This window comes from Rattus norvegicus, chromosome 17, assembly GCF_021556685.1.
Source record: "Rattus norvegicus strain SHRSP/BbbUtx chromosome 17, alternate assembly SHRSP_T2T, whole genome shotgun sequence".
In the NCBI taxonomy this organism is placed as follows: domain Eukaryota; kingdom Metazoa; phylum Chordata; class Mammalia; order Rodentia; family Muridae; genus Rattus; species Rattus norvegicus.
In genome coordinates this window covers 57,803,094-57,875,182 of record NC_141550.1, presented here as the reverse complement: position 1 = coordinate 57,875,182, position 72,089 = coordinate 57,803,094, and the positions used below count along the sequence as shown (strand labels likewise).

The 72,089-nt window shown below is 41.4% G+C and overlaps 1 protein-coding gene and 1 pseudogene across 1 annotated transcript; both read right to left on the bottom strand.

Moving 5' to 3' along the window:
• Positions 1–31,332: 31,332 nt before the first annotated feature.
• Positions 31,333–68,923, bottom strand: Kif5b (kinesin family member 5B). Its single transcript, NM_057202.2, is given in 26 exon segments — positions 31,333–33,897; positions 38,273–38,422; positions 39,201–39,417; positions 40,632–40,736; positions 40,913–40,984; positions 41,081–41,141; positions 42,344–42,445; positions 42,988–43,097; positions 43,190–43,251; positions 44,209–44,326; positions 44,752–44,940; positions 47,433–47,576; positions 47,951–48,157; positions 50,977–51,045; positions 51,568–51,761; positions 52,890–53,038; positions 53,864–54,009; positions 54,292–54,396; positions 55,605–55,729; positions 55,881–55,968; positions 56,052–56,107; positions 56,728–56,776; positions 57,409–57,513; positions 58,187–58,260; positions 62,077–62,164; positions 68,395–68,923. Coding segments are annotated over 25 exon segments (2,892 nt in total). The 5' UTR covers positions 68,521–68,923; the 3' UTR covers positions 31,333–33,897; positions 38,273–38,291.
• On the bottom strand, positions 59,945–60,453 carry LOC148000201 (non-histone chromosomal protein HMG-14 pseudogene; annotated as a pseudogene).
• Positions 68,924–72,089: the final 3,166 nt, after the last annotated feature.

Genomic DNA, 72,089 nt, shown 5'->3' with positions numbered 1-72,089 from the left:
TAGGGGTAACCTTGTGTGTACAAAACACCCAGAAGCAGCAGTGGCGATTATTGAACACCTTTTTAGTGTTTTATGTTTCTCTACATCCTGTTCTGTCTGTTCTTTGTTTGTTTTGTTTTTGATTTGTTTTGGAACAAGGTTTCTCTGTGTAGCTCTTGAACTCACAGAGACCTGCCTGCCTTTGCCTCCTGAGTGCTGGAATTAAAGGCATGTGCCACCAGGCCTGGCCATATTTATTCATTTTTGAGGTTGAATTCTCATTGGGTAGCCCAGGCTGGTCTCAGTCTCCTGGGTTCAAGCAATGTGTCTGCCTTGGTGTCTCCAGTAGCTGGGAACACACGTGCAGGACTCCCCCAGTCCCCTTTTAGCTGTGTGTTTCGGTTCAGATAGTCCAGTGACAGGCAAGGACCCATTTTCATCCTGAGCACCCTGGGGGGCTGAAGTGTCTCTGCTGTGTGGGACTGGAAGATACAAGATGCACACCCCGAGCTTCTGCCTACCGCACTTAGAGTTAGTGAGGAAACCAAGCTCTTCCAGGGCACATCGGGAAGAGGTGCTGGTGCAGGAAGGCCTGGAAAGGTTTGGGAGAAGATAATCTTGCCAGTCTGCCAGGGTGAAAGGGAATGACATTTCAAACTGACCTAAAACAAAAGCACGAGCCCAGAGTATAAATAACTGCGCACCATTTCACTTGACTCCACTTCCGGCCAAGATGATGGGACAGTGTTCAGTTACTCTTCCATTTGAAACGAGGAATTCACAAAACCATGTGGATCGGACACTGCACACTAGGAACGGAGGACAGGAATTTCTGGGGTGGGTACCTATGAGGAGATATAGGAAATTATCTTAGTTTACTGCCTGGAGAGAGCTTCCACAGTACAGTTTAGGGCGGGGAGGGGGGCCACATGGAGCCTCCACAGGCCATAGTACTTTGAATTCACATAGCAAGAACTGGCAAGGAGAGACTGGGCAGAGCCTTTTACATATGGGAAGGGCGCCTGAGTCTTTGTCATTGCTGTGGGCATTAGACCCTTTGGAGGCTCAGGAGCATGGGAAAGCCAGCTCTCAGGTAAAGTCTCTGCTCTCCTGTCTACCAATGCTTTAAAGAGGCTTTGAGAACGTTGACCTTCTTCCACATAATAGAAAGCCAGCAAACGCTTGTAGGAATGGCAGACTAACCAGCGTGGGGCGGGGGGGGGGGGGGGCGGGGGGGGGACTTAGCCATACCTACCACGTATTAGTTACTTTCACGTGGCTTTCATAAAATACCCTGACAAAGACAACTGAAGGAGGAAGGGTTTATTTTGGCTCACCGCTCCAGGGACAGTCTCCTGGTGGGGGAGTCAAGGCAGCTGGCCATACAGAGTGAGGAAGCAGAGAGAGGAGTGCTTGGGCTCAGCTCACTTTCTCCTGCCTGTTCAGTCCGCCCCTCCCCAACCCCCTAACCCGCCGCGCCCCCCCCCCCCCCGCCCCCGCACATGGCATGTTACTGCTCATGTTCATGATGCTTTTTATGCCTCCACTAACCAAGTTTAAAAAATCCTTCACAGACATCCCAAGACTTGTTTCCACGCAGACTCTAAATCCCATTGAGTTGATAAGCTTAACCTTTACAAACACACAATAAACAATTACCAGGCACGTAAGCATGCAGGAAAATACAATAAAAATTAGGGAAAAGTCAATAGAAGCATTCCAGAAATGACACTCATGTTAGATAAAGGTGGAATTAATAGAGAAATATTTTAAAAATAGTTATTTAAAACTATATTTTGTATGCTTAAAATCTAAGGGAAAATGACAATGTAGAGAAATAGAAGTTGTAAAAGAAATGAATTTCTACATATAAAAAATACATCTACTGTGAAACATATAGTAGAGGAGATTAATAGTAGATTAGATGCAGCAGAAACATTTTTTAATAGCTGAATACATGTAAATAAAGACTATCAAAAATGAGCACTATGGGCTGGAGGAATGGCTCAGCGGTTAAGAGCACTGACTGCTCTTCCAGAGGTCCTGAGTTCAAATCCCAGCAACCACATGGTAATCCCATCTGTAATGGGATCTGATGCCCTCTTCTGGTGTGTCTGAAGACAGAGACAGTGAGTGTACTCATAATAAATAAATAAATAAATAAATAAATCTTTAAAAAAAGAAAAGAAAAGAAAATCCGTTGGAAGCAAAGTAATATAGCATGGAGTCGTGAGAATTCATGATGCATGCACTGTGCCTGTGTGGTGCTGTAACAGAAGACTTGAGCTAGGCTGAATGTGAAGAAGAGGTTCATTAGCTCACGGACTTGAAGGTGTGGATGTACGATGAGGCTGAGGCGGTTGCTCTGGTGCAGCAATGGTGGTAGCAGTTGACAAAGGAATTTGTGGTATTTCAGAGCAGGAAGCAGAGAGACAGAGAGACTGGCGTCTCTCAATCCCTGTCAATACTGCCTGTGAACCAACAGTCTGCCTGAACCCCACCTCCTAAAGGCAGCACCTCCTGGAAACTAAGCTTTTAAAATAAAAAAAATAAATAAAAGTTCACCTTTTTTTATTAGGCATGGGGGCACATGAGTGCTATGGAGCACGTGTAGAGGTCAGAGGACAACAGCTCCCCCTGCACCATGCCTACCTGAACACTGCCATGCTCCTTCCTTGATGATAACTAACGGACTGAACCTCTGAACCTGTAAGCCAGCCCCAATTAAATGTTGTCCTTGTAAGAGTTGCCTTGGTCATGGTGTCTGTAGTAAAACCCTAACTAAGACAGACAGTCATATTGAGTGTGGAGGACCTCCCAGTGTACAATGTCCACCAGGGGGGGTGAGCATTGGCTGAGAGAGCAGGTGCCAGTCCCTTCTCTGCGTCTATGCTGAGATCTATGAGGGTATGTGAGACGGATGTGCCAAAGCAAGTAACTGCTAACCTCTTCAGCAAGGAAACAATGGAGAGACCAGGGTCCTACCAGTCCCTTTCAAGGACCCTTATGACCTGAGACACATAAACATGGAGGGAAAAAGCCTATTAGTAATTAGGAAAAAAATCAATCAAATCAATAGAAACACCCAAGAAACGATATCCACTTTTAATTCAATAAAGATGGAGTTAGTTGAGAAAGACACCGATACAGTTGTTAAAGCCACCACATAAAGGGCATGGGGAAAAACTAAAGTTGGCATCTTGGCAAGTGGTGGTACAAGGCTTTAATCCCGGTGCTCAGGAGGCAGAGGCAGGCGGATTTATGAGTTTGAAACCAGCCTGGTCTACAGAACAAGTTTCAGGACAGCCAGGACTACACAGAGAAACCTTGTCTTGGAAAAAAAACCCACCACCACTAACAACAAAAAAACTAAGGATGAGATCTGAGGACAAAAACACATTAAATAGGCAAACCCAGAAACTCTGGGGTTAGATGTGGCTCAGTGGTCCAAGCAGTGCCTAGAATGCACTGAGGCCTGAGTTCAACCCCAGCCTAAGTCTGTGGTGGCGTGTGCCTGTGAGCTCAGCTCTTAGAGGTAAAAGCACAAGATGGGAAGATCAAGGTCATTGGACTCCAGGATGAGTTTGAGACCAGCCTGGGCTACATGAGACTCTGTCTTCAAATAAACATGATGCAAAGAAAGAGTGTCTACCCAGGCACGGTATGGAGAAGAGCTAGGAAAAGAGGATTTGCAGAAAAGGAAAACTGTGGTGGGATGACTTTGGGTGAAAGCTTTTGCTCCACAAACCAGATCTCCAGGGCCATCAAAGAAGGAGACAACCAACTCCACACAGCTCCACCTGACCTCTACCCATGCCCCGTGGTACAACTGAGCAAGCATCTGTGTTCATACACATAGACCGAGACGTTCAGACACACACACACACACACACACACACACACACACACACATGCAGACACACACACAGACACACACAGACACACACACATACATACATACACAGACACACACATATGCAGACACACACAGACACACACATAGACACAGACACACACACACAGACACACAGACACACACAGACACACACAGACACACAGACACACACATTCTCTCTCACACATACACACACAGAGAGACATACACAGATACACACACAGACACAGACACATTCTCTCTCTCTCACACACACACACACATGCAGACACACACACAGACACATACACACACACAGACACACACAGATACACACACAGATACACACACACTTTTAAAGAGAGAAGGGAAATCAACAACACTACACATTTCTGTGTATCTAGAAAATATCTAGAAGGATCTAGAACATTCCAGACCTTAATCTTTAACCACCAGCTGCCCATACTTCTCACACTATTTCTTTTTTTCTGCCCATATTTACCACACATGAATCAATATATCTGATCCTCAACTTGCTAACTTCACTACAATGTTATATGATTTTAAGTCTTTAGAGTCCTGTAGTACCTGAAGTATTAGGCAGATCAACAAGGAAAGAGAAAAGGAAGGAACGAAGGAGGGAAGAAGGGAAGGAGGAAGGGAGGGAGGGAAGGAGAGAGGGAGGGAAGAAGGTTTAGAGGGAAGGAGGGAGGGAGGGGGAGGGTTTAGCTGGTTTCCCCCAGAGTGAGTCCAGAAAGGATTGAGAAGAGAATGTATGTCGTCAATAAGAGAGTGCTGAGGCAAATGGATCTATTAAAGCCTTTTTTGGAGGCACATGTGCTCATGGAAAGAAACTCGTGAATGGTGTCTATTTAGATTTTCAAAAAGCCTTTCACAAAGTTTCACACAAAAGACTGTTTTAGAAGTGGAGTCATCGTGGTTGGATGGGGACTGGGTGATACAGGAGGAAGTTGCTTAGAGATGAGAAACAATGGTTTAGGGATAAAAGGGCTTCTTGGAGGACTGGGATTCCCCTCCCTGTTTTTATGAATTATTTGGGGGAGGAAAAACATAATACCCACAAGCTCTCCCGACTAGGAAAAGCCTACACACGGGGGCTAACCTGGGCAGGCAGAAAATAACGAAACAGTCTTCGTGTGGGCAAAATAATGGGTCCAACAAGCTTTGGGGAGACAATCTAAGTTATACTTAGAAGATTCATTAGTTCATCTGAAAGCTGTTGAGGGTTGCCATGAGATGAATGACTGCTACATGCTGAGAACAGCAGGGTTAGGAACACAACTGGAAATAAGAAGGATTGGTTTTCTAGGTGTCAAACTGTTAAGACTGAAAACTGAACTCACGATATTTAGATAATTTCACAAAAGGCTGATGTGGTTTCAATAAAGGAAGCAAGGATTGGGAGACACATCCCCAACGTCCGGGTCCATTAGTCACCGTCATTTTTGTTTCAAGAGGTAAGCATTGCAAGTCAGGTGTGGTGGCACACGCCTGTCACCTCAGCAGTTGACACTAAGACAGACTTACAAGGTCAACTTAGCTTGGCTCACATAGCAAGCCTCGTTTCAAGAAATACTTATAAAATGAAAACACATATTTTTTTCTATAATAGAAAAGTTTCAGACTTAAGACAGCGTGTGAAGGCAGACATTTTAGCTGGACCTCTCAGCTGCATTGGCTTCTGTTTGCCTCCTTCTAGGACTTTGTTCCCACAAGAAACAAACATGGTCTACATCAGATATAGAAAGTGGAGAAATATCAGTTTCCCGTGTCCCACAGCACTCGTGATAGCAGAGTGTCCTCCTGCCCCAGCATCTCCAGCTTCACACAGAGTGAAAGAGATTTGGAATGGGCCATCCCCCAAATCACTCACTTAGGTCAGACAAGTTGAAATATTGCTCCTGACCAGATCAAGAACACTAAAGCTCCTTCAGCCAAGATGGGAAGAGTTATCAGCTAGCCCACTGGAATATACAAACCAAAAGGAGTCATTTCCAAATAGTGAGAGGGGAGCGGAAACAGTTTACTCTAGATAAAGCCGTCACACACCCATGTCCATGTGGTAAGTGGTGGTAAGTGATGCCCAAGATACATAATCTTGATTCCCACTTCCTGCTATTCAGACTTCTGTATGATACCTCACTTCCAGTGTGGGATGGACTGACATCTAATGATTCCAGAGAACCAATGGTACATCCTTTCTGCTTTTTTTTATTGGATTGTTTTTAATTTACATTTCAAATGTTATCCCCTTTCCCGGCTTCCTGTCCATAAACTCCCTATTCCATCCCCCTCCCCCTGCTTCTATGAGAGTGGTCCCCCACCCACTCACCCCTTCCTGCCTCCCCACCCTGACATTCCCCTACACTGTGGGGGTCGAGCCTTGGCAGGACCAAGGGTTTCTCCTCCCATTGGTGCCCAATAAGGCCATCTTCTGCTATATATGCAGCTGAAGCCATGGGTCTGTCCATGTGTACTCTTTGGATGGTGGTTTAGTTCCTGGGACCTCTAGTTGGTAGGTATTGTTTTTCTTATGGGGTTGCAAGCTCCTTCAGCTCTGTCAATCCTTTCTCTAATTCCGCCAGTGGGGACCCTGTTCTTAGTTCAATGGTTGGCTGTGAGCATCTGCCTCTGTATTTGTCATGCTCTGGTAGAGGCTCTCAGGAGACATCCATATCAGGTTCCTGTCAGCACGCACTTCTTGGCATCAGCAATATTCTTCTGGGCTGGGTGGCTGCATATGGGCTGAATCCCCAGGCGGGGCAGGCTCTGAATGGCCTTTCCTTCTGAGATTAGATTATAAGGGTTCGTAGGCTCTGTGGTGGTTCTTACCTGCTCCAGCTTTCTCTGGAATGTTCCCTGGAAAAAGCTAGCTGCAGTGCTGTAAGTTAATTCCCTGGAGGCCCATGACAATGATTTTGGAATTGGCTTTTCTGAAACTAACAGTGACCAAATGCATGAGTCTGGATCAGGGCCATTCACCACTCAGGTCTTCTGGTGAGATGCAGACCCAGTTAACAGCCTGCTGGAAGACCTCCTGGGAGACCTAGATTCTCAGGAATGCCATCCCATAATCCTGATCCACACGGACTGACAGATCATTTAATCTTGTTGTTATAAGTCACTGTGTGGGCGGATCCCTGCCCGCAGCAGCTCCCTGCTCCCAAACCCCATGGGAGAGAGACCTTACCGCCTGGACAGGTAGGCACTCCTGAGACTGCCGAGCGGAAGAGACCACCAACACTGCCCACCCCTGCCCACATCCCTGGCCCAAGAGGAAACTGTATACGGCCTCTGGGTTTCCGTAGAGAAGGGTCCAGGAGCAGCAGGTCCGCTGCATCTGAGACACCGCCGGAACCTGAAGGGACCGACCGGATAAACAGTTCTATGCACCCAAATCCCGTGGGAGGGAGAGCTAAACCTTCAGAGAGGCAGACACGCCTGGGAAACCAGAAGAGACTGCACTCTGCCCACATCTCTGACGCCAGAGGAAAACACCAAACGCCATCTGGAACCCTGGTGCACGGAAGCTTCCGGAAAGGGCGGCGCAGATCTTCCTGGTTGCTGCCCCCACGGAGAGCTCATAAGCAACACCCCATGAGCAAACCTGAGCCTCGGGACCACAAGTAAGACAAACCTTCCTACTCCAAGCGACCTGCCTAGTGAACTCAGGACACAGGCCCACAGGAACAGCTGAAGACCTGTAGATAAGAAAAACTACACGCCCGAAAGCAGAACACTCTGTTCCCATAACTGGCTGAAAGAAAACAGGAAAACAGGTCTACAGCACCCCTGACACACAGGCTTATAGGACAGTCTAGCCAGTGTCAGAAATAGCAGACCAAAGTGACACTAGAGATAATCTGATGGCGAGAGGCAAGCGCAGGAACCCAAGCAACAGAAACCAAGACTACATGGCATCATTGGAGCCCAATTCTCCCACCAAAGCAAACACTGAATATCCAAACACACCAGAAAAGCAAGATCTAGTTTCAAAATCATATTTGATCATGATGCTGGAGGACTTCAAGAAAGACTTGAAGAACTCCCTTAGAGAAACACAGGAAAACATAAATAAACAAGGAGAAGCCTACAGAGAGGAATCGCAAAAATCCCTGAAAGAATTCCAGGAAAACACAATCAAACAGTTGAAGGAATTAAAAATGGAAATAGAAGCAATCAAGAAAGAACACATGGAAACAACCCTGGATATAGAAAACCAAAAGAAGAGACAAGGAGCCATAGATACAAGCTTCACCAACAGAATGCAAGAGATAGAAGAGAGAATCTCAGGAGCAGAAGATTCCATAGAAATCATCGACTCAACTGTCAAAGATAATGTAAAGCGGAAAAAGCTACTGGTCCAAAACATACAGGAAATCCAGGACTCAATGAGGAGATCAAACCTAAGGATAATAAGTATAGAAGAGAGTGAAGACTCCCAGCTCAAAGGACCAGTAAATATCTTCAACAAAACCATAGAAGAAAACTTCCCTAACCTAAAGAAAGAGATACCCATAAGCTTACCAGAAGCCTACAGAACTCCAAATAGATTGGACCAGAAAAGAAACTCCTCCCGTCACATAATAGTCAAAACACCAAATGCACAAAATAAAGAAAGAATATTAAAAGCAGTAAGGGAAAAAGGTCAAGTAACATATAAAGGCAGACCTATCAGAATCACACCAGACTTTTCGCCAGAGACTATGAAAGCCAGAAGATCCTGGACAGATGTCATACAGATCCTAAGAGAACACAACTGCCAGCCCAGGTTACTGTATCCTGCAAAACACTCAATTAACATAGATGGAGAAACCAAGATATTCCATGACAAAACCAAATTTACACAATATCTTTCTACAAATCCAGCACTACAAAGGATAATAAATGGTAAAGCCCAACATAAGGAGGCAAGCTACAACCTAGAAGAAGCAAGAAACTAATCGTCTTGGCAACAAAACAAAGAGAAGAAAAGCACACAAACATAACCTCATATCCAAATATGAATATAACAGGAAGCAATAATCACTATTCCTTAATATCTCTCAACATCAATGGACTCAACTCCCCAATAAAAAGACATAGATTAACAAACTGGATACGCAACAAGGACCCTGCATTCTGCTGCCTACAGGAAACACACCTCAGAGACAAAGACAGACACTACCTCAGAGTGAAAGGCTGGAAAACAACTTTCCAAGCAAATGGTCAGAAGAAGCAAGCTGGAGTAGCCATTCTAATATCAAATAACATCAATTTTCAATTAAAAGTCATCAAAAAAATAAGGAAGGACACTTTATATTCATCAAAGGAAAAATCCACCAAGATGAACTCTCAATCCTAAATATCTATGCCCCAAATACAAGGGCACCTACATACGTAAAAGAAACCTTACTAAAGCTCAAAACACACATTGCACCTCACACAATAATAGTAGGAGATTTCAATGCCCCACTCTCATCGATGGACAGATCATGGAAACAGAAATTAAACAGAGACGTAGACAGACTAAGAGAAGTCATGAGCCAAATGGACTTAACAGATATTTATAGAACATTCTATCCTAAAGCAAAAGGATATACCTTCTTCTCAGCTCCTCATGGTACTTTCTCCAAAACTGACCATATAATTGGTCAAAAAACGGGCCTCAACAGGTACAGAAAGATAGAAATAATCCCATGGGTGTTATCAGACCACCACGGCCTAAAGCTGGTCTTCAATAACAATAAGGGAAGAACGCCCACATATACGTGGAAGTTGAACAATGCTCTACTCAACGATAACCTGGTCAAGGAAGAAATAAAGAAAGAAATTAAAGACTTTTTAGAATTTAATGAAAATGAAGGTACAACATACCCAAACTTATGGGACACAATGAAAGCCGTGCTAAGAGAAAAATTCATAGCTCTGAGTGCCTGCAGAAAGAAACAGGAAAGAGCATATGTCACCAGCTTGACAGCACACCTAAAAGCTCTAGAACAAAAAGAAGCAAATACACCCAGGAGGAGTAGAAGGCAGGAAATAATCAAACTCAGAGCTGAAATCAACCAAGTAGAAACAAAAAGGACCATAGAAAGAATCAACAGAACCAAAAGTTGGTTCTTTGAGAAAATCAACAAGATAGACAAACCCTTAGCCAGACTAACGAGAGGACCCAGAGAGTGTGTCCAAATTAACAAAATCAGAAATGAAAAGGGAGACATAACTACAGATTCAGAGGAAATTCAAAAAATCATCAGATCTTACTATAAAAGCCTATATTCAACAAAACTTGAAAATCTTCAGGAAATGGACAATTTCCTAGACAGATACCAGGTACCAAAGTTAAATCAGGAACAGATAAACCAGTTAAAGAACCCCATAACTCCTAAGGAAATAGAAGCAGTCATTAAAGGTCTCCCAACCAAATAGAGCCCAGGTCCAGACGGGTTTAGTGCAGAATTCTTGCAGACCTTCATAGAAGACCTCATACCAATACTATCCAAACTATTCCACAAAATTGAAACAGATGGAGCACTACCGAATTCCTTCTATGAAGCCACAATTACTCTTATACCTAAACCACACAAAGACCCAACAAAGAAAGAGAACTTCAGACCAATTTCCCTTATGAATATCGACGCAAAAATACTCAATAAAATTCTGGCAAACCGAATCCAAGAGCACATCAAAACAATCATCCACCATGATCAAGTAGGTTTCATCCCAGGCATGGAGGGATGGTTTAATATACGGAAAACCATCAACGTGATCCATTATATAAACAAACTGAAAGAACAAAACCACATGATCATTTCATTAGATGCTGAGAAAGCATTTGACAAAATTCAACACCCCTTCATGATAAAAGTCCTGGAAAGAATAGGAATTCAAGGCCCATACCTAAACATAGTAAAAGCCATATACAGCAAACCAGTTGCTAACATTAAACTAAATGGAGAGAAACTTGAAGCAATCCCACTAAAATCAGGGACTAGACAAGGCTGCCCACTCTCTCCCTACTTATTCAATATAGTTCTTGAAGTTCTAGCCAGAGCAATCAGACAACAAAAGGAGGTCAAGGGGATACAGATCGGAAAAGAAGAAGTCAAAATATCACTATTTGCAGATGATATGATAGTGTATTTAAGTGATCCCAAAACTTCCACCAGAGAACTACTAAAGCTGATAAACAACTTCAGCAAAGTGGCTGGGTATAAAATTAACTCAAATAAATCAGTAGCCTTCCTCTACACAAAAGAGAAACAAGCCGAGAAAGAAATTAGGGAAACAACACCCTTCATAATGGACCCAAATAATATAAAGTACCTCGGTGTGACTTTAACCAAGCAAGTAAAAGATCTGTACAATAAGACCTTCAAGACTCTGAAGAAAGAAATTGAAGAAGACCTCAGAAGATGGAAAGATCTCCCATGCTCATGGATTGGCAGGATTAATATAGTAAAAATGGCCATTTTACCAAAAGCGATCTACAGATTCAATGCGATCCCCATCAAAATACCAATCCATTTCTTCAAAGAGTTAGACAGAACAATTTGCAAATTCATCTGGAATAACAAAAAACCCAGGATAGCTAAAACTATCCTCAACAATAAAAGGACTTCAGGAGGAATCACTATCCCTGAACTCAAGCAGTATTACAGAGCAATAGTGATAAAAACTGCATGGTATTGGTACAGAGACAGACAGATTGACCAATGGAACAGAATTGAAGACCCAGAAATGAACCCACACACCTATGGGCACTTGATTTTTGAAAAAGGAGCCAAAACCATCCAATGGAAAAAAGATACCATTTTCAGCAAATGGTGATGGTTCAACTGGAGGTCAACATGTAGAAGAATGCAGATCGATCCATGCTTATCACCCTGTACAAAGCTTAAGTCCAAGTGGATCAAGGACCTCCACATCAAACCAGATACACTCAAACTAATAGAAGAAAAAGTGGGGAAGAGCCTTGAACACATGGGCACTGGGGAAAATTTCCTGAACAAAAACACCAATGGCTTATGCTCTAAGATCAAGAATCGACAAATGGGATCTCATAAAACTGCAAAGCTTCTGTAAGGCAAAGGACACTGTGGTTAGGACAAAACGGCAACCAACAGATTGGGAAAAGATCTTTACCAATCCTACAACAGATAGAGGCCTTATATCCAAAATATACAAAGAACTCTAGAAGTTAGACCGCAGGGAGTCAAATAACCCTATTAAAAAATGGGGTTCAGAGCTAAACAAAGAATTCACAGCTGAGGAATGCCGAATGGCTGAGAAACACCTAAAGAAATGCTCAACATCTTTAGTCATAAGGGAAATGCAAATCAAAACAACCCTGAGATTTCACCTCACACCAGTGAGAATGGCTAAGATCAAAAACTCTGGGGACAGCAAATGCTGGTGAGGATGTGGAGAAAGAGGAACACTCCTCTATTGTTGGTGGGATTGCAGACCGGTAAAACCATTCTGGAAATCAGTCTGGAGGTTCCTCAGAAAATTGGACATTGAACTGTCTGAGGATCCAGCTATACCTCTCTTGGGCATATAACCAAAAGATGCCCCAACATATAAAAAAGACACGTGCTCCACTATGTTCACAGCAGCCTTATTTATAATAGCCAGAAGCTGAAAAGAACCCAGATGCCCTTCAACAGAGGAATGGATACAGAAAATGTTGTACATCTACACCATGGAATATTACTCAGCTATCAAAAACAAGGACTTTATGAAATTCGTAGGCAAATGGTTGGAACTGGAGAATATCATCTTGAGTGAGGTAACCCAATCACAGAGAAACACACATGGTATGCACTCATTGATAAGTGGCTATTAGCCCAAATGCTTGAATTACCCTAGATGCCTAGAACACATGAAACTCAAGACAGATGATCAAAATGTGAATGCTTCACTCCTTCTTTAAAAGGGGAACAAGAATACCCTTGACAGGGAATAGAGAGGCAAAGATTAAAACAGAGACAGAAGGAACACCCATTCAGAGCCTGCCCCACATGTGGCCCATACATATACAGCCATCCAATTAGACAAGATGGATGAAGCAAAGAAGTGCAGGCAGACAGGAACCAGATGTAGATCTGTCCTGAGAGACACACTCAGAATACAGCAAATTCATAGGCAAATGCCAGCAGCAAACCACTAATCTGAGAACAGGACCCCCATTGAAGGAATCAGAGAAAGAACTGGAAGAGCTTGAAGGGGCTCGAGACCCCATATGAACAACAATGCCAAGCAACCAGAGCTTCCAGGGACTAAGTTACTACCCAAAGACTATACATGGCCTGACCCTGGACTCTGACCTCATAGGTAGCATTGAATATCCTAGTAAGATCATCAGTGTAAGGGGAAGCCCTGGGTCCTGCTAAGACTGAACGTGATTGTTGGGGGGAGGGGGGCAATGGGGGGAGGATGGGAAGGGGAACACTCATAAAGAAGGGGAGGGGGGGAATAGGGGGATGTTGGCCCGTAAACCGGGAAAGGGAATAACACTCGAAATGTAAATAAGAAATACTCAAGTTAAAAAAAATAAAATAAAAAAAAATAAGTCACTGTGTGGGGACATTCCAAGTATTATATGGCCACGTGGAAGGGAAAGTGTAACATGGTTTTCTGCCCCTGGAAATGGAACTTCATGAGTGTTGACAGTTGCTGGCTGGGCTGAGGTGTGTGTGTGTGTGTGTGTGTGTGTGTGTGTGTGTGTGTGTATCTTCATATTCCTCCTTTAGGAAATGTTCTTTTATTCTTTCTGCCAAGGTTATCAGGGAATGTCCTCTCTGCCGAAGTTAATGACTCCATAATGATCAGAGAAGCACAAGTCTGGGAGGTAAGAATGTGTCCTTAGCAAAAATGGTAAATCCTACGACCTTTAGAACAGCCCTTAAGGATTTGGGAAAGAACTCTGAAAACACGAGTTCGAAAACATATAATTTATCAACTATGCAAAATATAAGGATGCAATATGAGGGGCTTCACAGGCCCAAAAGAACAAAGGCAGCTTCACTAATAAAAACTAGCTTGTCAGAAAGATACTAAGGCAAGCAGATTCCTGAGTTCAGCCTGGGATAGAGTGAATGGCTGAAAACAAAATGTTCTTAAGGAGAGGACTATTTGGGAAGAGGAAGAGGCCAGCGGAAGCTGGAGAGGAGTAATGGGGTATATATGATCCAAGTGTATTATATATGTGTATAAAATGTCATAAGGAAACATTATTTTATAAGTTTAATATATGCTGATAAAGACAAGAGGAAACCCCAATTTTCTTTGAAACCTGTCCTTTTTCTTGTGCTGACTTCACAGTGAAACAGGGCCTATGTTTAGGTTAAGTGCTATGCAGGCTGAGCATAACCCCGACTCCTGCAATGGACTGCTGTGGAAGTGTAAGCTGCAGCCTGAGCGCCCAGGGCACATCAGAGATGCTAATGACCAAAGCGCTCCTGCCTGCTGTTTTCAGAGCCTTTTAAGCATTTATTTTATTTTTATGTATGTGTTTTGGCTGGGGGTGGGGTGGGGGGGGGGAGGTACCCACAGAAGCCAGAATAAGATTTTGGGTCCTCTGGAGCTGGAGTTACAAGTGGTTGTGAGCCACCTGCCATGGGTGCTGGGAAGGAGACCTGAGTTCTCTGAAAAAGTGGCAAGTGCTCTTAACCACTGAGCCATCCATCCAACCCCTCTCCCCAACCTCCAGTTGTTAACTTCTGTATAACATAGAGCAGGATTTTCCTATGACAGTTGGGCCTTTAATTTAGAAAGTTTTAATTAGGAACTAATTGCCCCTCCCCCCCTCAACCCGACTCCCCCATCCCCCACCCCGGAGACCATAGGACTCACAGCTGCTGCTGCTGCGTCTTCCCATGTGATTGACGGGCAGCTTACAACATGTTCTGATAATTACACTGCCAAGGGAGCGATACTCCATGCTGCTGTTTCTGCAAGATTTAGCTGTGTTCAGACAGGCAGTGGGCCAAAAAGAAGCCTTTTTGGTAGGCTCCTGAGCTCTTTTTTTTTTTTTTTTTTCCGGAGCTGGGGACCGAACCCAGGGCCTTGTGCTTGCTAGGCAAGTGCTCTACCACTGAGCTAAACCCCCAACCCTTCCTGAGCTCCTTTCAAGGAGCGAGAAGTGCGGCCCTTTGCTTAGCATTCTGGGATTTAGTAACTCGAACTCACAGCCACTCATTCCCATGTAGCTCACGTGTGTGACTGACGGAGTAGAAGTGGCGTGATAGCATGTCTCCAGCTCCTGAGCCCACACGGTGCACCCCCAGCTCAGTTAGACATGGCGAGCTGAGGTTCAAGTTCTGGCTATCGGTAACGATGGAGAACGAGACAACTCGGTATAAACAATGTACCACAGAGACGCCCTGGGGAAGAACTGACATCGACGCAAGGGACGAGAAGCATGCAGGCCCAAGACGAGTACAGTGGAGATGATCACAAACTATCTAATAACACAATGGAGACTGGGGTGGAGTCGGCAGACTTTGCTGCAATCTGTAGAAATAAAGCTGGGGTTTTGTTTCTTTTGTTCTCTGCTGGAGATGGCGTGTGGACGCGTTCAACATGTATAGTATTTGACATGAGTGCCAGCCACTCTTACGTCAGCTCGACACAAGCTAGAGTCATTTGAAGGAAGGAGCTTCGACTGAGGAAATTCCGCCACAAGATTCAGCTGTAAGGCATTTTCTTAATTAGTGATTGATGTGGGACGGTCAGCTCATTGTGAGTAGTGTCATTTGGGGTCATTTCTGGGCTGGCTGCCCTGGGTTCTATAAGAAAGCAGGCTGAGCAGGACGCAAGACGTTAGGAGCAAGCCAGTAGGCAGCACCCCCCTGTGGCCTCTGCATCAGCTCCCGCCTTCAGGTTCCTGCCTTGCATGAGCTCCTGTTCTGACTTCCTTTGATGAGCTGTGATATGGAAGTATAAGTCAAACAAACCCTCTCCTCCTGGGGTTCCTTTGGTCGTGGTGTCTCATCCTAGCAATGGTAGCCCTGACTGAGACACCGTGCCACTGAAGACACTCAGAAGCTGGGCTTCTGGGATGTCCCTGGATGGGAACAGTAGTAGTTCAGAGAGCTTGGGAAGAGCTTTGTTGTAAAGGGAACTTTCCCTCTACCTTCTGGCCATCCTGAGGTGAATAGCTTGTTCCACCAAGATGCTCTGCCTCACCACAGAACCAACAGGGCCAAGAGACCGTGAGCCAAAATAAATATCTCCTCCTTTAATTTTCTTGCTATTTTTGTCTCTCACATCACGCTGTGAGATGTGAGGTCCTTAAGTAGATTTACTAAGTGGAAAACACGTGTCCGCAGGGTCAGCAATGTCCGTGTGCACTAACCACAACTGTGACAAGATCAAGCAGGTTTTTGTCATGGAGGAGCAGAAAGTCATAGAGGTGTTAAAGGCATATGCACAGCTACAAGGATACATTTGAAAATGAAGGCAGTGGTGGATCATGTCTTTAATCCCAGCACTTGGGAGGCAGAGGCAGGAGGATGTCTGAGTTTGAAGCCAGCCTGGTCTACAGAGTGAGTCAGGACAGTTAGGGCTCTACAGAGTAACCCTGTTTCAAGACACCAAAAAAAAAAAAAAAAAAAAAGGAAAAAGAGGAAGAAGAAAGAAGAGGAAGAGAAAGAAGAAAAGGAGGAAGAGGAAGGAGAGGAAGCTGGCAAGGTCTCTTGGCTGGTAAAAGCACCTGCTACCAAACCTTAGTGGAAGGAGTGAACTGATTCCCACAAGTTGTCTTCTGACCTCCACACATGCAATGTCTACCCTCCTCACACCATAAAACAAAGAAGCGAAAAATACAAAAAGTGAAGGAAGCTGAGAAGTTGGCTCAGGGAGACAAACACTGCCACATAAGGATAAAATTTGGAGCTCCAAATGTACTGACCACTTGTAATCCCAGTATACAGGAGAGAGTTGCCAGGGTAAGACGGCTGGCCAGACCAGCCAGGATAGCAAGCTCTGGGAACAGTGAGAACGCTGGAGTTACAGGTGTGCAACCACACACCCAGCTTTTATGTGGTGGTTAATCTAAACTTGGGTCCTCGGGCTTGCACGGCAAGCATTTTACCGCAGAGTATTTCCCCAGCCCAAGGGCTCCACCTTCATGAATGAATTCGCGTGTTTTTTTTTTTTTTCTATTCTTTTTTTCGGAGCTGGGGATCGAACCCAGGGTCTTGCACTTGCTAGGCAAGCGCTCTACCACTGAGCCAAATCCCCAACCCCGAATTCGCGTGTTTTAAGAGTGAGTTTACCCTCCTCTGGCCGCCATGAAACATCTTCTGTCATGTTATGGTACAGCAAGAACCAGAACCATGAAATACTTTAAGATAAAGAAATACTGTAGCTCCATTAAAAACCATAATGCAGATGAATAACGGTGGGGAAGAACCCTTCATATATTGTTAGGTGAAAAGTGTTGGTTGTAAAGATACTAAATACAATTAAGTTCCAACTTTAGGAAAACTATAGAATATATTATGTAGTTTGAGTTTTTTACTTATGTTTTCCTTCCTTCCTTCCTTCCTTCCTTCCTTCCTTCCTTCCTTCCTTCTGTTCTTTCTTTCTTTTCTTTCACACTGTCTCACTGTGTGGCTCTGGCTGTCCTGGAGCTTGCTATGTAGACCAGGCTGGCCTTAAATTTACAGATCGGTATCTTTCTGCTTCTGTCTCCCTAGAGCTGGGATTAAATGAATGTGACCATGCCTGGCCTATTTCCATTTTATAATTATTTTTCCTATATTCACTTTTATTTTGTGTCTCTCTGTTTGTGTTTGTGTATGTGTGCAAGTGTGTGTGCTTGTGAATGCAGGTGCTCTTTGTAGGCCAAAAAAGGGCATTGAGTTCCCTGAAGCTGGAGTTGCAGACAGTTGTGAGCTACCATGTGGGTCCAAGGGATTGAACACAGATCAGATCCTCTAGAAGAGCAGTCAGTGCTAACTGTGGAGTCGTCTCTCCAGCCCGACGTTGTGTCTTAAAGTAAGTTTTAAGTTGTTCTACAGATGAATGGATTCCACTCTGGTACTTGGTGCATGTGTTACTATACTTTCTCACTCTCACTCCCGTGATCTGTGTTTTGGGAGCAAAGGACGTGAGTTATGATTTTAACACACTTTAACCATCTAGAGCAGGACTTTGGAAGCAGAGCCTTGTAACATCTGGGGTTCCTTTCACTCCCTTGGGAACATTTTCTCTCTCTGCATCCAGAGCCATCTGTACTTCCCATCACCACATCTACCTAGTCCAGCAGCCCGGGACCTTTGACCCTGGAGACAGGCAGTAAGTCAGCGATGCAGCTTCATTGCAATAGAGCCATTGTGCTTGGGATGAGGGTGGGGCTAGTATAGGTTTTCCTGCTTCCAGTTTCTACACTCTGGGACTTCTCAGTTCCCATCCTTCCCCAGGCTGGTTTTCCCTTTCCTAGCATCCTGATGGGCCTCTATTAGGCTGCCAGCACTTTTCTCCTTAAGTTAGCCAGGGTCTATTTCTGTTGCTATAATAATAATAATAATAATAATAATAATAATAATAATAATAATAATAAAATCTTTCTGCTATGCTAATTTTAACACCTAGATAATGAAGAAAGGATCCCACTACAGAGTCATTCTTTGGCGGAGTGACTGAAACTCCTGCCAGGAGGTAAAAGTCAGGAGAAATAGTAAGTGACCAAGTTGTAGCCACAAATGTCCACTGGGTTTTGGAAACGTTCATTACATAGATTTTCTTAATTAACTCTTTTACTTTTTGAGACGGGGTCACACTCTGTAGACCAAGCTGGCCTCGAGTTCACTGAGGAGTGATGGTGTTAAAAGCCTGAACCACTTCACCTGGCTCACTAACTTAATTTCAATTAGTTCAAAAGTTTAGTTATTACTGGATATCAAATTGTTTGGCATAGTATGACAGTTGGTGATGGTTTTCTTTGACTTTTTGTGGCTTGAATTTATTTATAATTAGGTATACTATGAGGTAAAGATTAAACTACAGTAAAGCAAGACTTCAGTACAGTGCCGACCAGGAAACACAAACTACACTTCTAGCTTTGCTGCGATGTTGGTGTCTTCCAAAGGCAGGCATTAGAGTCTGATGCTACTGGGGATGATAGGGCCTTTATAGCTGTAGGAAGTCACTCTCCTGGGATGTTCTCCTGTAGAGAATATTAGAGGCCTAGTTCTTTCTTCCCCCTCTGTATCTCAGATGCATGTGATGGATAACTTTGTTCCTCTTCTCACTCTCCACCATGATGAGCTGCTGTGAGAAGACCAAAAGCACTGGTTCTGGCTAATCTCCAATACTATGAGCATGTGTATGCAGACCAGATGACAAGGCATCCTCAGGAATGCTGCCTTCCTCCTCTGAGACAGGGTCTCTCACTTGCCTGGAGTTTACCCTTTGGACCAAACTACCTGGTCAGAGAGCCCCACTGGTCTGCCTGCCTCCATCTCCCTAGTGCTGGGATTACAGGCACATGCTACATGACTGGTGTTTTCATGTGGGTTCTGGGGATGGGATGCAGGTTGTCATACTTGCCAAGAGAGCACTCCACAGACTGAGCTACCTCAACCCCAATTTTCCCCTTTCGTGTGTGTGTGTGTGTGTGTGTGTGTGTGTGTGTGTGTGTGTGGTGCATGTGTATAGATGTTCACATATGTGCACATGTATGTATGTATGTATGTATGTGCATATATATGTGGAGACCAGAGGTTACCATCAAGTATCTTTCTTACTTTCCATTGTATTTTGTTTCTATTGTCTCCAGTGTAGACCGAGTCTTCCACTGAAAGGAGAGCTCATCAATTTAGCTAGATTAGTTGACCAGCAAGCCTTCAGAGATCCCCCTGTCTCAGCCTCTGCAACTGGGACTATAGCTTTTATGTAGGTGTGGAAGGTTGAACTCAGGTCTTCAAGCCTGCTGACTTGAAGTGCCTCACTGACTGAGTCATCTCCCCAGTCACAAATCTTCCTCATCTTGGTGTGCATATGAATGTGCTTGTAGAATCCATGCATACATATTTGTGTGTGGCATACGCATGTATACCTGTTTATGTATGCAGTGTGCACTGGTGTTTTCATATGTGTGCACTTATGGAATTCAGAGGCAGATGTTGAATGTCATTTTCTGTTTCTCTCAACCTTACTTTTTTGAGACAGGATCTCACAGAACCTGTAGTTCCCTGATTTGACTAGACTGCCTGGCCAATGAGGTCTAGGGATCTGCCTGCTGCCAGCCCTGGGGTTACAACACTTCACTGCGCTATGCTTTTACCTGGGAGCTGGGAATGAGTTCAGATCTTCATGTTTTACCTACTGAGCCTACTCCTCAGATCCCCAGAATCGCTTGTAATGTTGACACACATTGTTTATGTAATGGAGAGCTAAGACCAACGTAGAGGGTTAAACATTGAGCTTTGTGCTAGGAAAGTGTGCCCCAGGATAGGGCCACACTCCAGCCTTCGTCTGCTGACAGCAGCATTGTGCTCTTGGGCATCTAACTTGGTAGCATGACACCACTTGTTTTCTAAGATTGTCTTTGAGCCACTTATTAAAATGATTATAGCCCTTGGTGCAGGTCTCCATCAAGCAGCCTTGGTCCTTCGCTTCCTAGCAGTTCTGAAGTACAAGCTTCTAAAATCTCTAGGGATGACACCCTAGCTCCCTGTAGCACCTATAGTGCTCTCTGGTTGGCTCAGCACATGGTGGCCTGGAGCGTCTTAGCCATACACCAGGAAATGAGGAAATGGTGGCTGTGTGGTTGAGGGATCTCTGTAGTAAACCTGAGGACACCACAACTCTCCCTGCTCATGTTTGCTAAGGAAATGTCAGGCAGGGAGCTAGAAACCCTGACCCCTACCCAGAGTGGAGAAGCAGAGTCCACAGGAGGTGACCTGGTCCATGTGGGCACGTATGTGGGAGGGCACAGTCGATGACCCTGCAGTGGCCCTGTACCAGCGTGCGGATGCACACCCTGGAGTGCGAATGGTGCTTGTTCTAAAGCTGACACCCCTTCCCACCATGAGGGCCTCCAGCTGCCCCATTTTGCTATGATTTTGGCTGCTTCCCTGCTGTAGGAAAGCTGGAGTCTCTGTTGTTTCCCTTTCCCAGGAAAAACCTCTACTGTGGAAGCCGACCATGAGACCTGGGGAACTCACACTGCAGGCTCTGATTGCTTTCATAGCTCTCACTGGATATTTTAATAGTAGTTCATCTTCACAAGTTGTCAGTACTTGTGCTTACTACACAGTGGTTCTAAGCTGTTTTTTTTTTTTTAACAAATATTAACTCACAAACTGTGTATGTCAATATCTTTGCTGTTTTATTTCTCTCCACTATTGTATTCTCTCCACTACCTCAAGCTGCATGTCTTTGAGCATTGGTGATCATGGTTACTGTGATTAGTGCTAATTATCAGCTTGGCAAAATCCAGAATCACTTGTGAGATGGACCTCAGAACCTGCCTGTGGGTTATCTTGTTTGTATTAATTAAGGTGGGAAAATGTACCAGCTGTGAGTGGCACCATCCCTGGATAGGATCCCAGATTACATAAGGAGCTGGGCAGCAACCTGCATTCATCGTTTTCTCTTCCTGGCTGTGAACACTCAAAGACCAGCTGCCGCTGCCTAAAAAACATCATGGTGGATGTGTGAGTTACACCGTACATCATGGTGGTACCCTTGAACTGAGAGCCACAACAGATCTTTTTCTCTTTAGGCTTCTGTGTCAGTATTTTCATCACAGCCACAGGAAGAGAAACTGAAACAGACACAAAATATCTTCAATGGTCCATTTATAGCTTTAGTTCATTTTCTTTCAAGGTCTTCTCTGTTTCTTGTTAATTTCCAAGAGTCCCATGTTTATTAAGCTTGTTCACTGAGGTCACATGTTCCGATGTCTACATTTCTCTGAAAAGTCATCTTTTGGTACATAAATTGGTACAAGCTTCATTGTTAAAGAGCCGTAACTTGGGCTGGAGAGATGGCTCAGAGGTTAAGAGCCCTGACTGCTCTTCCAGAGGTCCTGAGTTCAAATCCCAGCAACCACATGGCGGCTCATAACCATCTACCATGAGATTTGGTGCCCTCTTCTGGCCTGCAGACATGCATGCAGGCAGAATGGTGTATATATAAATAAATACAAAAAAGTAAAACAAAACCCATTGGCACACGAAGCTGTGTTGAACCTGCCCTTCCTGTCTCTCCCTTCCTCCCTCTTCTCACTATGTTGCTTACCCAGACTAACCTCAGAATCTTATGCTTAAATGCTCCTCTCTCCTGGAACTCTACATAGGTGTGGAACCAGTCACAGCTCTATGTTTTGTTGAAGAAAAAATGTGTAAGAAGTTCTTAGAGCCCACTGATGTATTTATATACTGTGCACTACATTCTGAAATTTTCAAAGATTGTGGGGCTCCCAAACAGAGATGACTTGCATGCACCCACCCCTAGCTGAGAAGCTATTGGCAACTGATGGCTTCTGAGGAAGGGCGAGTCAGTTTCCTTTAACACTGTGATCCCTACAGAGCCCTGTACCCACACCTAGGAGTATCTATGGCTCACAAATCGAATTTTGTGGGTTATTATAAGGAGAGAAAAGAGAGTCTGAGCACGGTGGTACAAACCTTTGAACCTCACACTCAGGGCAGAGGCCGGTGGAGCTCAGTGAGTTCAACGCTAGCCTGGTCTACAATAGTGATTTTCAGGGCAGGCAGGCTATATAGAGACCCTGTTTAAACACACACACACACACACACACACACACACACACACGCACACACACATGACGTTGGAGGTAAATAGATCTTGGAGGAGTTAGGGTAGAAGGTGAATATAATAAACACACTGGATTCATGTATGAAATTCTTAAAGAATAAACACACTATTAAAAGGAGAGCCGCCGTAGATGACAGCTCTCTGAAGGAGAACAGCCTTCAGACAGATCCCCTAACAAAGGGGTAACTGGTTTTCAAGTTTTTGGAGGTTGGTGTAAGTTTCATGTAGATTTCATGAGTAGAGCTAGACTGGATGCCAAGTTTCTGTGGCTGCTTTCAAGGGTCTGTCTGGAAGGCCACAGCACAATGTGGCTTTTCAACTCTGTTCAAGGCAGAGCCACAGGGGAGCAAGACCTGACTTGTAGGATGGAAAATGGCAGCTAGAGAGTCTGTAATCTAACCAGACTTTAAAACCAGTGTTTAAGAGATGAATAAAGCCTTTTAGTCCCAGAACTTGGGAGGCAGGTGTGAGTTCAAGGCCAGCCTGGTCTACAGAGTGAGTTTCAGGATAGCCATGGTTACATAGTGAGATCCTGTCTTGGAAAAAAACAAAACAAATCAACAAAAACAAAACAAGAAAAGGAAGGGAGCACTATGGATCAGAGTCCAGGACACCTGGTGCCATAATACACACCTGTGTCTCCAGCTACTCAGGAAGCTGAGGGAGGATGCTCGTGGCCAAGAGGCCAGATTGGGGAACACAGTGCAAGTCTGCCTCAAAACAAGGCTGCTGGAGTGCCTTGGCAGGTGGAAGCCCATCAGGCAAGCCTGACCACCTGAGTTCCACAATGGCGAGAAAAAGACTCCAAGTATCGTCCCCTGACTTCCACTTGTCTTTGTGACAGGTGCCCCCACTATCAAACACAGGTGTATGCACACACACACACACACACACACACACACACACACACACACACACACACACACACACACCCCACACATTTTATGACTCATGAGGTCTTGAAGAGATGGTTCAGCCGTTAGTGCTGTCCCAGAGAACCTGAGTTCAGTTCCAGTGGCTCACAGCTGCCTGTAACTCCAGCTCTAGGAATCGCACCTACTCTTCTGGCAGATGCAGGCACCCCACTCCACTCCCACAATACTACCTATACTTTAAAAGAGTCCGGGAGAAGGAAAGCTGGGTAAAGAAACTTAAATAACAGAGGTGTGCTAGTCCCTGGGCTGTGACCAATAGCCATAGCCATGGAGGACACAGCAGCACTTCGATCCTAGTGGTGGGTGTTTCCCACAGAGAGCTCTTGGAAATCAGAATGAACTCAGCCTCATGGAATGCTATGTGTAGGGCAGAGTGGGGAGAGCTTTGCTGGTCCATCTCTGATGAGCCTCTGAGATGTGGCTCTCAGCATTCCTTAATAACCCGGCATCTTCTCCTTCTAAGACTGCGGATAAGGCCTCCCCTCCTGTAGGAGTTCTGGTTATTGGTCCAGAGAAGTGTCTCAGCCCTCTCAATAGGTGTCTGTGGGCCAAGAGTGGTACAGGCCTTTGGATGAACTAGTTGCTACCACAGTATGGGAGGCACTTGGTCCTCTACACAGGTTTGGAGCTCAGAAGACCTGGAGATTTTTCAGTTTCTGTTTCTCTAGCCCTGGGAAGGAGTATTCAGAAAGTACTAGTGTTCAGGCACTTCTGAAACTGAGACAACAGATGGATTTCAGGTCTGTTAAGCTGTTTGGGTCCTGTCTTACAGAAGAAAAATCCCTTTGTCACATCCAGTTGAATGTTCTCAGCCTTTGTGCATTCTAATTCGCCTACATCTGCATAAGACAAAAGTTCGTTTTCAGAGCAGTGAGGAGTCTGCACAATCCTAGTTATTGTACAGAAAAGCTGTGTGCCTAATGTTTTGCTCAGAGGAAATAATATATCAGGGATGCTTACTACGGTTATTTTCTGTTGCTCACACTGGTGGCCTCCTGTCTGTCTCAGAAAACAATGGGCTCTGATCTGGAGTTGTTCAGACTTTGCTGTGCTGGTTTTCATTTCATATGGATTGCAAATAAATGGGTGGGAAATGGTAATTTCTTAAATATTTTAAATAGTTGTCATAAAGTTTAATTTTACCTATGGAAGAATAGTTTGGATGTATGGCACAATATTAATACTTTGGTGAGCTAATATAAATGGAAAACTCCCAAGCGTTTTGGCTCAGATTGAAATAGTCTTGTGGCACTTGCTGCCAAGCCTGACAGTCTGAGCTTGGTCCTTGGGATATGGCAGAAAGAGGGAAGTGACTCCACAAATACTGTCCTATATATGCATGCCATGGCACATGTATGTGCACAACCCCAGGAAGTAAATGTAACTTAAGACACTAACTTTTCCAGTCCTGAACCAATTCTGTGTGCATTTCTTGGTATGTGTGTGTGTGTGTGTGTGTGTGTGTGTGTGTGTGTGTGTGTGACTTCTTTCAGCACAATTATATATGTTATACTTGAAAGTGGCCCAGATGTAAATATTGTATGTATGTGCTTAAACATACAAGTACTTGCAATATCTGCTTATTTAACTGTGAGTAACCTCCAGGTAAGTATATCTCAGAACTTGGGAGGCTGAGGCAGAAAGACTGCTGCAGGTTTGAGAGCAGCCTGGGCTACTTAGTGAGTACAAGGCCTACACAAGCCACAAGCTAGACCCTGTCTCAGGAAAGATAAGAATAATTAACTGTAAAGTGGGTAAAAAGGAAAGGCAGACAGAAATGGAGCTCAACAACAAGGGCTTTACTTGGGGAAAGACCTACAGAGGGGCCCCAGAGCCTGTGCTCCACCTTCAACCTGGGAGCAGGAAGGGGACTGAACATTTTCCTCTTGTTGGTCTATGGTTGGCAGTTAGGACTAGGGAGCAAAACGTCAGGTGATGGAGAAGCATCTTTCATGGCCTCCTTTATTGAGGTCGGTAGGGCAAGAATCGAGAAAAGCAGGTTACTTTAGGGTGGCTGTGGATGACAATAGAAAACCTCAGTCCGATACCTTGTAGGGTTGTTCTTATCCAGCCTGATAATGAAGCCTTTATGAAAACAAACCCAGCCCTTTGTATGCGATATTGATAACTTCAGGAAAGATCATTCAACATCTCAGAACAACTAACGAGAAACCTAGGTTTTCAAATGACAATCCACTGTTCCGAGGATGAGCAGGGGAGACCCACCCTGAGGCAAGCTGCAGCAGCATTGGTCTGCCCTGCCTGTGGGGTGCCATGTGAGCTGCCTCCTCTCTTTTGACATGACTTCTCCGACAAGGGGAAGGACGCAACCCGTTGGCTATGAAGCACAAGAAACTCTTCCTTCTCAAAGTAGCTTTCACCAGGCATTTTGTCATACCAATGAGAAAAGGTCTAATACTGTCAGGAAACTAGGACTGTCTGTCCAGCTCTGGAAGGAAAGCCACATGGTGACCAGCTATGCTCGAGAAAGTCAAGGTTGTAGGAAGCTTCCTAGCTACAGCCCCTCTGCCCCACTTCACTTCTTCCCTTCCCAGGGGCAAGCAACCACTATCATGTTTTTAGTCTCTAACCTCTGCTACTTCTGAATTATTCACCCTAAGGCAGTATCTATCATTATAAGAGGATTGAATTCTTACCACCAGCACCCCTAATCTCTCTCCAAATTATGAATTCTGCTCATCTAGTGCTAATCACAGCTAAGCCACAGAATAAGGTATGATGACTTTTTCTTTCTTGTCTGATTTTCCACCCTGGTAGTGAAATCAGTTAGTGTCTTGACTATGGTAAGCATACAGCCTTACCACTGGCTTATATCACAAGCCCTGTTTTTGTGAATCAGTAGTTTTTTACTTTGTGCCTTATGTGGCACTCGCTCAAACCAAAGCTGCACTCCAATTGCATTAACTCTCCTTTCAAAATTTGACACATCAGTTACTCTGTCCCAGTTTTTCTGAGAAACTTTCCATGGCAGCCTTCCTTCCCTAGCCAGGCGTGACTCCCCTTTATGTAGTCCACTTGGTGAATCCTCCCTAAAATTTTTACTGCTTGTAATTACATATAGGTGTGAGTGTCTGCTTGTGTGCATGTGCACAGGACTGCAGGTGACCATGGAGGTCTGAAGCTCAAGTTACAGAGTTTGCGAAGGCTGCTCGAAACCCCGTTCAGATCATCTGGAAGAGCAGTGAGTACTAACTGCCGAGCCATCTCTTCAGTTTCAACCTTTGTTTTGTTGTTGAATCTCTTTAAAAAATATTTTTATTTTTCAGACAATCTTATTACATAGGTCAGGGAGACAGCCAAAACAGTCGCTCATGATGTTGTTTTAAGCATAAGAACCTTACTGAGAGGCAGTTTCTGTTACAGATTGGCATGTTCAGAAAAGCAAGCCCATGTGTGCTCAAGTGAACAGGGCTGCAGGGACAGCCCTACTCAAGCTCAAGATTTGAGGCAGGCTAATTTAAATATAACAGACCCATTAATTTGGCAGAAATTTCAAGAAACGATATTGTATGCAGGCTATGGAATGGTAACTGCTGGGTGCTTTCAACCAGATTTACAGAGAATTGGGAGAAAGTTAGGCTGGGTGAGCAGGGGTTGGAAAAAGCTGCTATAACTTTTAAACCTAGTGCCTTACAAACACAAATACATTTGCCTTTTCTGTAGAGAGAACCTGCAAAAACAGCTACTAGGGTGGGATTGGGAGTGGGTCCTGCTCAAGCAAGGCTACCTAGGAACTTTCCAAGTCCATCCACTCAAGTGTTGAGTAGCTGCTGGAGCTGTGGTCCGAGAAGTTCTGACTACGAGCTGGCCACAGAACATGGAGTCTGCCAGCCCCATGGTGCCAGGTCTGCATATGTGGGATGTAAGAGTTGTAGAGTCAGAGGCTTACATCAACATCCAGAATAAAACAAACTAACAAAAGGCCCCAGAAACATGGCATGGTTGGCTTACCTTCTGGAAGACTCCAAGAGGGCTGTGTATGAGTGGGGAGACCCCAACATAGAACATCTGCTGAGGAAAGGTACAGGTCCCAAGCAGGACAAATGACAGAAGGGAAGCTAATCCAGGCTCACATTATGCCACTCACTATGCACCCTGCAAGCTGGACTTGGCTTTGGAGAAAGCAATGCTTGCCTTGCCGGGGTTGAGCTTTGTGTCCAATCTTGCCTCATGCCACTGTATAGTGGAAAATATTTTAGAGCTCAGAAGTTAAGTTTTTGCACTGACAGCCTGTGAGAGGCTGTTAGCAGAGGCATTTGTATGAGGACTGCTGACATGGGTTCAATCTCTGGACACTACACAGTAACTGGAAAGACTTGTCCTCTGACCTCCACACATATCCTGTGGTACACACACATCCGCGCTCACACCATCAATAAAATGTTTGTCTCATTTGCCAAGTGGAATACTTTGAGCATTCATACAGTGTTGGGTCCGATAAAAGGATGGGGACTTGATGTCAGACTGGATATCATGAGGTTAAAATGACAAAGCTCAGACTATAGAAGGGACTATAGAAAGAACATGAAGAGGAAACACACTAAAAACAAACTGTAGACACAAGGGCAACTTTTCTTCTCATACAATAGAGGAGCCATTCTCCAATTTGGCAGAAAGATTAGAAAATATCAACCTGTGAGAGAAAATGGTATGTCCTAGAATCAGGTACTTGTTTTATTTCTGTTGCTGGAACAAAAACAACTTTATTTTGGCTTTATTTTGTTCTTGAGAGGACAGTAGTCTATCATGGGGATGAAAGCATAGTTGCACACACTCCAAAAACAGAACAGGAAGTAGGGCAAAACTGTAAGCTTTCTCTATCAGGGCTTCACTGACTAGACTCTGTGAGTAGGGAACCAAGTGTTCAAATACATGCCCCTATCGGAGTGAACATTTTACATTCATCCCTCCAATGACTAGCCAGATGAGAACAGATGTTTAGGCAGGAGCAAAGCTATGAAGAACTCTATGTAGGACACCACTATGCCAACCAGGAAATGGTACCCACCACAGAATGGTACTTCAGTTGAATGCCAATAGTGAGCTCTAACAAAGCCACACCTGGTCCATTCTAAAACAAAGACTGATTTCTAGAAGTCTGAGCTAATCACTGCTCTGGTGACATGTTCTACCTGCCACCTGGTGGGCTTGGCCATCCTTGAGGAGAGCAGCTACACTGTCTTCTATTCTGGAAGGGCCAGAGATGTGGCTCTTCTGCTTCTGGTCTGAAGATGTCCTGGCAGAGGATCTAGCACACTTGGTTATTGTAAGACCTGGAGACTGACTTCACAGAGGGGCAACTAACTCCCACCGATCAGATCACACTCTTCAAAGCCCACAAGCTGCAGGCCTGGTAGCATAAGAGGACTGATGGTGGTGTTAGCTGAAGGGCCATCTCAGAATCTAGTCTTTAAGAACAAGGCATTATCCTTTAGAGCACAAGACACACTCATATAAGTATTTTTGAGTCCTTTGTTCCCAGCAAAACACGGTTCTAGGAGTAGAAGGGAGCACCAAAACCCATTTATCTTTTCCATCATGATCATGGGAACACTGTGTCCTCTATAACCCAGAGTTCTACAAAGATAAAGTTCCTGATCCTCAAAGAGAAAAGCTTTACAACTCAAACTCAATCCTGCAGGTCCTCCACTGCTTCATGCAAATTCTTTGTGTGCACATGAATTTGTAGATTGTAGGCCATCATTCCCCAAATTACCATCTATCTTGATTTTTCTTTGAGACAGGGTCTCTTCTTACGCTGGGAGGTACTATTCAGGTTAGGTTGGCCTCTCAATTGGGCCACAGAGAACAATTTGTCTTTGCCTCTCTGGGACTGTATTATAAGCATCACCTCCCCCCACCCCCTTATGTGCATTGTTTTGACTGCATGTATGTCTCTGTGAATTCCCTGGAACTGGGGCTATAGACAGTTGTGAGCTGGGAATTGAACTTGGGTCTGTTAGAAGAGCAGCCAGTGTTTTTAACCATTGAGGCATCTGTAATACAAACTTTCGTCGAGGACACCTCTATAATTGCCCGAGAACTGAGGGTTTGTCCTCACTTAGGACATTTCAAAAGCACTACAATCCCTGTAATCGCTTGCATCAACTGCCTAGCATGAAATGGCCACGTTCTCTGGCTCTTCCGGTCATTTAGATATTAAAGTGGTATCTACCCCCTGTCCTAGTTTGCCTTCTTACTCCAAGTATACACATCTGCACACACATCTTCACACGATGAAGTAAGTCCTTTACCATCCTACCCTTTATGTGTACTAGTCTGGAAACCTTGGTTTACATTTAAATTTCTTCAGAAAAGGAACCAGCCTGAAAACTCAAAAACCTAAAAAAAACGAAACCAGGGTTGGAAAGATGGCTCAGTTGGTAAAGTGCTTGACAACCGGGGAGATGGAGCTTACTGGATGGCATACTAGCCTAGCTGAAGGGGTGAGCTTTGTGTCCAATGAGAAGCCTGTCTCAAAAAGTCTGGTGGAGAGTGCATGTATACACAGAAGGAACAGTGAACAACAAATGGTCATCCCTGAAGATGAAGAGAACCATGATGTTCTGAAACAACAGAACTGGGTATCCACCCCACCTTTCTTATGCAAACTAACCTTTCCTAACCAGACAGAAAGGGCGAGTTATCTACTGAGGCTAACAAAAGGGACAATAGAAGCTGACATTTAGTAACTCCTACTGAGCATCTATGGCATTAGGTGCCTGATAACCCATAAGAGAGACTGTAAGGCATCATGCACCTCTTGATGTAATACTAGTAGAACTACTGGCGAGGCAATCCCCCCACCCAGGTCCCAGTGGACCAGAACAAATGCACAGAAAATACAAACATCTGGGGAACTATGGCAGGCTACCTGCTTTCCTCATAAACAAACTTCAAGAAAAAATAAGAGATAGAAGAATACACTGCAATATGTGGTCCTTAACTGGATCTCGATGTAACAAGCTTCTTAGAAAACTAAAATATCTGGTTAAGAAATTATTTCTGTTTTGCTGTAATAATGGTATCTGGTGTGTATATATATATATATATACATATATATATATATATATATTTAAAGTTTTATTTATTTATTTTACGTATGTGTGCACACTGTCCCTGTCTTCAGACACACCAGAAGAGGGCGTCAGATCCCATTACAGATGGCTGTGAGCCACCATGTGGTTGCTGGGATCTGAACTCAGGACCTCTGGAAGAGCAGTCAGTGCTCTTAACTGCTGAGCCACCCCTCCAGCCCCGTGTCTATGTTCTTTTTAAGACAAGGCAAAAGACAGGGTCTAGACTGGCCTTGAACATTAAAGGCATGCCCACCACGCCTGCCTTTGTTGTGTGCTTTATCTGTAAAAAGTACACATTAACATCAGTGTGAAAATACCTTTAAAGTACAATGTACGATTAGGGTTACAGATAAAATGGTGAACTAGTAGTTGTTGAAAACCAAGAACAAGTAACTTAGAGGTTACTTATTCTATTCTGAAATATGGTTAAAACTTTCTACAATTCTAAAAGATGCAAGCCAAAATACAAAAGAGCCAATCCCACTTGATTTGAGAAGCAGCCACTTGTTGCTAAAACATACACAGATGAGTATGAGTAGAGGGATACAACCCCCTCCCCGACTCCCACTAACCAGTCAGGGCGGGCCATTCAGTTATATAAAATCAAGCTAATACTTCATGAAGTAAGGTTCAAATATGTCACTACATTTCAAAAAGATTTTCCTTTATTTAAATACATTTACAGCATGCAGGTTAACTTAAAATTATATGTTGTTTTCCCAAACCAATTATGTTTAAATGTAATCCTAAACACTGAAAATAAACCAACATATTCCACAGGTAGGCTTAGACTCTCTTCTGTTACCTCAAATCAATTCAGAGTTGCAAATAAATTCAGTAATGCATAGTAGCTAGTTTCCTTAAATTAGGCAAATAATTTAATTGATCACCATGAATAAATACTATTCGTATTTCATTGAGTTTCTCTTCTGAACCAATTACTAATACCACTCAGAGGAACATTAATATATCCAGTCACAAAAAAAAGACACTGCAAATTAAAATATTTCAATATTCTAGATGATTAAAAATGTCCATTTTGAGTGAATGCTATTTTAAATGACCTATCATAGCAAAAAAGAGCAGTTCAGTTCACTGAAAAGAAATTTATGAAATTCTTAGTATACTTTATGAAAGTTTGAAATTATAAATAGAAAAGAAACATTTAAGATTAAAAAAAAACTAACAATGTGTTTTCTTAACATGCTAGTTACAATTCATTGTGTGTTATACAAGCACCAACACCCATGATACATCTTAAAACTTCTATACTCAGACAAGAGAGGATTTCTTTCCCACTGTGAAAACTGCCCAAGAGGCAAGTTTTCCTTTGGGAAGACTGTCCTTATGGATGCAGCCAGACGCCTCTCAGACAGCGATGAGCACAGGAGCCGTGCATCACGAACGATGCACCTTACTAACCGCTTACACCTCGCTGCATCAAGCTCTCTCTTCAATTTGTGGAGTGTTTCTTTCAATCATAAAAGCAACACAATCATTAAAGGCTGCAGACTACAACAGCAAAGATTCTGACTGTTAAAAAAATAAATAAATTTATTTTTCAAATCAAAATTATTATAAAAGTGGAAATTACAATAGTTAAGGAAATAGAAAAATAAGCCAATTATGATCTGAGTCTTCTGACTATGGCTCCAAATTTAATAATACAAATATCTGTATATAAAACTTTTCCAAAGATTTCAGATTCTAACACAGAACTTCCAAAGCTTCTCTACTTATCAAATAACCTCAGACACTCCATTTCCTGTGGATTTCTTGCTAACAGGGCTGCAGTTACCCTAAGCACTGAGGAAGCAGAGGTTGAAAATCTTTCCCTGTTACTTTTATAGATCCTTAAAATATACTTGATTGAGTTTAATCATCTGAAAAATAAGTGCCAAAAATAGGTATACACTTAGTTCTAATTTAAAAATTATTCATTATGGCCAACAATTTTTTCTCATTTTTTTTGAGAATTATTAGTGACTTCCAAACAATTTACTATTCCTAACTAAACAAATTATAGTGTATGACTTAGTGTAAAAAGTAAAAACCACCTTCAAGATTTCAGAGCAAAATTAACCATGTAGTTTTAAATTTATAGTTTATCTGTCCTGTTCACAATTTTTCTCATTTTTCAAAGGCTATAAATTTATCAGTCAACACAATTATTTAACATTTGAAAATTATTTAATTCTATAATGTCTTAATCCACTTATTTCCTAATATTGAGGATGACATTAGCTTCTGTTCAATTCTTACTTTAGCAGGTGGATATAACAGAATAAAGCAGGGCACCACTGTCCCTATGTTAAGCTATGTTAAGTGCAGAAGTGGAAAGAAGGGATATAGTCATTTCCAAACTCATCTTTAACATAATATTCACTTTTGATATGTAAGATATTTGTATTCAAAGTAATATGCAACAGACATCTCATGAGCCTGCTCGGTCTTGAACTCCTGGCTAATTAAGTCAGAGGTCTCGAAGCTCAATGTTTTCAGAGGCAAGCTTCAGAGACTATACCAGCAACATGAACCCTAATTTCATTTCAAGGATTTTTATTTTTAAGTGAACTTTTTATTTCTTGAGTTTTGAGACAGGGTCACCCTATATAGCCCTGGCTGTCCTGGAACTCACTATGTAGGCCAGGCTGAACTGAACTGTCTGACTGATACCCATCTGCCTCTGCTTGGGATTAAAGTTGTGTATCCCACTTGAGGGACTTTTAAAATACAGTACTGACCTGATATATTCTGTGGCAAGTAGTGTTATAAGTGGTAAAATTTAAGACATTTAATCTAAATGTTCCGTATTTCCATAAAAAAAAAAAAAGACATTTTAGTAGAAAAGGGAACATGAAAAGCAATAGCAGCTAGGTAATGTAAACCAAGATTACACATACACAGAAAAGGCCAATCAAGTAGCACAGTCCTGTAACACAGTTACTCGGCACAGTGAAGACATGATGGACAGACTATGTAGTAAGTAGGGCCACAGTTGTAAACTGTCATCTCCCTTCTAGGACATCAGCATTGCACTCTAGTGTTGGGAAGCAGCAGAGCTTACAAGAGTGGGTAGGAAACAGCTGTACAAGCCAGGAGTAATTTACACATTAGAAAATTAAATTCCTACAATCCCAAGGGATAGAGGTTAGTTATTGAAAGACTGATTTTACGTCCTCTTCAAACTTCAATTACTTTTCAACACCTGAAATAGGAGAAAGCAGAGAGAATTTTAGTTTTTATAAAACTCATGTTTGAGATTAATGATGAACAAAATAAGAATGATTTAATTTCTTTAAAAATATGTTTTAGTAAGTTTTTTTGTGCATAACTCTCTTGCCTGCATGATATGTGGACCACATGATTGGTGGTACCCATAGAGTATAGAAGGATTCCCTGGAACTGGAGTTATGGATGGTTATAAGTTACTATGTGGATAATGGGAACCAAACTTAGGTCCTTTGCAAGACAGCAAGTGCTCTTAACCAACACACACCTCTCCAGCTCCTTATTTCTTTCTTTTACTCATCTGTCTTCTAACTCAACTTATTTATGAGCAGGACAATGTTTACAAGGTCAGCCCATCATTTTTTCACCCCCAGTTAATAAAACCATATGTGGGCTGATTAATGAATTATTTTAATAACAAAATAGAGCTGGGCATGGTGGCTCAAACTCGTAACACAAGCATTTGGAAGTATGAGGCAGGAGGTTTACCATGAGTTGAAGCTGAAGGGGAGCAAGGGGGTGGGCACACAGGAAGCATGAGGAAGTACTGGGGGAGAGCAGGCTTGTCAATCTTTAAACAGTAAACACGACATTCTTAAGTCAAGGACTACTAATTAGCAGCAGTTAGTAGCAAATAAATGTGGCTTAAATAAAAATAAGGAAGCGCTGGGAAACAGATCCCCAGAACCCACTGAAGCAAGTCTAGGAGGGCCTGTAATCCTGTGCTCTTATACCTGCAAGATGGGAGCTGAAAACAAGAGAATGTCTGGAAGCTGGAGGGATAGTCAGACTGGAACATGCAGGAGAGACCCTGTCTCAAACAAGGTGGAAAGCAAGGATTGACACCCAGTATTGACCTATGACCTCCACAAATAGGCTGTGCCATTTGTGAGCCAACAGACATACCCTAAAACACACAACTATCTTTAAGCTGGACTTAGTAAGAAAGCCATGTGACAGAAGATAGGCTATGTAAAACTGGAAACAAAAGGCATTAAACATTATTATTAATTACCACCCAAATAAATCCATGTTTTCTTCAACATTTAAAAAGTAGTTTAAAAAAGTTCCTTCAGGGTATTTAACTTTTCAACAGTTTGAGACACACTGATCTAAGAAATTAAAAGGCTCACGGGATGACGGGCATGCATGTCAGAGTGCATGCTGCTTTTGCAGAGGATCTCAGTTCAGTTCCCAGCACCCACTAGGAGGTGCACTGCTGCCTATAATTCAGTTCCAGTGGGAATGATGTCTCTGGCCTCTGAGGGCTGACACATATATACATAATTTTAAAAAGAAATAAGTAACAAAAATTAAATAAAAATTGACTATCGTTTGGTCCAGCAGCATAACAAACAATTACACTTCATAAATATACTTTTCACTCAGTTGAGCTAGCTCTCTCCTGTGCTAACCACCATCACTATGTAGACGCTGCTGTACGTAAGTGGCCACGTCTACTCTATGCGCATGAAGTGTGAGTCCAAGGTCACATGAATTTTAACATGAAAAAAAACGTCTGAATATACCAACTACTGAGCTCTAAAACTCCCTCCTCTAGCGAGGCAGAAGGGGCAGCTTCTGTGTAGCGAAAGCTTGATGCTATGTGGTGATATCCTAACTCATGGAATTCTCAACCGTTACCAGCTTACTAATAAGGAGGTTGATGTCAGCTACTAGTCCAACATGGGCAGAGAGACAGGATTTGGAGTGTGTGTGTGTGTGTGCATGCGTGTCTGCCTGTCTGTGAGGGGAGCATCTCTCAGTGTAGGAACAACTAATCTGTTTCCTGTGTCACTAGAATATAGCTCAAGTAAAAGTGCTTACATTATGGGCCTGGTGACATAGGTTTAATCCCAGCACCCAGGAAGCAAAGGCAGGTGAATCTCTGTTGAGTTCAGGTTTACGTACCAGGCAAGCCAAGGTGTAAAATGGGACTCTTGAATCAAAAAAAGAAAAAGGAAACAACCCCCCCCCAAACATGCCTAAGTCATTCAGTCTACACTGAATAAAAGAATACAGTAGCTACACACATATTAGACACATCCAAAAGGAGGTAGCATACATTTGTGATACCAGGTGTCTTTTTTTTTTTTTTTCTTTTTTTCGGAGCTGGGGACCGAACCCAGGGCCTTGCGCTTGCTAGGCAAGCACTCTACCACTGAGCTAAATCCCCAACCCCCAGGTGTCTTTGGTAGGTCACTGTCACTACAAAGTAGAGATCTATTCTAGATTAAAAGAAACTTAAAAATACAAAGTTCTAGATCATGCCCTGGTTTAGAAAAGTTAGATACACAGGACATTAACAAGAAATAGAGAAGAGCTAAGGGTATAGCTCAGTGGGTCCAGCCTTGACTAGCAGGTACAAAACCACAGCACCCCAGATATACAAGAGGAAGAACCAAATTTAGACATCAGGCATTACACATATTAATGTGAGATGTGATTATTACAACTGCATAAAAAGCTATTTTCATGAATGTATAACTTATTTTTATAGTGAATTCTAGAAGGACTCAGAGGAGAATGAGTTTTCATGTGTGTGCATACATAGGAGGCCAGACAGCGGTCATCTGCTTTACCATTGTATTTTTTGACACAGGGTAGCTTAGTGAACCCAGAACTCTCCAGTTCCAGGGACTTCCCCTCCCCCGAGCTGGGTTTACAGATGTCCTCTTCCTTGTCTAACTTCTACATGCACACCAAGCCAAAGACAGGTCCTCAGGCCTGTTTGGCAGCTTCACTCACTTGACAGATGGAGCCATCTCCCCAGCCCAGAAAGAACAGACTTTAACGAGTTGCTTTGTTCAAGTTCATGAACGCAGCAAAGCCAGACTGACACTCAGAACTTCCAATCCCATGCTCTTTATCTCTCTCACTTAAATCTCATACTAGATAGAAAAAACAAAATAGTACATTTTTAACCTCTCCAGATTGTTGGCTTAATTTCTACTCAAAACAGCACTATATAAAGTAAAAACCAAGCAAAATTAAAATGAACCAACCTTAGGAATTCTCAGAAGCAGAGCTTCTGAGCTAACCATCTCATAATTATTTAGTATTTTAGAATTTCAGCATTTCTGTGGAAGGTCTGTAGTTAAAAGTCAGACTTCTGGACTGTCATAAAATATCAGATAGCCATTCACTAATGAACAAAGGGCTGAGTGTATTACTAAGTTAAAAAGAAAGCTATCAAGTACCACATGGGGAACAGGGGTGGTGTGTTATTTCTAGAACTTATACATGTGAAATTATAGTAGTATATACAGAAAGTCCTCAAATGACATTCGTTATCTTCCTGCCAGAAACAGATAATAAGCCTGCATTTGATCCCAGGGCCCACACACTGTGGAAGTGGAAGAACACCCTCTCAAATGCCTTCTAATTTTCAACTTATGTGCGCGTGTATGCACGCGCGCACACACACACGACACACACACACACACACATACCAAAAAATGGGAGAACATTCAGAAACCTATTAGAAAAATCAACTCACAGGGGCTGGATACCTCAGCACTTAAGAGCACTGGTCCCTCTTCCAGAGGACAGGGATTCAATCTCTAGCACCAACATGGCAGTTCACTTCTGTCTATAACTCCAGTCCCAGAGGATCTAACACTCTTCTGTCCCACGGGGGCACTATATGCATATGGTATACAGATATACATGCAAGCAAAACACTCACACATAAAATTTAAAAAAAGAGAAAAATCGACTCTCAACAGGCGAATGAAATGGGTACTGTTTAAAAAGGCAATGTAAATGGAGGTGTGTGTGCATATTAAGTCACCTTCATTCAGGACACCCATGGGATGCTATTTTTGGCCTATCAAATTAACTACTAATAATTCTGGCAAGGATACAACCAAATGCTAATTTTTATTAGGATGCAACTTTCTAGAAAGCAACTGTAAGATCCTTAAAAATGTCAGGCTGTAGAATGCCAGTTTTGGGAATCTTCTCAAGTATCTAAAGGATGAGGGAGTATATAAGATACTTCATATTTCAAATGTCATTTATAGAAGCAAAAATTAGAATGAAATTAATGTGCTTTATTATGTTTCTAGTAAAGGGAATATTATAAACCAGTGCATACCCATTGTGTAGGGTACAAAGAATTATTACAAATGATCCAATGTGTTTTAAAATTAGTTAACACAAAACTAAACATAAATTATCTGTAGCATGAAACAGACTACAAGAAATCATGCCAAGTTGTTTTTATAAAACCACACACAATAAAAAAAAAAAAAAAAATCCTGATTCTTCTGCGAAACTCCTATCCTAAGCTAAGTAGCTCAGTGTTTCCATACACAGTTACAACTCAAAAGCCAGGCATGGCGCCACACCTGCAATGTGTGTCGGTGTTCACGCCTGCTTGCCTCCACCACCTCGAAGCCCCACTGGCTGGTTGTTCTGAACAAATGAGCCTCCTCCACGAACTGCACCGGGGTGAGTTGGAGAGGCTGCTGGATGCTGTCCAGGACGGATAGGTTTTGCTGTGAAACAGAAAATAGAGTCAGAGTAAGGTGTAACAGTGACTGCAATGATTCCACAGGGGTCGGAGTTTCGGTCGGTCGGTGTCTGTCTGTCTGTCTGTCTGTCTGTCTCTGTCTCTGTCTCTGTCTCTCTCCTCGCTAGCCATTTCCGAGGAGTTTATTGGGTTAATATTTTGTGTTTTCATTTCTTGACACGCTTTTTTTCTCAGTTATCTCTCATTCTTCAGAAATAATATAATCTCTTGCCTCTAATAATCTTTTAAAATATTTGCTATTTGTTAAATTTTGAAGTGGTATGTAGTCCTGGTAGATAGTCTATGTAGTCCTGGTTGTCCTGGAACTCTCTACATGGACGAGGCTGGGCTAGACCACACAGATGGGTCCTTTTCAGAGTCAGCTCTCTCTCCACTGTGGGATGTAGGGATCAAACACGAGCCACCAGGTTTGCATAGCAAGTGCTTGCACCTACATCCTCACATAATCCCTTTTCTGCACCAGTGAGTATTCTAAACCCAAGAAACTAACTGCTGCTATCACCTGTCCTTTCTGGAAATTCTCTTATCTTCCGTGGTGTTTCCCTGGACAGGGCCTCCTGGCCTTGACCCGTCTAGTTACTTAATTAGCTCTCTCTCAGTTTCTATCTTCTCTCCCAACAGCACCATCACTCTTTAGTAATTTATAAAATGAAGACAGGAAACACCACCATGACGAAGCATGATAAAGGAGGCAATGTTCTCAAGCTGAAGGGCCACAAGCTACCTGAGCATGCTCTACTCACCAATCTGTGCAGAGTGTCCCCTTCTGGCCATATTCTTTGACCTGACTGCTTCCTTTATCCTGTCTACTTCTTGCTGATAGCGTTTGCGGTCTCGAGATGCATTTTCTTTGGCTTCTTTCAGGGCTGACTCCAAAGCTTTCACTCTCTCTGCAGTAGCTCTAAGTCGTTTCTCTAACTTAGGAAGTTCACAGCGAAGATCTGCATTATCACGCACCAACTAAAGGCACACAGAGAAAATCTGTTTAAGAGATAGTAGCCTAGAACAGTCTCAAAGCCACTCTAGCAGATGACCTTAAGTCCTAACCCTGCTCTATCCCAAGGGCTGGGAGTAGAGGCCCTGTCACCAAACTAGGTTCCTATGACGCTGAGGACAGAAGCCAGGGAGTTCCGAATGCTTGGCAGGCACTCTACCAACAGAGCTAACATCCTAGCCCCCCTCATTTAATTATTTTTTATCCAGTGACTGGCCTGTAATCCCCCTGTACCTAGGTAGACACCGAAGTACAACAGTGCTAGTAGACGACACTTTCTTTCTTCAGTAATACAACACAGCTGGTCAAGCAATTGTTCCTTTAGGTATATTTTTGAGACAAGGTTTCATGTATCCCACATGGCCTCCCAACACACGTAGTGAACGATGATCTTGATCCTCTGGTCTGTCTCTATGTCCCAGTTGGGATTACAGGTGGTCACTACCATGCCCAGTCTTTATGGAGGTAACAGGTACTGAACTCAGGCTTTCACACATTCAAGGAGAACACTGTGCTGAGGTGAGTCCCCAGATTGCTCTCTAGGCATATGACAGGTCCAAGTAAGCACACTAATAAAAGCTCAAGTCTACACTGGTGAAAGCACAGAGTTTGCATAATAAAGTGACATTTTTAAAAGTTAGTAAAACACAGTGCAAGGCCCTGGGTTCAGCCCTTAGCTGGGGGGGAGGGTGAATTAGCAAAACACACATTCCTATACAAAATATAAACTGCTCACTATATAACATGGTGTAATTTCGGATTACAGGGGAAAAAGTTCAACAAAGAAAAGACTGCATTAACTACAAAAGGAAGCTTATCCAATAAATTAACAAGAAATTTCAACCTTGAACTCCTATAGAGGAAATATGAATATTTCATGCTTTCATAGGATTTGTTTAATAACAACATGTTGATAAGAACATTAACTCCCGACCTGGGCAGAGTAGTTCACACCCGTAATCACAGCACTTAGGAAGGAGAGTCAGGACTGCAGAAGTACATAAGACCCAGACTCATAAAATGGAAAGTAAACATGTTACCTTCCCTGCACATGCCTGGTCCCCACAGAACTGCTTACTGAAACAGGAGTGGTACATCGCTAACAGTCTGGGGCCCTGGAGGTGAAATGCTTCCTACGCCATCTGTGGCTCTGTAACGCTGCTGCACGGCACTCCATTACCTGCTTGTGCACTTTGGTGAGCTGCTCCAGATTGTTTTCAAGGAAGGAGATTTTCTGCTTCTGTGCAGCACTGCCGCCAGTGTCGTCTGAGTCCACCTCAGCGCTCTGACAGCACAGAGACAAAGCAGTAAGGAAGTGTAAAGACCAGAGGACCCAAGCTTCCTCCATACAAACACGGACGTCCCAGACTCACACGGGCACAACCACGTAACATACTCTTAAAGCACCACACACACAGCAAGCACCATTTGTACAAGCAGCCCTGGGCACTCTGTGATCACCTTTTTCACCCTGGTAGCCAAGTCCTGAACAAAGAGCTTGCGCAGGTTGTGTAAAGTCTGAAGTTCTTTTGCCTTGAATTAAGAATAAAGAAATCGGTCTTACAATCACAATACTTAAGGCAGAAAATCCAAAGCATGCTCCCCAGTCCTGTTTCCATATTTTCTTACCACCGTCTCTTCCAACCCCTTCAAATCTTGCCTTGCTTGTTCTCGTCTGTCTTGCATAACCCTAAATTGAAGCAACAATTACATGCTTTCAACATTGATTCCATAAATTCCAACTTTATTTAGCAAAAATTACATCAAACTTTATTAAACTCAAATAGAAATATGCTTACACTTAAACAACAGTTTGCCCATGCAGTACCTTTTGAAGGGATCTGCATGTATGCATTTCCATCTCTTCTTCATTATCTAGCTTATTAGGAGAAACAGGGCTCATACAGCAATGGAAGAGATCAAACAGTATGTGCCAGAGTTCATATAAGGATGGCTTTTATTTTAAAATATGGTACACAGAGTAAACTGCTATTTATCTAAAAAGATACTAAGTGGAAGTTGTTGATAATAAAATTTGTCTGAGACTAAAGCATTTTACACTATATAAAAGTATAGCTGAAATTCAGCAGAATCTTCTATCTCCCCACTCCAACCCCATCCCTCACTGCAGAGCTGGGACTTAAATCCAGGCCCTTGTGCACACCTGGCACATTCCCAGCCCCGAGCAGAACCTTCATGCAATGCACTCTCAACTGCTCCTCTGGTGTAACATCTAAATGCTGTAGCTTACTTGCAAATTATTTCTTAAAACTCAAGACTCTAGAAAGCCAGTAACTCACAGTGAATGAGAAAAAGCAAGGGGGAAAATCTCTGCTCAAGAAATTAAGGTTAGGGGTAGCTGGTCTGGCAGCTGAGAACACTTGAGACTCTTGCAGAGGACTCCAGTGTGATTCCCGGAACCCACATGCTGACTCAACAGTTTGTGGCTCCAGTTTCAGGGGATCCATCACCTATTCCTGACCTCTGTGGGTACCAGGCATGTACATGGTAAACATGAATAAATCTGAGCAGGCCATTCACACGCATTGAGAGAAGGTGGGAAAACAAAAACCGAACACTACAACTTTATTTTAAAAAGAAGATCAAAACAAATGATTTCATGAAAAATCAAATTTGACAAAATGTAGCAATAGAAGTATATCCCACAATTTTCTAGGTTATTATCAGATTTTAAGATGGTCTTTATGATAGATTCTGAAGTACTATAGACACCAAGAAAACAGCAGGCAGTCTGAGAAACATAAGTAGTCTTGCTTTCACTCAAAAATAAGCACATGTCACAAATTAAAGCAATGCAGAAAGAAGACAGCCATGCCCATGGGCAGTACCTGCAGCCTTGTGTTTGTAAGCTTTAACCCAAGCAGCACTCACGTGAGCTCATGCAGCTTCCTGCTCTTCTCCTGGTCTACAGCCTTTAGCCTCTCATGCTCCACCCTTAGCCGCTCCTGTTCCAACACCATCTTCTGGTTTTGGCTGACAAAAGAACAGAATAAAAGTTCAACCTCAAAAGTTATCTGAACGTCATCACCAAATTTAACTCTTTAAAGGGGTCTGCCTTTTAAAATAGGATGTTACTACATATTCCTGATTAGGAACTTGCCATCTTCCTGGGCCTGAACTTTGACAAGCTCAATTTCTTCTGCCAACTGGTCAGGGTCTCATTACTCTGATTTCATGAGGGTAAAACAGGAAGGGCATGGCCACCCTCAAGTCATTTAGGATTTCTCCTATGGTCACTAAGTCACTGATCAATCTGTTCCCCACACCTTTATCTCCATCTCACAAAATTTGTCATCACTTATTTTCTTTATTTTTTTACTCAAATTATCACAGATCTCTCCAATTTATACTCTACATATGTGAAGACAGAAAACATTCGAAGAGAAGAAAAAAAACCTCATCTCAATGAACACAGAAGGTTTCTATGAGGATGCCTGTCCATCAGTACCTCCTGTCTGAAGAGCCAACCTCCCTGAATCAGTCGCTACCAACGCAGAGAAAAGCACAGTACTTACTCTTGGAGATCAGTGATTAGCTTTTCCTTTGCCTCAACTTCATCTCGTAAACTACTGATTTGTTTTTGGTGGGTTTCTCTGTGACTCTGGATCTGCTGTTCAACAGCTTGCTGAAATTCGGAAGGGAAAAGTTCAAAGTTAGATTAAGATTACTAATAATGATGGATTAAAGACATCAGGGTGCACTAGACAGCAAACTTGCCTTGACTTCATTTGCAGTCTGAACCTTGTTCAAGTGCTCTTTTTCCATTTCATGGACTTTCTCTGTTTTGTACATGAGAGTAAGAGATTAAAAACAACAACAACAACAACCACCACCACCACCACCAACAACAACAACCACCACCACCACCACCAACAAAGCAAAACAAAAAGGGAGGGGCAAAGTGCCTCTTAAGATTCCTGAGATAAACCAGAGGGCAAACCTTCCAACCTCAGTAACATTAGGATACTTTGTTACCACTGATGTATTGATACCACAAAAGGAAATGAAATGAAATAGTTTCTAAGTGTTGTATGTTAGGACTTACACACACACACACACACACACACACACACACACACACACACACACACACACACACACAGACACGCACAAACTTTGTGGGAAATACCTTGAATTGCCACTTATCTTCAATACAATTTTAATGTTTTTTAACATGTATGTCATGTTCACATGAAGTGTTTACCTATGTGCATGTGCATATGTCTGGTAGCTAGGGGCTTACTCCATGCATCCTCTGTCACTCCTTAATTTTAAAAAATATTTCAGGGGGGTTGGAGATTTAGCTCAGCGGTAGAGCGCTTTCCTAGCGAGCACAAGGCCCTGGGTTCGGTCCCCAGCTCCGAAAAAAAAAAGAAAAGGAAAAAAAAATATTTCAATGCCACAGAGGTGGATAATTTGCTATTTCAAATCTTCTACATTCTTTTTTTTTTTTTAAAGATTTATTCATTTATTATATATAAGTACACTGTAGCTGTCTTCAGACACACCAGAAGAGGGCATCGGATCTCTTTACAGATGGTTGTGAGCCACCATGTGGTTGCTGGGAATTGAACTCAGGACCTCTGGAAGAGCAGTCGGGTGCTCTTAACAGCTGAGCCATCTCTCCAGCCCAAATCTTCTACATTCTTAACTATTTTCTTTCAGTCTGAGTATGTGTACAACAATTATATTAAAGTAAGGAAGAACACAGACATAGCAGTTGGAAGCCAGTATACCTTGTGCTCGAAGTTGGACTAGCTCCTCACCAAGGGAGTCCACAGATTCCTCCAGCTGTCTCTTCTTTTGTTCTACATTTTGAAGGTATTCAGTCAGTGACTTGATTTTGGCTTCATGCTTTTGGGGAAAAATACTAATATTAGGTGGGGAAATATCTCACACACTATGCAGTTAAAATGTGAAAGATTTAGACCATTATCTATCCAGCTTACAGCACCTGTAACCTGAGATACTGCTATTACCAATCCTCCTTGAACACTTCCTAGTGTAGTTAGTGCTCGTTACTCAGCAGCCAGTGACAGAACATCCATTAGTCCCTGCAGTTCTGCACATCCATTTTGCCAGTCGCGTTTCTAGCTAATTTTCATACTTGGTATGTACACATTACATCATACAAGTTGTGTACATTACAGATACACTAAAACCAAATAGGCCTTTTATTACTGAAAATACACAGAAGCATATGAATCTGAAAACTTTATAATAAATAAAATTTAGACATGACACTTTAGCAAAAATGAAAAGCCATCTGAAACACATACTTGGGAGATACGAAGCTGGCATGCTGCTAACTCCTTCTCATTTTCTTCCATTTTTTTGTTGCTCTCAGTCTGTGTGCTTTCTAGCTGTTTGCAGCGTTTCACCATGGTTTTTACTTCTGATTTCATTTTGCTAATGTAGAGCCTTGCAACAGTAAACTCTTCATCTATCATACCAGTCCCCTCCGGTTGCTGAGAGAAAAACATGAAACAAGTTAAAGTCAGGGCTACATGGTAGCACACACTTTTAATCTCAGTACTTAGGAGGCAGAGGCAATAAGAATCTCTGTAAACTGAAGGACAGCCTGGTCTACAAGGTGAACCAAGTAAGAACTGTCTCCCTACCTCCACTTCCCACCACCATACACACAAAGGAATGAAAAAACTCAGAGCCAAACAGGTTCAAGTCTATTGTCCCCAGCTAGTCTAGAAAACCTAACAGGGCTCATAGGAAGCCATGATGTTTGTGTGAGCAAGCATGTGAGCCACGGTGTGCAGGAGGAGATCACAGGGAGGACTTGCGATTCTTTCCTTCTATTATGTGAATTAGTCCCCTCTCCCATAAAGGAGTCACCTTCACCTGTTTTTGTTTGCTTGAGTATAAGATGGGGCCTTACTATATAACTCTGACTGGCTTGAACTTCATTCTCCTTTACATGTTTAATGTGACTGTGTAGTGTCACCAAGGTAGGCTGGGGAGATAGATGAGCAACAAAGTGTCTGACGTGACCCCATAAGGAGGAATTGCGAGGCAAGGTAGTGTGTACCTGTAATCTCAGGACTGGGGAAGGCAGAGAGACAAGCTGCTCTCTGGGACTTGTTGGCCAGCTGGTCTAGACAAGTCATTGAGCTTTTAGCTCAGGGAAACCTTTGTTCCAAACTACAATGTGGATGGCCAGGTAGACAGGTAGACAGACAGGTTGAAGCTTGGTGCCAAGTGTGAGGACTGAAGTTTTGGGCTACAGAACCCAAATAAAAGCTTACCAGGAATGGTGGTCACTTTTAATGCTCAGCACCCAGGAAGCAAGATCTGAGGCAAAGATGCTAGCTAGCTAAGCTGCAGGTTCCGTGAAAGACTGTGTCTCAACCACTAAAGGGGGAGTGCATAAGGAAGACACCTGAGGTTGATCTCTGGCCTCCACACACATTCATGGACACACATGATGTAACAACAGGCAACTCACTTATGAGCTCCCCACCTGAGCAGACTCACCACTGTTCTGTTCAGACACACACAGAAATAAAGGAAGATGTGTTTAAAATGTTTTACCACCAATATCAGCATGCATGTAGTCAGCTGTCTCCTTCTACCATGGGTTCCAGGGACCAAATTCAGGTCATCAGGATTACGGAGTGAAGCACTTCTACCTACTCCTATGTTACCTCAGCAGCCCAGTAAGGTGATTTTAAATGACAATCTTCAACATGGCCCGATGAGGTACTTAGTAAATATTCTACTTCTATGACCCTGGCTTTCTCCCTCTTTGCTTATCTACTTCAATCAAACCTAAGGGGAGAGGGAGATGGCTAAGTGCTCAGTGCTTACTGCTCCTCCAGAGGAGCTGAACTGGGTTCCCAGAACCTACATGGAGCACCACAAGGGCTCCAACACCCTCTTCTGCTCTCCAGGGACACCCGTACATACATGGCATACACTCACATAGACATAAATATAAAAAAAAAAACAACTAATATATAGTTAATATCATACATGGTTATGAGGATAATAGGTATGAAAAGAACTTTGTTTAAAAAAAAAAAAAACCCAAAATAGCAGGGCTGGGGATAATGGTTGAGTCAGGAAAATGTCTGCCACAAATGCCTGAGGACTTTTTAAATCAACATGAAAAAACAAACAAACAAACAAACAAACAAACAAAACCAAAATTGAAGACAAAAAACAGGCAGATGTAGTGGGCACATGCCTATGTCCCCAGTGCTTGGGAGGCAGGTGGCGGGTTCCATAGGGAAACTCCAGGCCCCACTGGGAGACGCTGTTTCAAAAAACAAGGGAAGATTCAAAGAAAAAGAAATCATACTAGGAATTTGACTTAATTCTGCTCCCAAAAGCCGCACTTCCATGCCTGAGGGTCCCAGTCCCAGCTGGCTTCAATCAGTGATAAAGAACTGCAGTACAGCTAAAGGTTGGGCAAGGAGATGGAGGTGGGACTTTTAGATTGCTCGGGCAAAGGATCGAGAGAGAGAAGAGAGAAGATACTCACCATGACTCGAGGGAGAGGGTCAGATTTAAGAGCTGCTGTAGGTGGAAATGTAGGTGCAATGTAGGTGGAAAGGGAAAGGGCCCCTATTTGGGGGTTTGGAGGGTGGTGGGGGAGACCAGCCCAGAAGTAAAAAACATAAAATTACAGATTTAGAAGATGTTAAGCCAGGAATACTGGAGAGGAACCTGTGCCCAGCCATTGAGCTAGTCAAGAAATAGCAAAATTAGCTGGTGCAGTCTTTCATTTGTGAATCCAGAGGTCTTGTACGGGTGCAGCCGGGAGACAAAGAGGATTAACTAATGCACCACTACAAACCCAACAGCACCAAAGATTGATCCCTGAGCTTCGCAGGCCCCTGGAAAGGTGTGCAGCTGCACCTGCACAATAGCACATGCACGACAAAATAACATGCTGGAGTAGGAGCTGTACACAAAAAAAGATATATAATAGTAACAGTGTTACCTTTACATCATTATTTCCCACAGCAATTCCTATTTCTGCAAGGTCTTTTAGTAATGATGCCATCATTTCAGCTGCTCGTTTCTTCTGGTGGTTGGTCATTTCCTTCAGCTTCTGAAGCTCAGCATCAATACTTGCTAAAGTTGCCTGACAGAATGAAAACAGATGAGACTACATCTACAATTCTTATAAAACCACTTCTCTCTTGTTTTGAGATTCTTGATCTATAATGAATTATGGGATGCGGTAGCTTCTAATTCAAGTTATTAGTTTTCCTAACGTTAGAAATAGCCAAATTATTTAAATAATTAAATTACATACCAATACACTTTTAGGAACCCAAATTATAACATTGTTGCTCTACTCCCTAGGCTTTGTATATAAAGAGAAGAGAAGGTGAGACCCAGGTGTCTTGAGAACCTATGTCACCCATCTCTTAGGCTTACATAGTAGTGCCTTACTTAGCTAACTTCATTTAGTATTATTTATACTTAGTATTAAGAAAACAAAATTTATCTTACAGATTTTTGATTCAATTCATCACTAAGCAATTCATATTCCTTTGTTTTGTCTTCAACTTCCTGAGACTTCTGATCATAATTAACAGCCAGCTCCTCTAAGGCCTGTAAAACTTCTTTGACTTCTTCTTTAGAAGCATCATTTTCTGCTTGGAGGCGATTCAGTTCAGCTTGCATATTATCTTGATCCCTTCTGGTTGATGCCAGAAGCTAGATAAAAGGGAAAATAGAACTTTATCAAACCTGCAAGAAAACATTCATTTGCTTCACGATTAAGGCAAACAACAGAAATGAAAAGTCACACTAGTAAAGGTGCTGACGCTTTACTCTGTGACATTCGCACAGAGCAGCTCAGAGCAAGCACTAGGCTATACTCTGTGCAACACAGAATGGAAGAGATCTACTAAGTGTGAAGTCGGGGAGAGCAAGGGCAGCACAGGGCCTAATCTAGTAGCTAAAAGGGAGGGCAGAGCGCTGGGTTCCATAACAAAGAGATCTTTCTGGATGACATTCATGGACAATTTAGCCAAGAAGTACAATTTTAGCCATGTAAAAACAAACAAAAGACCAAAGGCACTCTATTCTAGACTTGTAAATACTGTGTACAAGATCCAAAATCCAATTACAATAGTTCTTTAAAAATTTGACATCTGCAGCAAATTCACCACTTAAGAGCATTTGCTGCTCTTTCAGAAGACCTGGACTCAGATCTGAGCACCAGGACAAAACTGTCTCCAATTTCAGGGAATCAAATGACTTCTGCTTTCTAAGGGTACCAGGCACACACATGGTACATATGCATACACGCAGGTACTAACATATATACATGAAATCAAAGTAAATCATTTTTAAAGAATTTGGATTTGTTTTAGGAAACTAAGGGTGGCTTTGGAGAAATGCCCCAGTGAAATATGTCAGCCTAGTAAGTTTGAACTGGAGAGAAGACAAAGGACCATCCAGGTCAGTTACTCTTTATCACAGACAGTTGGAAATAAATGGGAATGTTAGTAATAGCTATTAATAACATTAAGAAATAGGAATCATGAGTGCTAAATGTCCTACAGTGCAAGGGACAGAATATTATAAAGTTGTCAAACTCCAAATGCTAACAATCTGCCTCTAAGAACAATGTTATAGTTGAAGTAAACAATAAAAGACACCAGGCACAGTGGTACACACCAGGAGGCTGTGTTAGGTAACTTGGGCTCAATGTCAAGTTCCAGGCCAATTAAAAAGTAAATTTCTCAACAATCCAAAAGGAGAATCTGATTAAGGCTGCTTTTTCTGATAATGGATATTTCATTCTGCTGGAGGTCACAGCCTTTTCTATTTCTTCAGGTTCTCAAAAAGCACTAAATAGGGACTATTTTTCAATTATCTCCACTATACTGGGTGAAATGAAATGAAAGGTGACACAGACTGGGAGTAGGAAGGCAACATGGAGGAGTAGAAGTATGTTTATTCATGACACTCACATTCCCAGAAAAAGTCACATTGAAAATTATACAATTACTAACAACTGTGATGGCTATACTTGGTTGTCAACTTGACTGCATCTGTAATTAACTAAAACCCAAATGGTTGGGTACACCCAAATGGAAATTTTTTCTTTGTTTGGGGATGGAGTCAAGACAGGGTTTCCTTGTGTAGCCTAGGTTGCCCTAGAACTTGCTCTGTAGACCAGGCTGGACTTGAACCCAGAAATTCACCTGCCTGTGCCTCCCAAATGCTAGGATTCAAAGCATGATCCATCACCATCAGCACGCTGGCTTGTTTTCTAGCAATCTGATGCCAGTTAGGTTCATTTTGGAAGAGAGACCGTCAACTGAGAAAATGTCCCCCCGAGATTGGCCTGTGGTGCATTTTCTTGATAGATGATTCATGTATGTGGAGTTGTCCCACAAGAATTGGTGCCACCCTGGGCTGCTGTTCCTGGGCACTATAAAAAGCAGGCTGAGCAAGCCATGAGAAGTCAGCAAAGAACACTCATCCATGGCTTCTGCTCTGGTTCCTGTCTTCAGATTTCTGCCCTGGCTTCCCTGAGTGATAAACTTATAAGCTATAAAGCAAAATGAACCCTCTCTTCCCCAAGTTGCTTTTGGTCATGGTATTTTTTTTTTTTTTTTTTTTATTTATTATATATAAGTACACTGTAGCTGTCTTCAGATACACCAGAAGAGGGCATCAGATCTCTTTACAGATGGTTGTGAGCCACCATGTGGTTGCTGGGAATTGAACTCATGACCTCTGGAAGAGCAGTCGGGTGCTCTTAACCGCTGAGCCATCTCTCCAGCCCCTGGTCATGGTATTTTTAGCATAGCAACCGAAAGCCTAACAAAGACACTTACCTTATATATTTATATATCTTAAGTTATTATATCTAAAGCAGGCCTTTTCCCAATAAACACAAGTAAGTGAATATAAAGACAATATGTATATAGCTTTCTTAACTTCCTTTCACTCATATGTAAACATCTTTTTCTCTAAAGGAGAGTGTCTTAACAATTATTCCAAGCCACTGTCTCCCCCGCAAACCTGTAAGAAATGTTTAGAAGTGAGGAGAGTAGAAGATATATAGTATAGTAAGTAACATAAAAGAGAATGAAAAACTCCACAGTCATATGGTCCAGAATTCCCCTACTGGTGTTTCTGAGAAAAGATCTTATTATGTAGTCCTTGCTGTCCTCAAACTTAAAATTCTGTCTGGGCATCCCTAATTCTGAGATTACAAGTTTATACAGATTATATGCCACTACATCTGTCAAAAATAAATTGTTTTGTAGAAGCTGTCTTCTCTCTTCCATATATAGGACAGGAAACTCAAACATCAAAACCAAATAACAAAAAGCACCTAAGGAGGAAAACGGTCTGTTTCAACACATTCGAGGATTAATCTCACAGCACATAGATAATTAAGCAAGCACACACCAATAACTTTAGAGGTATAGTAGTTACATAATCCAAACCCCATAGATGCCCTTGGCTTTAGATGATAAACACTGAAGATTTTCTGGAAGCACTTAACTCACCTCTTCCTGATCCAACATTTGTGTCTTCAATTTCTCCACCAGTTGGCTCTGTTGGTTAATCTCTTCATCCTGAGAAATATTAAAGTATCCAATTAACAAAGTAGACTATAACCTGGCTTGTTTCTCAGCACCAATTCTGAATTATTACTCCTCCAAAATAGTCAACAGAATTTACATACAGCTTCCACGCAGAACTAAAATTATATTTTCTTCCCTGGTCCTGGTAATGAAATCCAAAGCCCCATGCAGTCAATGCAAACATTCTACTACTTAGCTGTATCTTTACCCCCTTGAAGTCAGCACTTATATTTACTGTTAAGATGATTCTCCAACCCTCTATAATTATCCAAGCTGTCTTCAAAATCACTACACGCTCAAGGTTAGCCTTATACTCCTGTCCTCCTGCTTCTACCTCCTAAGTACTAGAATTTCAGCATGTCCTACCAAATGCAGCAACGTCTTGGCTTTCTAAAAGCTAACAGAAATAAAGGAAAATGTAGATCACAAGGAACCTTAATACTGAAATTAAAAAATCCTGATATCAATAGTGTTCTAAATAGACAAATCTAAAACAAGTAATGCGAACTCTACCTTGTCATCAAGTTGTTTATACAATTTAGCAATTTCTTCTTCACACTTTCTTCTCTCAGCATCTGTAAAACTACCAGCCATTCCGATTGCAGCAGCCGGTTTGTCATTGGTAATAGCAACATCTTTATCTGCTGTGAAGGCTTCCAAATTAGCCTTCTCTTTGTCAAACTGCTCATCAATAGGCACTGTTTCCCCTAAAATGACAATGAAATGGTGACTACAAATGTGTGTATCTAAAACTAACTACTCTTTCCCTCTGCAAGTTCCCACACATTCCTTCTGCTGTGACAAAGTATGTGGCTGGTGTTCCCTACTGCCATTTTAAGCAGATATGTTTGCGCTTTCAAAGGTACTTCAGTATCAGAAATTTCTCATTCTGGTTACTGTTTTCATTTCCTTCGATTGCTTTTCTGTGCAGGATCAGTTTTTACTCTCAATCTCAGGTGTTCACTCATCTCGGTTTCTTTAGGATCAACCATTGGCACTTCATCTTGATCTCTGTCTGTGGTGCCCTGTTTCCCTCAATGATCACTATCATGTTTGATGTCACCACCTACTTACTCTGTCTGAAGACAGAGACAGTGTACTCATATACATAAAATAAATAAATAAAAAATAAATAAAAAAAAAAAAAAAAAGAAGAAGCCTGAGGCTGCAAGTTCCCACTTGGCAGTGAGGCAAGGCTGCAGGCATGTATAGAGCGGAGGGCATTTCCCTAGTCTTGGGGTCCAAGGTACACTAATTTCCTTATCTTTCTCTGTATCTTGGTTAAGGAATAGGGAGACACAAGTAATCTAGAAGCATCCTTTGTGGACACTGAAACTTTATTACTAAACCACATCAAGTTCTATTTTCGCCTGTTATTGAAATGAATGTTTCCATAAGGGGTGATAAGCAATGAGTCCCACCTCACCATCCTTTGTGCCTCTTCCTTAAGCAACGTCAGCAGCTCTTAGCTGCTTTTCTTTCTGCTCTGATCCTAAGTTTTGTTTGATTTTTAGAATGGTACACTCTTGCCATGTAGAGTCAGTTCTACTTCCCATGTGCTGGGATCACAGGCCTATACCACAGAGCTCTGTCCTAGATCTGGACATGCTTACCTGCTACTGAACTCTTCCTAATCTAGGCACCTACTGTACTCTAGCATCTACGGCTCTTACTTACTGTTTGAGACAACATAAAATTTAAATGACACATCTTGATCTTTATTTGAAGACCTCTACATGAAAACAGGCTTTATTTAGCATTCATATAAAATCTCAAGTATGTAAAAGAGCCCTAAGTGAGAAAGTTTAAATGACAATGCTTAAGTGATTAATTACCGTTACGCCATCGGTTGAGCTCGTTTTCCAGCCACTGAATGGTGTTCCGTAGAGTCTTATTTTTTTCCTTTTCTTTTTCATACTTCTTTTTCCACTGCTCTGCAGTTAACTCTACGTTGACACAGACTGTGTTCTTTATTGTTTTGGCCCTTAGTGATGCAATTACAGAAGAGATGACATGTGTAAGGAAGAGTAATCATTACAGAAAGAAAAAAAAAAAAAGGATATGACTGAAAGTATTTTTAAGTGACATTCCTGTTTAATACATAATATAGCTAAGTAACAAATTGTTCAAGATTATCTAGTTCTTTCTTAGAACAAATTCTAAAAAAATATCTATTCACAAATAAATTTCTATCTGCACTCAATCTTTGGTAACACTAAAAATAACAGGCTGGAGAGTTCAATTCCCAGCAACCACATGGTGGCTCACATCCCTCAGTAACGAGATCCGATGCCCTCTTCTGGTGTGTCTGAAGGCAGCTACAATGTACTTATATAGAATAAATAAATAAATCTTTGAAAAAAAAAATCAAAACTAAGAAAATATATTTATTTTGCCAACTCACTTGGCAAGGCTGAAGCAGTAACCTACGTTACCTATCCCTGCAGGTCTAAGATAAGGCTGTCGGTGATTTTCACAAAGTAGCTATTTCATGTATGTTAATCGAGCCTTCAAGTGTGTCAGTGAGCTTCACACAGGCTCATATATTTGAAAAGCTTTTACTTCGTCATCTAACTCAGACATTTACTTTCATCAGAAGAAAATTAGACAATGAAATTTCTCAATTAATGTTAATGTCTGTGAAAAGTTAAAGTTTGTTAGGTCTAAAATACAGCTCTAACTTATATGACCTATGTCCTGATTCACAGTACAGGATCTAGCTCTCTGACAGTATGTCTGGATTTGAGTAGTGGCTATCTGACATTAGTAACTTTAATGCTATGTCTTTAGGCTTTGTATTTCAACAAACCTTTGACCAAAGAGGAGTGTTGACTTTGTCTCAGACTCATTGTAAGATGACGGAGAGCAGCAAATGACAATAGTGGTCCTACAGTTGCCACCTAATGAATCTTGAAGAATTCTGGTCATTTTACTGTCTCGATAAGGAACATAGGTCTACAAATAAAAACAAAGACAAAACAACAAAAATAGTAGGGTTTATACAATAATATTTGCTGTGTAACTTTTGGTCATCCTGTTTCTGCCTCAGGCACTGTGATCAGATATGCTTTCCCAGGCCTCGATTATTTCATTTATTGTAACTACTTGATTTCAAGATGGGAGTGGGTTTGTATAACACTAAACTCAGAAGACATCACACACTCATTCAGTTTTACACTTGTGTATATTCTCTATAAATAACTACCCATAAAAAAGGGAACAGACTTGTATACTCACACTGCCTTCTGCCAAAGCAGAAATGACATTTCCAAGTGCAGAAAGTGACTTGTTGATGTTCTTAGCTTCATCCAGCACGGCACCCTCAGCTCCAGTTTTACTAACCTATGTAAGATTACATAATAATGAGATAAACTTCTAAGTTTAAGATAATTTTCTTTCAACTTTCCAAATAGCCACCAATAAACAGTAGTATAAAATTACAAAAGGGAAGGGTGTTCACACTAAGGACTAGAAATCCTTAAATACCCACTATTCTTCTAATAGCCTAGTCAGAGAACTAGTTGGACAAGAATGCGATTAGAGTAATATTAAATTTTATTTCTAGTGTGCTTTGGTCAATAATAAAATTACATGTAAATCTGTAGTCTTCACTGTTATCTCTTTACTACATTATAAAACAACAAACTGGAAATCACCTAAACCATACACAGACATAATTTGCTAAAAATAAAAGAGAGTTCTAATACTACATAAGCTAACATGTGACTAAACCTAAATGGCTCCTAAATAAGAGCTGTGGTTCTAATACATAAGCTGTGTGTAAGACTTTTGGTGAACAAGACTAGGTACATCATTCTAAATCAGAAGATGCAAAATAGCATAATGGCCACAGAAGTCTTTATTAAAACATTTATATATTCTAATTTTTGACCCTTCTATACCCATGGATTCAACTAGCCAAGGTTGAGAAACATTCCAAAACAAACTTCATTTTTACTCAACATATGGTTTGTTTCTGGCCATGTCTTTAAACAATATAGTTTAACATCCACCTGCGTGGTCTCACTACATTGGGTATCAGTAGTTGTCTAGAGAGTAGTTACATACAGAAGAATGTGTATAGGGGCTATGCAAACACTACATCATTTCATACGTGACCTGAGCATCTATGGATGTTGGTATATTTATGAGGGATCGTGTGAGAGATCCTAAAATCAATCTTTATGATATCAAGGGACAAAGGTAAAGCCAAATCAGAATGTCACAGAGAAAGTTACCACGGATAGAGGTAACATACAAGAGATAAAGAATAAAATTCTAATGGCATATGCTAACAAGTTATCAATAAGAACATACATGTTAATCCAAACACCCTACAGACTGGACCAAATGTAGCTAAATGACAGTTACTTGGGAACAGGTGACTGACTTCAATTATATAACACTTGCATCAACAGCAAAATTCTCAGATTACTAAATTGAATTCCACAAGTTCTCAAGATGCAACAATATGTAGCATATAAGTTTTAATTCAACGTAAAGTTTACAGAAATGCCTAAGACCTACTAGAATTTCAAAAGAGGGTTTACCTTTTCACTTCCAGCTAAATCAACCAGATAAAGCTTCCCACTGAGTTTCTGTTCTGTCTGTGTATTCTCTTGCTTTACATTGATAAGAAATATACTGTGACTCCTAGAGCTATGTTCATTCATATCTGCAATGAAATTAATAAGCCAAGTATAAATACAGTTTCTTCACTAATAATTCCCCCAAAGCATTATCCCAGAAATATCTTGAAATTAATAGACTGCATTAAGATTTAAGACAGACATGCCCTGGTCAGTACTAATGAATACTCCACTTACTTGTAACTGCTACGTGTCTGTTGGATTTCCCTTCATCTATGGTATCCATAACTTCATCTGGACTACACACAAAACGCTCTGTGCACCCCTGTGAAGTAATTTTAAAGTATTCTTAATACTCTTTAAAAAGTCTCTTACAGGGTTTTCTAAAGTAATCATTCTTTTAAGTACCTTTACATAGGGAACACGGTTTTTGTCTTCATGGACTGAAAGGTTAGTCTTTGAAACTGAAAAAGAAAAGTTATAGTATTAGTAATTTTACCTGGATATCAATTATAAAATAAGTAATGAAAGTTATAAAATAACTAATGTAATGTAATGTAAGTGGTAGGCTTCCTTTAGCAGCCCAACAATAGAAATTTTAAAATATACATTTTATACATATATACACGTACATACATACATACACATTACTATAAAAAAAGCAAGGCATTGTAAACATACTAGGAGAGTAATCTAGAAACTAATGTAAAAAAACAGAAATTTCAAACTTCTACCACCCACATTTTATAAATAACATGAGGCCTAAGGGAGGACAATGCATCTAACAACTAGGACTAATAGTCTGGGTTTAAGTTCTACAACCCCTCAGTTTAAAGCCCTCATTATCATTTAAGAAGTACCCAATCAGGTTCACATTCCCTGCCAGCTACCAGGAGCTATTCCTTCATCTCTTAGTAAATGCTGCTTGACTTTAAAAAAAAAAAAATAGAAGTACACATACGCTACTAAGTTACCTATGTATGATGTGTCACTTTATGAAACTTCATCTATGTTACTAAGAACATCTAATACTAGAAGAGTAACAGGTACTACTGAAATTATTAGAGCCAAGAATTTAACTTACCATCTAACAGGTCCCTTATCTTATCCAAATATATTTCAAAATATGAAACCTAAAGCACAAAGAAAAGTCAATCAGTTAATATTCCTTGTTCTCTTGGTAAACAATGTGGTCTAAGTGTTAGGTATTTAGACTAGGACATTACGCTAGCCACAACTCACATTCTAAGAGGAAAGTGTGAGTCACTAAGCTGCTTAAATAATGAAAAGCCCATTTCTGTTAGAACCACCTACAATGGACGTGAAAAGGTAAGTGTAGTGGGAATCTTAAAGCTCTGTAGTTAAACTGCTTTCTACAGGGTGAGAAGCTAAGAACAGACTTGGCTTACCCAGGTAGTCATCTAATGGCTTATAAATTAGAATCAGTTCACCAATTCTGACAATCCTTCAACCTTATATACCTGTAACAACTTTTTTTAAAAGATTTATTTATTTTATGTGAGTACACGTAGCTATCTTCAGACACACCAGAAGAGGACATCTGATCCCATTACAGATGGTTGTGAGCCACCATGTGGTTGTTGGGATTTGAACTCAAGACCTTTGGGAGAGCAGTCATTGCTCTTAACTGCTGAGCCATCTCTCCAGCTGTAACAGCTTTTATATTTGACTTTCAGGAATCAGTTATTTTGGAAAATAAGTATCCTAAGTTAAATAAAATATAACCTTTCCCATGGAAATTTACCTTAATATGAAATTCCAAATTTTCATCCATGGAGTAAATATAATTAAAAATATCTTGCACTATTCTTGGAATAATCCCCATGCCTTCTGGATCATGAAGTTTACCCTACATAGAAAACAAAGTAGAATTGTTAACAAATTTCAAGAGAAAAATTGAAACAAAAACCTGTGACTCTTTACTAATATATAGTTAACAGGATAAACATTGTGACTGAAATTTTTTCTTTTAGAAATAGCTCTACAAATAAATTCAAGGTTTCAAGTATTACATGTCATATTGTATAAGCATATACCAACTAAGTTCTCTCTCACTGTGTGTGTGTGTGTGTTTGTGTTTGTGTGTGTGTGTGTGTGTGTGTGTGTGTGTGTGCGTGTGTGTGAGTGACAGGGTTTCTCTGTATGGCCCTGGCTTATCGGAATCACACTCTATAGACAATCTTATCAGAAGTGTAGCAGATATTCAGGAGACAATCACTTTTAATATCATCTAAGTTTTCTCACATCATAAAGTAGTAGAAAAATTCCCATTTAATTTTAAAATGTTCCATACTTTATAGCTATATTAATTTGTAAGACTTTATAATATAAAATACAGGTACAGCTTACTAACCAAGCTCATGAGTAACTAGAATCTTGCACTTACATGTGTATTATTTGTATGAGAAAAGGCAATAAAGATAAAAAAATTTAAGCGCAATGAATTAACTACAAGAAATCAGTAAGTGGATTACTTAACTTATACTGTAAACTATACTTAAGCACAGATTATGAAATGTTACCTCCATTGTGTGGGTCTTTCCAGATGATGTTTGTCCATATGCAAATATTGTTCCATTATAGCCCTCAAGAACATCTGCGAGAAAACAAAAGATCTTGTACTTCCAGGTCTTTTAAAGAAATGCTCTCATTATAAAGTATGTAAAAAGTGATTAAAGTTCAATATATAATATGTAATGAACTTATAAAATCAAAGAAGGCATGGATGGATGGCATATTGGTTAGTTTTATGTCAACTTGACACAAGCTAGAGTCTCTGAGATTATACATAACATTAAAAATTACACTTTAAATCTCAGAGGTGTTACATGTATGCATTTAATGCCCCAGTGTTATACAACTGTATGTAGTCTGGCAAATGTATTATATAGATACCTACCTACAACTATTTACTTAATACCCAATTGTGAGGTAGCAGGATAATCAGATCATATCATGAGAGGGCATTTTTACTTTTATTATTTTAATTTTTTCATTTATTTTACTTATTTGGGTGTATCACATGCATGTCTGACTTCACAAGACTTGTGTTCCTGTGCTTGCAGAACCAGAAGAGGCATTGGACCCCCTGGAACTAGAGTTACAATTGTGAGCCGCCCACCATGTAGGAGCCCCACACCCTGGAAGAGTAGCCAGTACTCTTACCTGGTGAGCCACTTCTCTGGCCCCAGAAAGGGCCTTCTTAACATATTTGAGGCTAACTTTTGACTCACACAAAGTAGGTCAAAAGAACGCAATATAATTATACTCCATAATAGAATCTTTAGGAAAAATTATAACAGTGTAACGCCACTGTTCTTCTGTTGCAGTTATAGAATAACCAATTAATCTTCCCTCATCTTATGAACATTTTAGCAACCAGTTCACCGTCTCTCACCAATACCACTCCTAATTTTTGATAGATTTCACGTCCATATAATATATGACCCGAGACCCTGACTAGCCCCTTAGAGACTTGATATGATTGCCAACTCCACAATGAGACCCTAACCTTCCCCTATTTTTTTCCTTTCATAACTGAGATTTTATTGGTTGAAGATCAGAGTAAGAGTACAGAGACATTCCAGTTCTTATCACAGGTACCCAAACTCTGAAGAGTTTGTGTTCACCCACGCAAATGAAGAGCTACCATACTGTTTTTCTTTGAACTTAATCCAGTGATGTTCCAGCCTCTAACTTAAGTTTCCTTAAGACCTCTCATAACAACCAAATGCTCATAATCCTCAGTTCCACCAATTTTATTATCCACCAGTTTCACATAATCCTCAGTTCCACAATTATATTTTCCACCAGTTTCACAATTTTATGCCACACACAAAACATACTCAAAATTTCCATCTTTCACTGCACATTATCCCAACTGTTAGGAAAATGGACTCCCACAACCACAGACGTCACAGTTCTGACAGGGCAAGGAACAAAGACTGGCTTTCTTACAAAATGGTTCTACTAGAAACACCGGACCAGCTATAACTGAAAATATTCCGGACATGAATGCATGACTGAGACTCCAAACTGCCATTTAGTATGCTTTGTACTGTAGGATATAAAACTAGCCCCCTCTGTGCAATGTTATGGTGACCCCTGAGACAGTCACAGCCTCTCCTGCTGACTCAGTATCCTGCTATTTTCTGGTTGTCCCAAAAAATAAACCAGCAAATGATTTAACCTCTTAAAAAAACATTTACACTTAAAAAATGGGGTCAGGTGGCATTCCCTCACCTTTTGAAAATGTTTCTAGAGCTACTAAAAACCTGGCATTTACAAAATAGTTGATAAAAATATTCCTCTGGATTGTACAAGGGAGACGGGGACCACGTGATGAATACTTAGTTGGACTTCGCTTCTTTCTTTTCTTCTTTCTTTTCTGGTTTTCTGTCTCTCTGTTGTCTGCAGGCAGATCTGTAGTTTGCTGGTCAGCCACCTCAGCCTGTTTGCTGTTCGCTCCCCTCTTCTCTTTTATCTGCACTTTTTCTGCTGATGCTTTACCTTTCCTGTGGCCTTTTTCGGCTTTGCATGCACCATGGACTTGCTTGGCCAACAGCTTGGGCTCTGCCTTTGCCGCTCCATCCTCACTAACCTTCCTCTTGGGCATCATGGAGGTGGGGGTGGTGGGGCAGCCTGCTAAGGAGCTGCACTGCCCTAGCCACCACCACATGAACTGCTGTGACCCCATGACCTTTCTTATTAACTAACCACACCACCTCCACAATCTTCTATTACTCCTGATTGACGGAGCCCAAGTTTTTTGTGGTTTGTTTTTTGGGTTTTTTTTGGTTTTTGTCTTCTGGAAACTATAATCTACTAACTTTTTTCTATCAGTTTGTTTTGGATTTTAGAGACTGGAACTCCTTAGGTAGCCCAGGCTGTTCTTACACTTATGGTAATCCTTCTGCCTCTTCCTCCTGAGAGCTGAGATTGCAGGCATACCCAGTTTGTCCATTAATCCTACCATCTTTTTTCACTGTCTTTCAAGTCTCTCACATAGTAACTTCCCTTTAAGGCACCATGGTACACCAATACAAACATTATACGGACAATATCCTCAATTCTTTCGCCCTTTAATCTCCTCTTTTGTACTTGCCTGGTAAAATTTCAAGTGGGTGAACTCAGTTCTTCTGGAAGCTAACTTAATTGCTGTCTGGCAATGCTTCCACACGCCCCAATTCACTACTGCATGCCTGTTCTGGAACACCTCCCCATTCCTCACTCTTCATTCACATGCCTTACTCTACATTCAATATGTACTATGAAATTAACATAAAGAGTGTTATAGTTTCCCCCTCTCATCTACAAATCTGCTTATCTACACACCCAACTTCCTCTTGTTATTAAGATACACCATCTCTGCTATTTAATCCTAATTCATCTGCTTTTTTGTTTTTTGAGACAGGGTCTCACTGCCTAGACTTGGCTGGCCTGGAACTTACTATGTAGAACAGGTTAGCCTTGAGCTCACAAAGATTGGCCTGTCTCTTCCAAGCCCTGGGTTTAAAGACCTCTGCCACCATGACTGCTTTCATTCGTCTTCATACTGAAACCCAACGTGTCTGGTAAATATTTAAGATTTCTGCTTTAAACTAAGGAGCATATTTTAGAACTGTCAATAAATATAATTATCATAAACAGTTATTTAATGAGAGCCCTTTGATAAAAAAGCATTTTTACAGTAAACATAAAGTCTAGCACCCTCTCTGCTTTTAGAGTTTTAAGATTTTAGAAAATCTAAAACTAGAATATTCTCCTGTGGGTGCTACTTTTTTTTTTCCCTAATAAGTTCCTACAGGATTTTTCTAATGACTGTAAGATAAACCTTTGAGGAAGGGACAATGGAATAGAAAAAATAAAACTTATTTTCTAATTTTTAAAAATTTATCTAGCCACGTCATTCTCATACTGTTCCATTTCTACAATAGTATCTTAGGAAATCACTCATGAACTCACTCTTCAAAAATAAGCTTGTAACACAATCCCTATAGCAGTCTTTACTAGGTACAATATATGACGAGATCACAGTAACTGAAAAGTGCAATATGTTTAAAAATTGTATTTAGACTTTTGTTACTTTAACTTTCTAATTAATGTAGGCAAAAGCAGGTATTAAAAATAAAAAGCAATGTTGGAAAAAAAATCACAAACCAAATTTTACTTATTGCTAGGACAGTAAGTAAACTGAGTTTGGAGGGCTGGAGAGATGGCTCAGTGGTTAAGAGCACCCGACTGCTCTTCCAGAGGTCATGAGTTCAATTCCCAGCAACCACATGGTGGCTCACAACCATCTGTAAAGAGATCCGATGCCCTCTTCTGGTGTATCTGAAGACAGCTACAGTGTACTTATATAATAAATAAATAAATCTTTAAAAAAAAAAAAAGTTTGGAGAGTTACATTTACCTTTAACAATCTTCTTTGCACAATCGTTGTATACTTGCTCTTGAGATGTGCTTGACTGGAACACACGATCAAATGCATAAGGCTTGGACTATAAAATGAAAACAAAAGTGTTACAAATTACAGATGAGTGGACATTTTTAAACTCAAAGACACCGTGGCATCTTTACCTTTAACAATAGTATACCTGTTCTGCACCATGAGGGTAAGACCTTAGAAAATCAGCTCCATAAAAACAAGAACATTTGGTTTGCTCCCAGTATACCTTAGGGTCTATTCTGAGAAGTACGGAGGTACAGTTTTCTCTCTCTATACCTTGCTCCCCACTTGCTCTCCATATAGCTCCACTTCCAGTTCTAGTCCCAGCCTTCCTCAGTTTCTTTAAAAGCATTTTTGTTTTGAGACAGGGTTTCTTTCACTAAATTGTCCAAGTTGGCCCTGAACATGAGATTCTCTTGGCTCCAACTCCAAAGCAGCTTAGATTTCAGCCCCTTGCCACCAGGACTAGTGTCCATTTTCAATACTAATATTACTTTGCAAATAAAAAAAATAAGAATTTGACAGGCATAAAAACTGTTAATGACAAAATTAAAACAGAACTTCCATCAATTAAAATTCAGCCCTCTTTCAACAATTTCATTCAGCTTCTCATCCTTTCATTTAACAAATATTTATGGAATGCAGACACCATGATGACCAAGACAGATTCTGTTTTAGTGGAGCTTAAATTAACAGTGAGATACACACGACACAATTAAGTGACCACAGCTTAGCTGACACACTGAAAGAGTACACTAGAGGATAGCACAAGAATGTCATGGCAGCCTTAGAAAAAGCACCTGACTCACTGGCCCTCTTTTCAGTATTAGCCATGACACCAGTTGGGGTTGATGTGAGGAAGCAGTGTAGGCATCGATAATAAGGTGTTTACAGAGCCTGTAGTCAAAATAAGCTTATATACATTCAAGAAAAAGAAGTCTGAAGTGTCAGGAGCAAGGACCAAATGCAAATGTCAATACAGTGAAAAGAGCATTGCATCCTGTAGATATTTTTAAATATCTACATAGAAAATTTTTTTAAGGTTCAGAATATGGGGCCATGGAGATGACTCCCTGGGTAAAGGAGCCTCCAAGCCTCATGATAAAAGTTCAACTCCTGGTGGTCAGGTAGGAGGCCTAGCAAGTGCTCCATGACATTAAAATCATGTTTTCCCTTGAGTCATGGCTGCTGTATATTTGGGGATCCAACTTCCTTTAGGAAAAACTAGGGAGCAGGCAGATGCATACTTAGGTCTTCTGTTACTCTTTCTTTAGAGGCCTGATCTAATTACATTGTTCCAACCAATGTTCAGCCCACCTCAAAAATTAAATCTTAGACTCATTGACAATTCTGTTCTACCTGACTGCTCCTTATTCTTTTCCAACCTGACCTTCTTTGAAGTCAGTGCTCTACTACTGACCCATACCTCTGGTACTGAGTATTTCAATTCACAGCTACCTTTCCTTGAGGTACACACATTTTATATTCTGATTTTTTTAATTAAAGAATTAAATCACACTTATTTTGTGTATGTTTACACCGTACAAACACATTGAAAACAACTTGGAGTAGTCAATACTTTTCAACTACTGAAGATATTCCACATACTGTGGTATCAAATATTCAAATAAAACTTAATTCCTTATTTAAAAGTAAACAAGAACATCCATCTCATTAGTATATAAAATTGTGTTCATCTTTACTAAGTGGTATCACAATGGAATGTCTTAAAATAATTTTATGATTATCAGTAAATGTCCAATATTTTATATACCCATACACTGTAAGTAGCATAAGACTACGCTTACTATTTCTCAGGCAAGTGGGAAAGTTTAAGAAACCCTGTTCTTAGGGCTTGTCCCAAGCCTTGTCTTTTCCCTGCTACTTTCCGCTAGTCTAGTCCCCTTGCAATTGGTGGTCATATGACCCAGTTCTACCTCATATAAAGAGGTTATCTGCTAGCAGGCCTTGGAGAAATTCTTTCTTTACTAATAAAGGAATCACCCAGATTCTTTTCTTCTTTTTTTTAATGTAACATTTGTCTTTATTTCTGTCACATTGAAAAGTGCTCAGCACTCTCAGTTGCCAGTTATTTAGTCTCAGGGATTAAGATAGATCATTGCATGATTTCCTGATTTTTACAGTTTCTGATTAGCACTGGATTCCTTTCTGATTCATGGAATGAATCTGGAGCTGTAGTGGACGCAAACTTAACTATTATAATCAAAAGTGAGCAACGAAGCATGACAGACTACTAAAAGGTCTTGGAAGCAGCAGTAATATGAACCTATTTCTAAAATTTCTATGATATGAGAAAAATAACCTTTAATTTTAAGCCCCAGTTGTTTTCCCTCAGCAACTAGAAGCATAGCAAGAATGACTTCATTTAGGCATCAATTTTGATTATTCTCAAAGTATCCTTTTGATGACATGCTACTGACACATTAACATTCAATTCCAAAGGTGCAGATTTTTAAAGAAGACAATTTGGTATTTTACTTATTTGACAAAGCATTCTTTTTGGATTGCAGTTGTAAGGTATTAACTGGGACTGGAAAGATGGTTCAGGAGTTAAGAACTCCTCCTGTTCTTCTAGGGGACCTGAGGCGTTTCGTTCCTAACAGCCACGTCAAGCACTCACAATAGCTTTAATGCCACCTCCTGAGGATCAATGCCCTCTCCTGGCTTCCAGGGAACCTGAATGCATACATGCTCATATACTCATACACACACATACCCCAATAAAAACAAATCATTAATTTCACTATGTAAGTCAAATGTTGTCACTAAAGATACCGCCTGAAGTTACTAACTGAACCTGGCCTCCTAGGAAGAAATCAAGACCTTGTGAATGAAAAATTCATAATTAAGATACATCTCAATCTTTTGAATAAACTAAACAAAGGAAACTTATATATCAGGTCTTAATTTTTTTAATAAATTTTTTAAATTGAAATACACATTATGGGTGCTGGAGAGATGGCTCAGTGGTTAAGAGCACTGACTGCTCTTCCAGAGGTCCTGAGTTCAAATCCCAGCAACCACATGGTGGCTCACAACCATCTGTAATGGGATCTGATGCCCTCATCTGGTGTGTCTGAAGGCAGCGACTGTGTACTCATATATAATAAATAAATCTTAAAAAAAAAAAAAAGAAATACACATTACACAACCTATAATTCTATGTTTTCAAAAGTAATCTATTTTACAAACTCTAAGTCACAAGATGCATCCATATCTGACTTAGCCTTCGCAGGATAAATCCAAGGAATGAGTTTAACTAAACTACATGACACCTTGGTCTGCTTGAATGACTTCCATGTGAGACTGTTCAGATCAAACCAAATTTGGCCATGAAGCAGGGATATGCTACTGACAGGCATTCTGAATAATGGTTGTTCAGAATGCAGTGTGCACTGAGTTTTCCTTAAGGCACTGAGGTGAGGACTCCTTTCTCTTTTTCAATTTTCAAGGCAATCAAGGTTTAATATCAAGCCAGTACTGACCTGTAAGTGCAAGTTATGTTTTGCTTGAGGCAAGGAAATGGAAAAGATAATCTAATTACTTTAAATCTCTTCTAATGTCAATGAATTACAGCAGGCTGGCTTAGGTTCTGGCAGCCTGAACAATATACCATATAAGGAACTATGATTAGAAGACATTTAACCCTGCACAGGAAGATGCAGAAATACTGCTAGGAACTTTTTTGCTTTGGGATTTCACTTTCAGCAAGTTCAGGGGAACACATAGATACTCAGTCTTATTTGCTATCTCACTGTTTTGTGAGCTCTCTAACTGAAATAGCTATTTTGTATTGTTCAAAGATTTTCAGGGAATGATTTGTTTCACTCAGTGTGGTCATATTTATTGCACTTTACCAAGCATTTATATCACAAATAAGGCTAAAAGCTACTCAAATCATGCACAACACTGCAAGATCAACAGGTCCACTTACCAGAATGCCACATTATATTAAAATTGATTCTGAGGGTAACAGGAAAAATTTTGGGCAAAATATTAAAAGCTAAACTTAGAAGAAAAGCAGAATCCCCAATTATTTTCTATCCAATTATTTTTTATCTGAACAGTGACTACCACTCAGTTGACATTATAAACTAACACATTTAGATCTTAAATTTTGACTTAACTTAAAGATAATGAACAAAATACCTAAATATCATACTTAAAACACTCTAGTTTTACATGCTATGCTGTTGCAATTCTCTCCTAAACTAGTTCTAATTTATCATGTTTAGGATCCAATAAATTAAGTTAAATAAATCATGTTTTTACAATTTTTTTCAATCTGGCTCTTTGGCATAGAGACTTTCATTTCATTCCTTAAACCCCTTATAACTTCTTAAATAGTCTTTTAAAAATTGAACACAAAGACTTCATCATATAAATATGGGTAATACATGTAAGAAATCAATTTCTAAAACAATAATTGAAATATATTAAGTATCTTTTTAGTGTCCTCAATGTTTCCTTTAGTTTTAAAATGTACTTTCCCCTATACTTTTTACTCATCCTCTACCTAAGTTTCTATTCATTGGTTAAACCCACTTGTATTACAGAAACTTTCAAACAGAAATCATGATAACTTTTCCCAAAGGAAAGGACCTAAAATAAATGTGTTTTCTGTAGTGGGGGCTATCTTTTGTTGCATGTATTATGGCCACAATCCTCTTGTCTCAGGCTCACACGTGCTATGATTACATAAACTTAATACAAAATCTTAAATTTTGGCATTCCAAGCAAAACAAATCTTAGTGATATTTACAAAATTTTTAAAGCATGCACAAAAACTCAGAGAATTAAGACCATCTTAATAATAGTGGCAAATGAAATATATCTTTATTGTATAAATCATTGCTAAAACTGAATAATCAGAGATGCTAAGGAATAAGAAGCCTCAAGTTGGGAACTAATCTGCTAAGGACTGCAGGCACAACATACACCTAACCACCTTCCACTCTGGTCTCTGTGCACTAAAGAACAGAATTCCTATGCTCAATTAACTTCCCTTCTTTACTATGATGTCTTTTATAGCAAGAGCATCTTGAGAACTCATTAACAAAGAACTGGCCTGACAGTCTTCACACAGCAGTAGTTGGGGTTAGTGACCTGATATATATACTTTTTTTTCCTGCCATAACCCTACCAGGAGGATGTAGTACATTTCCCAAACTGAACTTTGAAAACCTTCACATTAACACACCCACTAGAGAACTTTAGTATTACCATCAGGCCAATGCTTTCAATCATCAATGGCCAGTCTTCCGTGACCTCTCTGCCCTATTTCTAAATTAAGTAGCTCAAACAATATACTAAATATAGATTTCTACTCAAGAACAAACAATTACGAGTAAAACTGACATTAACAATTGAATCCTAATAGCAATGCCCATGGCATCATCACTAATGATGCGCTTACTTTTTAGTTTAGCTTGCTGTTCTGTATATAGAGGCAATCTTATCAGTCACTTTTAATCTTGAACTCAGAATGCTGTTTTCGGAGAATCTGCAATGCTAGCTATATAAAAAAAAAATCTTCCCTTTCAGGTTTTTCTAATAATAATCAATCAGCTCAGTTACATTTTACACTACAATGGAGTAGTTGCTGCCTCTCAGATTACCATGATCAATTTCCTTTAAGATAGACTATATCTGTATTAACATGAATCTAATAACGGTGATTAGATTCCCATAAGGTCTTTACAACACTATGTCTCCGTTATACCTATCTTTCCTACAATGTTAAAACACGCTAAAGAATGAAATTCTAGATCTTTCTGACACTTATTTGGCCCAATCTAAATCTACTTAGACCTCCTATAACATTAGAGACAATTAACTCTAATTTCAATGAAAAGCCACTAGCTCTTTTTACAGACTTCAATTTCCCAATTACTGTTAACATGAAAAACAGAGAGGGTGAACATGTGAGAAACAAGCATATCTACACACACACGAGCGCGCGAGTGAACGTGCACTAAACTAGCTCCTGGGACGTAGCCTCCAGAGCCCCAGGTGGGGGAGTGTCCAGACTGAGAAACAAGACACCTCCCAGCTGCCAGAGCTTAGCACTGGGGTGGGGGGTGATCCTCGAACCTTCACAGAGTTGCCTCAACATAGCTCGTTCCTCCCTGGCCGTGTGAACCCGCAAACCCGGCTCGGGAGAATGAGCACTCCCTGCTCCCTCTGGTCCTTGCGACCGGCCACGTCCCAGAACTCACCGCCCTGCCCGACCCCGAGTGACGTGGGGACAGGGCCACTCACCGCAATCATCACCGTGTCTTCTCCCTGGAACTTGGCGACATACTTGTCGCCGCGGTTCACTTCAGACTCGTTGAGAGGTCTGAAGCGACACATCACTTTGATGTTGCACTCCGCCGGGTCCGCCATCTTTCTGGCAGCCGGGACTGCAGGCCGGGAGCCACTCCCCGCCGCTCAGTGGGATAAGCGACGGGAGCCAAGAAGCAGGGGTCGCGAGGACCCGAAGGCCCGGGCTCCGCAGCGCTGCGAGCCCCAGGCAGCTAGACCAAAGCGCTATCACCGGCAGCCCGCGCCCTTAGTTCACTTCCGCTCCATCATGGCGGTCATGGCGGCAGCGCCCACAGCGCCTCAGTGCTCCTCAGCGTCTCCCTCACCGATCTCTGCAGGCTGCCGGGACTGGCGAGCGGCTCCTTCTTTTCTTTCCGGGAGGGACAGCCGGGGCCTATGGCTCGGCCCACTATCCTGTCCCGGCAGCTCGCCGGCCTCCGGGCCAGCTGACACTCACACCCTCAAAGGCCTTAGTGCCCAGGCTGGCGGCAAGCTGGGCGGGCGGGCGGAACACTGCGCAGGCGCGGGGCGACGCCCAGCAGCCAATCCAAGCCTGCGACCGGCCGCCGGCTATGGCCGGCTCCACCTCAGCTGCTGGTTTAGGACTTCAGATCGAGTTTTCCTGCAAGTTGAATAGCGCCAAGGCCGCTACAGAATTTCTCAGAGCACAGGAAGGTTTACTTATCTCTTTTTCTTTGGAGAAGTTAGTTTTAACCAGTTAATGGTGATGTTCAATTTAGTTTGAGACCAGATCCCTAAAAAGAAGAGTGCTTTCATTTGGCCTTAGAGAAAAAATGATTACTGATGCACCCTTGGGTTTTATTTTGTTTCTGTTTTAGATCGCCTTGCCAAAACCGGGGAGATTTGAATTTAGGGTGGGGCATGGCCGGGGTGCAGCAGTAACCCACCCCGCGAGCATTGTTCAGACATAACAAAGAAGGGGGAAGTTTCTTTCAGGTAATGTGAGAAGTTTTCCAAGAAATATGGAACTGCTGGGTGGGTTGGAAGAAGAACCTCCCCGTCACTTGTCACCTTTAGCTGCCCCGAGCTTGACATCACTTGACAGGTGAGCCACTGTTTCCCAAAGGTATTTGGTGAATTTGAGGTCCCACTTCCCTGACCAATGGGAAACCCAACTTAGCTGCAACACCAGAGGAATGCTGTTGTAGCACTTGTTCCTTAAGAGTGTCTTTAAAGGCCTAGATCGGCCGTTCTCAACCTGTGGGTTGCAACCACTTTTGGAATAACATAGCAGGTTTTTATATTGCTATCTATAACAGTAGCAAAATTATAGTTATGAAATAGTGATGAAATAATTTTATGCTTGGGGTCACCACAACATGAACTGTATTAATGGGTCTCAGCATTAGGAAGGTTGAGAAACACTGACCTAGATATTAATACGTTGGGTTACATATCTAAGAAAACCACTCCCCGGGCTGGAGTCATAAGTCTGCTAGTGTGCTTGCTTAGAAAGCAGGAGGCCCTGGCTTCAACCACCACTTGCACTTAAAAAACAAATGACTTAGCATTCTCTTTTCCGAAGATAAATACCACAAAAACTCTATGTGGAAATGGTTCTGAGGTGCTGCAAGGGAAAACTTCAACAACATTTAGAAACCTTTTTTCTGGTTTTCAGACTTGGCTGGGTAAATGACCTGCTGAGCTCACTGGAACATCCTAGCACCTCCAGAAACAAATCCAGAGTTTAATAGATCCAGCTTGATTGGCCTTCTGCAATGGAGGAAAAGAGCTCAGTTGCAGTGGAGAATCTTAGAAATCAAGCAAAGTAGGGCTTTATCACAGGCCTTGGAAGTGTGGAATGTGGATACAACTTAAATGACCCCGTGTTCTGAGAGGCTCCAGGCAAGGCAGAACTTTGAATAAAGGTGCCATCATCAGGTCTGGATAACAGTGGGCCAACAGGCCATGTCCTTGAGCATGACAGAGCACCTATGTGGAATGCAGTCCTGGGAATACTCTTTTTTTCTGAACTCTTTCTTTTGAATTGAAGGCTGCCTTGTTGTTTCTGTCCTCCAGACAAGAGTAGAAGGTGTTCTCTTTGCTGATATTTGGAACCACCATTTCGGGTAGTCCATGATTTTAGAGGTTTTCAGTAAGAAGTAGAGAGTCAGTGTAAGGAGGATTGGACACATGCTTTTTGGGGAGAGCTATCTTTTCCTGCTCTGTTTGTATTGTGCTCTATGTCCCTTATTAGCCCAGGATACTGAGATTTTTACTTTGTTGTTTCTTCAGTTCTATTATTCTTCATCTGATTTCTTCATCATTATCTGTATCTTGTCATCTTTATCTCTAATTTCAAAAGAATCTAGTTCTCCTTCTGAAAAGTAGGTTTTTCATTTACATTCCAAATTCTCCAATACCTGGCTCCTGTCTGTAGTCAGCTTCTGTCATTGCCTCCTCCTCTTCCTCTCTTCTTCCTCCTCCTCTTCCTCTTCTTCCTCCTCTTTCACCACCTCCTTCCTCTTCCTTTTTTTTTTTAATTTACCTTAAGGAAAAAAGGAGACAAATGTGTGCCCTTTTGTAATCTCGAACTCGGGAGGCTGAGATAGAAGGATTTTGAGTTCAAGGACAGCCTGGCATGCATAATGAGTTCCAGGCCACTTGAGATAGATAGATGCCCTATCTCAGACAAACAAACAAACAAACACTGTAGACAAAAGAAAGCTAACAATAAAGCTAAGACTTTCATTGGTTTCTGTGACTATTAGCGCACTGTCAAAGGTAAACAGTGCTAAGCAGAGTTTCATCAGTCATAAGCTACTGCAATTGGAAAGGAAACCATACTGAGATAATTGGATATTTTCAAGGGAAAAATAGAGGAGCATTCCCAAGAGGTAACTCAGAAGGCTTCATTGCTATGGGAACAAAGAAGAAAGATGAAGGGCCTGGGAGGGATACTCTGGGGTACTGCTCTGAGCAAAGGACCCAACAATGTCTTTGGCCTTTCAACCCCTGTGTCTCAGGGTTTCTATTTCTCCAAAGAAACACCATTCCTATTAAAGCAAATTGGGGAGAAAAGGGTTTATTTAGCTTACACTAACACTTTGGTGTTCACCGCTGAAGGAAGTCAGGATAGGGACTCAAACAGGGCAAGATTCTGGAGGCAGAAGCTGTTGCAGAGACCATGGAGTGGTGCTGCTTATTTGCTTGGTTCCCATGGCTTGCACAGCTTGTTTTCTTCATAGAACCCAGGACAACCAGCCCAGGGATGGAACCACCTACAATGGGCTAGGCCCTCCCCCATCAATCACTAGTTAAGAAAATGCCTTACAATAGGATCTTTTGGAGGTATTTTCTCAATTAAAGTTCTCTCTTTTCAGATACTTCTAGTTTGTGTTTAGTTGGTACAAGACTAGCCAGCACGCCTTACTGCTTCTTCCTGCATATCAGATTTTGGAAGCTCAGGCCCAGTAAAAGCAAAAGCCTTAAAGGGAAATGCCCTGCAAGAGCCTTCTGCTTTCAGACCTGCCATGCATACTCGGATAAGGAAGCACCATCTCCTGCCATAGAACCACGAAGGAGAAAAATGCTATGCAGAAAACAAGATCTTTCTCAACATTTTGTGATAATAAACAATTATGATAATAAATCCCTGTGGAATACTTCTGTCTTAGTTAGGGTTTTGT